Source organism: Drosophila busckii, chromosome 2L (assembly GCF_011750605.1).
Source record: "Drosophila busckii strain San Diego stock center, stock number 13000-0081.31 chromosome 2L, ASM1175060v1, whole genome shotgun sequence".
Lineage (NCBI taxonomy): Eukaryota > Metazoa > Arthropoda > Insecta > Diptera > Drosophilidae > Drosophila > Drosophila busckii.
The window spans coordinates 8,745,960-8,801,433 of record NC_046604.1 but is presented as its reverse complement, the minus strand read 5'-3'; the positions used below and the strand labels follow the sequence as shown (position 1 = coordinate 8,801,433).

Here is a 55,474-nt window from a genome sequence, read left to right as displayed (position 1 = left end):
TTGTCTTTTTATTTTTTGAGAGCGCCCTCTCTCTCTCTCTCTCTCTGTTGGTTGCGTCGCTATAACCTTCACTACGAAAATGAAAAATTTAAGGTTAAAATATCGTTTTATGATGGTTTGTGCCACTTAATTTAAATCTAGGCCAGTGGTTGAGGCTGTCCAGCATGAAATACACGCATACAGCAACAGAAATAGAAGAACAGCAAGGGGAAAAGGTCACATGGATAGCAAATGTTGTGTGCGGTCCTAAAAGCTTTTATCTACATCAAAAATTGTGACAGAAAGTAAAACCGAAACCAGTTGGCGTTCTTTCTTATATAATGAAATCCTTGAATAGATATTAATTTAAAAAATAAATTATATTTTCACGAAATGTATTTCATCTGTGGCAGACTTGGAAGTACATTTTTAATTATATGATTTAATTCATTAGTGTAATCGAAAAATAAGTAATGAGTTTTAAAAATTTATTGTAGACTAGCAGTAGAAATTTTAATGCACAATTCACTTTAAAATAAAAATATACAAACAAATTAAATGTTATAAGTTATTGGATGTTTAACTTAAATTTTAATTTGAGATCTGCTTTTAAGTTAATATGTTTAGCTTTCATTAAAAACTCGATGTATAAATGACTCACTTTAAAAATCAGGAATTTAAAAAGGCTAAAATAAATAACAAAATCAATTCAAAATAAATTGAATTTTAATATTATTTAATCTGAAATTTGTTGAATTTTGAATGTAACAATAAATAATTATTTGAAGATCTCTTAATTTTAATATTTTTATATATCATATAATATATTTTTGACTAAAACTTTTGAAATTATGTTTTAATTGTTAAAAATATGATATTTAAAATCGATTAATGCTATTGAATTATTTTGAATATATTTTTGCTAATTTTTACAATATGCTGCTCAGTATTAGATTTTCTAATGAATTTAAACGATTGTCCTATTATTGGGGAACTTCCATATTTGCTGCCAAGACACCTTGGGCAGTTAAATTGTCTGTGCACATTTGCAATTTGCCTTATACCCTTTGGCCCCTTTGGCCCCTTTTGGGCTGGCCTTAAGCCTGGGCTGGTATTTGAGGCACGTGTTTGTGCATTGAGCGGCAGCAGCAGCTGCTGTCACATGGGGGCTTGGGGGTAAAACTTTTCGCCTGCGCGCAACTTTAGATAATTTCACAGTTAAGCAGAGGGTGAATTTTATGGGCGGTTGAGTTTTTGGGGCAGAGAGCGCGAGTGAGAACCTGTGCGCTGCTCACGACGTGAGATAATGCAAATTTATGGCTGGCAATTAGCAGGTCGCGAATCGTAACCAAAGCTTTGGCAATAACTCAGTGTGCTAACACTAAGTTCAAGTCTAATTGCAGTTGCTAAAACGTGCAAAATCTCAGCGGGGTGTGGCCCCAGGCTCGAGCCCAGCCAGGCCACTGTGTGCTCCAGACAACGACAAACCAAAATTCAGTTAGCAAGGCACTCTAACCATTAATTATCGAAGCCAGTCTCGCATATATATATATATATGAGAACATATGTAGGTGATGCGGGAACAACAACCAGAAGCAACAAAAACAAAAACAGTTGCAAATATGTGGAGCAGATGCGGGCTAACAACTGTTGGTGGCATGTGCTAAATGTGGCAGTCTCGGCGTTTATCTGCTACTGAAAATGTATCTACTCGTTACAGTTACAGTTACAGTTACACTTTTCACACGCACTCAAGTCAACATACAAATGTAGCAGGCATCAGTTGCAATCTGACTTCAATTCAATTATTTTAGATTAGAATGTGACTGTGTCACACACACACACACACATACACATATATATACATATATGTATATATACTTTTTGTTTCTGTGTCAGCTGTCATTCATGCGTTCATATGTTCATTTTGGTTTGCCCGAAGGAGCGTCAGGGCTGCTTCACACACAGGATACGTGCCACGTGACGTTTCAGCATTGACAGTTTTTCTATGTATGCGTGTGCGTCTGTGTGTATATCCTAAAGATCTGTCAAAATTGTAGCTAAATGTCTGTGACGTCAGAGCAAACATTAATATTATTGAGAATATTCTATTGTGGTTATGTTTAAGATATTTTAGTCTTTAAAATTCTTGTTTGCTGACTACCTGACCATACGCTCTGCCTAAGGCAGGTAGAGCTCTAAACGAGTAACAGGTAACAGAGCCAAGGACAATTTTCCAACGAGATAAAAACCAGTTTGCTGGTCATGCAGTTGCTGGAAAATCAGCAGCGCCTGCCATTCGATACTGGCACTTAGTTCCGCTTTGGCGCCTTTGTGACTCACATTTGTATCTTTTACTTAAACAGTGCCGTAGCTATTTTCGTTATTTATCAGAACTTCCAGATATGCGGGCAACATAAGCGACTTATTAAGCGGGTATTAAGCGTGATAAACTCAGCAGCCAGCCTGCATTGTCTGCTGCATTGCAAGTCAAAAACATCAACAACAACAACCACAACAGCAACAGCAACAGCTGATGTGACCTTTGCCAGAATCACTGATAACACTATACAACAAACAACTGATTTCTTTTTTGATATTTCATTTAAACTATTGCTGTACTAACTATTGTATATTTGATAAATTTGATTTTCTTATTCTATGTTATTTTTATTATTTTTATGAGTACTAAATATTATTTTAAGCACAAAATTTATTTTTTTGATGCTTTCCTGGTTTTTTTTGTATAAATGGAAAAAAATTAAAAACTGTTGTGACGTATAAATTTTAAATTTGATATCATCAAATATTAATATAATAAGTCAATTTTAAATTAATAATTTTCTATTTGATATGAGACTTTTTGAATATATTTTTGATATAACAATTTTATGAATTATATAAATAGATTTAACAATAAATTAAGGCGCTTGCTAAGTAACAAGATTCAATTTTATTTCATTAAATGTATTTTATTTAATAAATTCGTATTTAAAATATTATGTTTTTGTAGTGTATTGATATATATTCAAAAAACATTATTTACTTTCTTTTTAAATTCTGTTTTATACAGACGTTTTTTGAATTTAGTTAAATGCTTAGCGATCTATTCAATATAAAGTGCAGACTGATTTTTGTATTCTAAATAAATATAATTAAACTGCAGCTTGAAACAAATTGTTGCTTTAACAAATATACTTATGTAAATTATAAGGCTTAAGCTGCATAAGCCGCTTATGCCAAATTGTGAAAGATTAGCGAAGAAGTCTAAGCGCTAAGCCCAAGTGCAAACGATCGCTCACGCACTCTGCCTTGTTTTGTTGGCTAGTGTAGTGCGATATGCACTCGGCTCCGCCCCACAGCCTACAAATCAGTGTCTTTATCTTTATCTGAGGCGACCGTCCCGTCCCTGTAGCTGAGCAACCCTCGCAGCTATCGCAGCACAGATTTCAAATAGAACAAGGGACGCTCGTCTGCCTGCCTGCCTGCTTGGGTTTTATCTAGCGGCGGATGTTGTTGAGCATAACATCAATGCTCGATGCATTTTCAGTGCTGAAGTGAAGCTCGAGACGTGCAGTTGAGAGTTGGAGAAATGAACAATAATTGGGTTAAACTCTGCGTGTGGTGCCTGTGGCTTTGTTTGCTGGGAGAAAGTTTAGCTTTGAGAGAAAACTATTGTGAGAAGAATGTGACGGTGAGCAGCTTGGTGCCCGTGACGAAGCAACGCACCATAGTGAAGCAGCCACCGAAGTGGAAGCTCTGGAAGAAGACGCAGCACATAACCGAAACCTACACCAGCCAAGAGGAGCAGCTGAGCTACAAGCTGATCTCGGAATGCTGCGCAGGCTTTAAGCAAACCGAGTCGGGACTCTGCGAGCCAATCTGCGAGCGCGGCTGTCCAGCCCACGCGAGCTGCGTGGCCCCGCAGCGTTGCCAGTGCACCGCTGGTTACATCTCGGCGCTGGCCCATCGCGACGGCAGCCACTACTGCGAGCCCATTTGTGAGCGCCAGTGCGCGAGTGGCTCGCTCTGCGTGGCGCCCAACACCTGCGCCTGCATGGACGGCTATCTGGCGCTGCCGCCCACTGGCGATGCAGTCAGTGCGGATTGTGTGCCCAGCTGCCAGTTGGGCAATGGCTGTGAGCATGGCGAGTGCCAGAATGGCGAGCGCTGCGTCTGCCTGGCGGGCTATCAATGGCAACTGAGCTCTCATAGCTGTGTGCAACTGCAGCTGGATGCGGATGTCACCGAGCTGCAGGACTATCTAAGCAGCACCACAGCTGCCGCCGTGGACTTGCCCATTGCTGCGGTTGACTGCGAGGAGGGCTTTGTGCTCTATGCGGGCATCTGTCGTCCCGCTTTGTTCGAAAGCAACGAGCCCGTGCTCAAGGACTGTCGTCAAACGGGCTGTGGCTCGCATCAGACTTGCTCGGAGCAAGGCAACTGCAGCTGCAACAGCGGCTATGTTGAGGAGCTGCAAACGCTGAAGGATAACTCAACCAAACTTATTTGCAATCGTGGCCTGCTCGAGGAGCTGCTCAGCGTGGATCAGGCTGCCGATGAGGAGGGTGAACTCAATCCACTCACCTTGCCCGTGCTGGGTGTCGCCTCGGGCTTCCTCTTGGTCTTGGTGCTTGCGGGCGTCATTGGCGGTGTGCGTCGTCGTCGCTGGCGCGAGAGCAGCGAGCAGCTGCCCAAGGAGCCAGCACTGAAGTGCGAGTACTCGCAAAAGTCCTACGATGTGGATGAGTGGGTGCCCTAAGCGGCGCTTAGCTGTGTTAGTTGAACTTGATTTGTTAGATCTTAAGCATATTTCGTAGACTGTTTGTAGCCAAATTCTAATGGTTTGCTTTAATTTGAGTTTAGTTTCATGTCCGCCAACATTTTAAACACATTAAGCCTTATATTATATTGAAATATTTACGAGCAGATTATTACATTTTTTTAATAAAAAACTAGTTTCAAATGAAAGCCATGCAATTGAAATTTCAATCGGTGACAATGAGCAGGGATTTTTTTAAAATTATGTATAAAAGAAGATAATCGATGGTTTCAAATCCCGCTATTGAATAATCATCGTTTTTATTTGTTTAAAGTTATACAAAAAATACATTTATAAAGCCGAAATATATTTTAATGCTATTCAATTGAACCAGCAAACTGAAAAGCGAATTCTTTCCTACTTTGTTTGTCAAGCTTTCACTTTTTCTTTTACTGAATAAGTGAGGAATGCAAAAAGACAAATAATAAATTGATTAACGATGATATTCTGCGCTGACTAAAGGTTCTTCAATTTAAAAAAAAAAACAATAATAGAGCTACATTTATCTTTTAAGGTAGTATATTCAATTCGTTAATTTTTTTGACAATCATTTCAAAAACTAAAACTCGATGAAATCTTTTAAGAGCTAACGAATTAAAAAAAAAGTCGAAATCAAACGATTCGTTTATTAATTAAATATATATATTTATTACTACTTCACTTGAGAGCTTAGGATGATCACTACAAGATCTGTCCACTGGACTTTATTCTTGATTCGAACTATCGCAATATTTGTGTGTTGTTTGGCTTGTTTCTTATGTCCTTGTGCCTCTTATCATTCGGCTACCTAGGGGTTCTATTAACATAATTTGATTTAACAATTAATTGAACAAATAATATCCATATAGATACACTAATATTTACAAAAGTAAAATGATAAATAGGTATATATATTCGCTGTTTTTTTTTAAAACATTGTAAATATAATCTTTTTAAAATAAAACACACCCCAAAAATCAAACTAAAGCGCTTAAGCTACGCATTTGTAGTTTTTAAAGCTTTTCAAAGCAAAGCATATCAATGAGTTAGTTGATTTTATTAACAAATAAAGAAAATTGCCTAGAGCAAATTTATAGCGTTAGCCCCAATTGAAATTGATCAAATCATATTAAAAGTGCAAGCGTATCAGAGAGTTGGCTGCGCTTATTAACAAATGGCATCAGTAGATGTTAGTTTCAATTATAAATTGCCACACTGTGACTTTAGTTGCTCCAGCATAGATTATGCCTTTCATGCTGATAAATTTGAGTGAGTTTCAGTGTGAGAAAACAAATGATAAATTTTCATAAGATATGCATGGAAATTAAGATTTGTTTTACTTTCAAACAAAACCAGCATAAGGAGTGTGTGAGTTGCTTGTTAAGCAATCTATCAGCATTTAAATAATTATTAAGCATTTGTCAGGTGGCATGCTTAATGCTACAGTTGCGTCCCCAAACAGTAATGCAGCACTTATGAGGCCAAATCAAGTTCTAAATAAATGAAAAATTTATCAAAAAAACAAGAGAGCGCTCAAAAGTTGCTAAAAATAAACGCACATGCAGTTGTATGTGTGTGTGGGTAACACAAAAGATCTTTTAACCATAATCGCTGCACATTTATATGCGAATAGCACTAAGCCCAATGCCACACACACACACACAAACAGAGACACGCACACACAGACACACAGCTAGGAGAGCTAAAGGTGCGCAATGGACCACAAGAGAGCAAGAGAGCAGTCAGAGAGCGCAAAGTAAAGTGCGTGAGAGCGCGTGCAAAATCTTTTGCAATAAAAAATATATGCCTACATATAAAAATCTATATGTATAGTAAGACAACAACAACAACTAAACAAACGGCACTAAGACAACCAATTTGAGGCTGTGGCGAGCTGCTTTCCATGCTCACGCACACACATACAGCGTCGCCTGCAAATTTCCTGTGCTGCCCTCACAAGGATACTTAAAGCTTCTTTAATTTTTATGTTGTTTTCTCTTCTCTTTGTCGGCATGCTGAGTGCGCGTGTATTGGTGAGCCTCAACCATTCTCTTTGATGGCGCGTGTGTGTGCGTGTGTATTGTATTTGTATTGGTAACCTTTGCTTTGCTTGCTGGGCACAAAATTTTTGCGTGGGAAGTTGCCCAAGGACATGGACTCGTTGCCGTTGCTGTTGCCGTTGCTGTTGCCTTTGCCTCGCCGCTTTTTGTGCGCTACACTATCCTTCAATTTTCTCTTGGCCTTTTAGTATTTCATGTTGTTGCTTTTGCTGTTGTATTTTTTACATTTTTCATAGCTTCGCTCTTTGCTGCGCGCTGACTGCTTACATATTTATTTATTTATTTATTATTTGCTGTGTGCAAAATTTATTTTTGGCATCGCTCTCTCTCTCTTCTCTCTCTCTCTCTTTCTCTCTTTCTCTCTATGTCTAAAGCGTGCAAAAAGCGCCTGCCTGCCTGCATTTAATTAAATGAGGCTTTCAACGAACATTTTTAAATTGCGAACCTTGCAGCAGTTTGTAGTAAAGCAAAAGTTCACTTGTGGCTTTTTGCTCTACAACTTTTTGTTATTTAATTAAAAATTTAAACTACATGTAAACTTAGTAAATGCAAAAAGCTTAGAGTTCAAATTTAGCTTTGGCCTGAAAAAAAATGCTGTGGAAAAAAAATTCTAAATAGATTAGAGAGAAAGGAAATAAATAGAAATATCATAACTAAAATACCTCTACCCTTTGTATCAGAATCGTCAATAGACTAGAACTGCTATTAACTAGCTTTATATTAAAATTATAAATATAAAGACAAGCGTAGGACATTGAAGTCGCTAGCTCAATATACTGATTATTATTATTGTTATAAAATTACTCAAAAGTTTTATTACAATAGATTACATTTAAGCAAGAACAAAGCAAGCAAAAGAGTAAGCCTCAGAAATTTAGTTAAATTGAATTGAAACTATACGATAAAAATAGTGAAACATTAAAATACAATACGTTGGGTCCTCAGCTTAAATCAGTTGATGCTTGAATAACCATTTCATATTTAAAAATTCATTTAATTGATTAATTATGTGTTCACTGGCTCAGACAGACAGGCTATATCAACTCAGCTTCTTAGCTTGATTAGAATTGCTCCTGCCACGCCTCCCTATTGCTGTTACGAACAAAAAGCATTGGACAAAATTATTGCATGATTAACTTCTAGCAATTTAGTATTTAAATATTGAGCATTTTATGGGCCTCTGAGCGTCAAATTTCAAACAGCGAGATCGCTGGAGACTTTATTGTTATTTTACGATGCCAAATTGATTTATTAAGCCAAGTGCTAGCAAAGCCTTTAAGTCAAAACTCCCAAAGTCGCTGCCATACATAAAGTGCAAGCTATAAACGCAACTTCTTTTTTTGCTTTCACTTTATTTTTGATTTATTTTTATTGAAGTTGCAGTGATAAAGCCGAAGGCATAATAGCGACGCCCAGTTTTATGCTAGGGAATACAACACCGTATACTTGTTGATGCAACACACGCACACAGATACACATACACACATATACATACACATTTAGCTGGAGAGCATCACTTGCATATTGCTGTAGCTGCAAAAATGCATTGTGAGTAGGAAAAGTAGGTCGCTGTTGCTGGTGAAAAGGAATTGAAAAACGCACACACACAACAACACCAGAGAGAGAGAGTGAAAATGCAAAACAGGCAGCCATCAAATATTAACCACTAGTTGCATATGCTGCTGTTGCTGCTGCTGCTGCTGGTGCATGCCACATAGCTCCACCCTAACGCCCAATTAACTGGCGAGTTTTTGGGTGAAGCTACTTTATGGATTTGAGGCTGCGAAGATATTTTTCTATTTAGGGGTTCAGTCGAGCTTTGCCGGCTGCAACTTCAGTTTGCCACTTTGCTGTCACGCCCAGTTTAACAACGCTGCTGTGGCAGCAACAGCAGCTGACCTATTTTCGCGCTTGCAACACACCCAAACACACACACACACTGACAGACTTTGAAATTACTTACAGCTCGCCAGTGCGAGATATATACACGAGCATATACATTTATATTACGAGTGCTGGGTGCACTGTGCCATTGCGTATATGCCGAGTATGCAGGTGCATTAGTGTGTGTATATATATATAAGTGTGTGTGTGTGTGAGTTTCAATAACCATTGCAACGTAGCTGGCGTTATGTTTTTTTCTTCCATAATTTGCAAGCCATGTATTCAGCATTTTATTGTCAAGCCGTGGCAAGGCCACGCCCACTAGGTGCAGCTGCAATTAAATACACACACACACACACCTACACTAGGACACACCTATGCTTGTACGCGTGTGCAGTGCACTACTAATGCCTGTGCGCCCTGAAGTATGTTAATAAGTTTCATATTTCGCATACGTTGAGTTGAGTTCAGTTTTTGCTGCAAATGCTCATAAACTGCACTTTATATTAGGCATGTGTGCTAGTGTGTGTGTCTGTGTGTGTGTGTGTGACATTCATAAACTGCCGCCGACTAAGTCAGTGAAATATTCACATTTTTATGCTAAAATATTTTGCAGCCTGACCTAAAAAAAAATCGTTAAATGTTTGAAAAGCGGTTTCTCGCTTTTGCTCGCTTTTAGCAAGAGCAAAGTGCCCCAGCCGCAAAGCATTTAAGTTAATGCACATGGCACACACACACACACACACACACAGAGACATTCCTATGTGTATATACATTACAAAATGTAGTTTGAAAGCTGAGAGGGGTAAAAGAATAGCGAGATTATTGCTTCAAACTTTAGAGTTGCCGTCTGCAGTCGCAAAGCAAAAGCAAAAGGATTTTTTTATGATGAACTCAAGTTATACTACAAATTTGAAAGCTGCTGCTGACGTGAAGATGCACTCAATTATTGAGAGTAGAATATTTTAAGTACAAGACCTAATGTGGACTAAACATTTACATTTATAAAATCTTTTTCTATATATTTAAAAGCTAAGATTAGTCAGTGAAAATAGTTTAAACATTGTCAAATATTTTATTTGCAAACAATAAATCATAATATATAAAATCCTATTGTGGGCACAAAAAAAAGCATATATTTTTACTTAAATTTTATAATGAAAGCTTACTGACATATATTGCAGGCTATTTAATTTATTTAATTTCAAAAAATAGTTTAAGACTAATACAATCATCTTAAACGGGCTTAAAAACTGAATAATAAGTGGTCTTAGTCATATAAAGTTAAAGATTTTGTAAGATTTTTAAATCAGAGCTTGAGGCTAATTAAAGCTTTATCAGTTCTAAAGATATGAAATTAATTGTTGTTCTAAGCTCAGAGTGGAATTGTCTCTAGTGCAGACAAGGTATGTTTCAAGATATTGCTCAATATGGGTGGGAAATTATAGGTAGCTGACATCATTACATGACATAGTGAGCAATAGTTTATTTCAAATCATCAATAGCTGATATATCGATCATTATTCGATAGTACAATCATTTGGAATATATAGCTAAAAGAAATGGCTTTATATATTTACATAAATATATAAAAAACTTTATTTCTAAGCTGTACTCTAGCAATGCCAAACATTTAATCTTGATCGGATTTATAACTTTCCTAAATTAAGAGTTGTATGCAAGCGTCACTAGGTGGCGCTGCAGCGGCATTAAGGCATTAAGGTGGCGGATAGTCTTGAAGCATTACTGCGAGCTTGATTCGCATAACTTCAAAATAATAATTTGCCACAAAGATATTAATTTGCTTTCATTAAAATGAAGATGAAAATGAAGATGAAAATTTATTGAAAATAATCAATTAGTTAGAAAGCTGGCATCGATAGTTCGCGATATGCTATCGATAATCTGCCACCTCTAATGCTCAATAGAAGCAGCAAAATATTAAATTCCTTTCAGTTAGAGAAATCTGTGCTTTTAAGTTAAAACTAAATAAGTTTAGCTTGCAACTCCCCTGGCGTCATCGTTAAGTGAATGTTTTAATGCCAAGCAAATGGTAATCGTTGAATGTGAGTATGGCCGTTAACACCTGTCATAAAGTTAAAGCTCAAGCTGCATTTGGCGAATGCGACTAAAAAGACAGCACACACTCGAGTCCCATACTCATTCCCTGGAATGCGTCCCCACACTCAAATTAACAATTTGCTGGGCGACTGCCTCAATTAGAAGATAAATGCTGCTGTATATCAAGAAGCGTAGTCATGGCAAAAAAGGTTAACGAGTCCCACACACACAGACACACACACACACACGCATACATAAGCAGACACATATACATGCACATAAAATTATGCTGCAATATTTTGTTAAAGAGTCTGGTTGGAGGATATTTCCGTTTGGGCTGGGCTGGGCTGGGCTTGGGCTTGGTTCTGTGGCTTTGGCCAACAGCTGCGCGTCAAATAACTCAACTGAGTGCGTTGAGGCAGAGGCGGAGGCAAAGCGCCGCGAGCTGCTGCTGCTGCTGCTGCTGCTTTAGTAAATGTTTGTACTAGGATGTGGCATGAAGCATGAGAACGAGTAATGTGGCCAACTTTGCCATGTCGCGCATTTACACGGCCCGACATCACTTCACGTCGCCACGTAATGTTGCCTGATTATTGGAGCAAAAATTAATTGAAAATGTTGGTCAATTGCCTTGCACGGAAGCGCAGCTAAAGTTGTAGCTGTCGCTGTAGCTGAAGCCAAGGCAAAGGCAAAGGCAGTGCCAGAAGCTACGGCTACGCAATGTGCTTTGGCTTCCCTTTTGTGTATCCTGTCGTGTCCTGTCTGTCCGCAGTGTGCAGCTTATGTTCATTATTTTATATTGCAGCAGCGCACTTCGCATCTTTCGCTCCCTTCGCGTAATATTTATAAACTTTTTGCGCTATTTTTAAATCATGACCCGCAGCGATAATTAGTTTAAATGGCGCTTGTGGCTGTCCGCGTTATTGGTAAATAAATAACGTAAAATGCAGCTAGCGATATTTACTTAAGCTGCAGCAAAGTTAATTGCAAAGATAAAGTAACAGCAGCAGCAGCAGCAGCAACGTATCAAATTCTCAACAAATTGCAATTACAGCTGGGGCCAATTTATAAAGCGCACACGCATTTCAGTTGTTGCATGCAGCAGCAACAATTTTATTGCATTACAATATTAATAATATGCAGTGTAGGCAAATAGTTTACTAAACACGTGTGTGTGAGGAAACCGCAAGAGCAAAGCAATCAAAATCAAAATGAAATTGCGTGCAGCTTCCAGTAACAATACACACAGACACTCTCACACACACACACACACACACAAACACACAGTCAGAGCATAGAGTTGCCCTCGAAACTCAGCGCGGAGGACAAATATTAACATTTCTATGCGTGCCACACAGCCTATAAGTAGGCAACAGTATACAGCAGCACACGCATACGCACAGAGAGCTCAACACACAGGACACAAAAAAGCAGGACACGCGAAAGGCAAACGACAACGCACAAGGAATTTCCAGCAACATCCAGGGATAATTTCAGTGGCGAGCTTTTACCCAACTCTCGTGACTGTGACGACGACGACGATGATGATGAGACTCCCACAGAGCGCGTGAGCGTCATCAGCCAGCCAAAACATGAGAGCATGTTTCTCTCTCTTTTTGTGAGCTCTGTAAAAAGCAGCAAACAGTAATTCGATTTGTTGTTAGCTGCCATGTGTAGGCATAATTCTCTGTTTCTATCTCTGTGTGTGTGTGTGTGTGTGCGCTCTTTAAGTGTTTGTTTATGCGTATGTTTGGCTTTGGCTGCTGTCTAATAAAACTCATTAAAAAAGCAGCGCTACCCACGCGTAAACCCGTAAAGAGTCATTTGCTTGCTTTGGCGCTTGGCCCACGTGGCGTATGTGCTACATTTTCTATCTATCTCTTTGGCTATTGCCACAGCCACGCTCGCGCTTCGTTCGCTTGTTCGCCTGTTCGTGTGTTGTTGTTGTTCTTGTTGTTGTTGTTTGCCTCGTAACATTAATTTTTACTTAATTTATTTTTTGCGCCGTCGCTTTTCGCAAAAATTTCCACACAGTCAATTTCCATTTTCTGCGCATCTTTTTGTACATTTTGTTGTTGTTGCTGTTGCTTTTCTTTTTTTTTTTTACTCAGTTTGTTGCTTTTCGGCTTTCGTTTTCGCTTTTCGCTTTTGCGCTCGTTCGTTTCGTTTATTTGTGTACATACTATATACATATTTATTTTGCAGCAGCATCCCACTGTTCATCTACGAGTGCCACCCCCACCCGCCCAGTCGCCCACTCGTTCCCCATTGCTTGCTCATTCCTTAGCTTCGATATATGCTTCCAGCTCATTTGCCGCTTCGACGACAAAATTTCAGTTTCAGTTTTTCAGCTTTAGCTACGTTAATGTGCGCTTGGGGTTGGGGCAGGGTATGCTAACCATGAGGCACGTTGCTGAGGTGTGTGTGTGTGTGTGCTTGTGTGTGTGCAGCTTTAAGTGGCAGCAACTGTGAGTGTGACGACGTCGGAAGCTAAACGTGGCTGGGGCAGGACAGCAGCTTGGGTTTAAATGGGGTGTTTGGCTGTCAGGCATTGGAAATATGGGTCAAGTTGTTGCCGCCTGTGCTAAAAATTAAGTTTTCGCAGTCGCAGTCGCAGTTGTCGCCGTCGCAGTCCGCGTCGCCGTCAGCGTCATGGCAATTATTGCCGTTGCGCATTAAGGGTTAATCCTATTGCCACATTGAGTGTGTGTGTGTATACAAAAATAAATTTTTGCCCATGTAACCAATACTGAATATCGAATCGGTTGCGTACACTTGGTCAAGTATGTTGTTGCTATTATGGTTAGTTAATCGCCAACAAAATATGCTCCATGCCATACGAATTATTACACTTGCCTTATTTTATACAAATACAACGAGCAGCAGCTCAAATTGAATTGGATTTGTTGCTAATAAACTACAAAATATTTTCGACAATTAAATAAATTGCTTCATAAATATCTTTTAATAAATGAGAAACATTTATTTAATCCTTGCATCAATAAATTAATGGTCTGAATGTAATCCGCATTTTATAATTTTTGCTATTAATTTTCTTTAATTTTAAACCTTTATTATCAGTTGCTAATGCTTAGGATAACAATTATTAAATTAATTAAGCTAACAATGTTAACCCAAGTCTTGTTTTGAATATAATATTAAATTAAAAAAAAGTTTTTTATATGTTATAGGGAAATAATCAAGTGATCTTAAGTTAATAAAAATAATTGCTAAGCATTGAAAATAATCTGAATGTTATATTAAAATTGTATAAACTACTTTAAACAAATGTAACATATTATTTCATTTAATTTGAATGACTTAAAATAATCCCACATATTTATTTCATTATTTTGTGAATTCGAAAATAATTTAATTTAATTTGTTAGCTTTAAAATAATATTCATACAATTGGTTAACACTTAACAAACATTTAAGAGACTGAACATTTAGAAGGAACTAAACTCCATTTAACTAGCCTTAAGTAAATAAGCAAATAAAATTAATAGATATTTAACTGACCGCGTTAGTTTATATTTAAATTACTAAAAGCATAAATTGTTTATTTTTTATCTTGTCAGTTTGAGCGCAGAAAAATATGCAATAAATTATAATTGAATAAGAAGCAATATTTTAAAGAAACAGCAGAGCCCAAGGAATGCCAAATATTAATGCATTTTCCCCGACACTTACATACTATAGTAACATATATATGGGAGTTTTTATTTATGCGTGGGCTTCGAATGATTTATGTTTGCGACATACGCACTTAGGGGCAATGGCAACTGGGCAAGAGCAAAAGAGTCGCCAGTTTTTAAATATATGTGAGCATAAATGACGATAGCTGGCAGCACACAATGCCAACAACAATAAAGCAGTCCACAAACATGGCAGGCAAACATCGACAACGACAGCAACAGCGACGGCGACAGCGACAGCGACAACTGGCAAATATTCATGAGTATGTCATGTTTGCAGCCTCATAGGTACATACATAACAGTCAACAATGCCACGCCCACTTTAAGGCTTACAGTTTGTTGGCTGTCCAGCTGCCAATGCGCCATGGGTAAACCAACTTTTTGTTGTCTGTCCTCATAAATTCCCAGCTACATTTCAACATAATTTATTTGCATTTAAAATGTAAAGCAAGCGTCATGCAATTGTTTTATGACCAGGCCCAGGACCCAGGACCCAGACGCAAGGCCAAGCCAACAGACTGTCTACGTCTATGAGTCAAAGTACAATGAACCTGCAGTTGCAATCCATCAATTGAAATTGAAATGCATTGCAACAGAAGCAAACGAAAAGCAAGAAGTCAAGTCAAAAGCTCGCTCGCTAGCTTTACATTTAAGCTTGTCATAAGAAAATGATGTGTGAGCAGTTGCCCTTTCATATTCCGCCGGATATGCCATTATTTTCATTCATAATTTTTTGCTGCGCACTAAATCAGCTTCCAACTCATTGACCATTAACCTGGGGGCACAGACCCAAATAAAGCAACGCGCAGTCATCGCACAAACTATCCAATGCATCGCTTTAGTGTTTATGTGCAAAAAATATGGCAATTTAATGGATTCGGGCTATGATCATAAACCAACACACACTACGCGACACATTACGAGCCGCAGCGGCGACAGCAGCAGCGACAGCAGCAGCAGCAGCTGAAAGAAGCTTATGACTGCTTTCACACAAGTTTCAGTCTCAGCTGCGGCCCTTTCAATGCAAGTGGGGACCAAGTTGGTAACAACCAACAACAAAAACAACAATAACAACAATAGCGGCAATAACAATAACGCACGTATTGCTTCGAAAGGCAAAACTCAAACTCAAAATCATAAAATGCGCAAGAAACAACAACAACAACAACAGTTATTAGTTAGCTAAAAATAAACAATTGCAACTTATAGATACTCTACAGAAAATTTGCGTTTTGTTACTTGTTAAAAATAAAAATTAATGGCATAATTATTTGACTTCAGTTTTTATTCAAAAATCTAAAACAGAGTTTCTTTAAAATCACCAAATAAATTGTGTTTGACTTTTATATTAAAAATTGATAGAATTCTTTAATTTTCGACATTTAAAATACAAATTGTAAGCTACTTCTCATACAATCATTTTTTATTTGAGTCGAAAAGAATTTAAATTGATTTAATAATATATAAATTCACATTTGTTACTTTTAAAAAAGAACAAACAATGAAATAAATATTTGATTTAAATTTTAATTCAAAATTGTAGAAAATTCAATAAAAATCAGCAAATAATCTTTTTGATTGAAATGGAAGCTAAAAGTTAGTTTCTCATATATTTATAATTTTTTGTATATACTTAAGTCGAAAAGCTTGAGTTCAAATTGATTAACACAAAAAAAAAAGTTCTTATACCAGCATTTTTATTTTAAAAGTTATAAAAATTACAGTCATTGCATTAAATTATTTGCTTTGCTTATTTTTATATAAATTTGTTGAACTAAACTAATCTGCCAGAAATTACTCAAATAGACAAGGACTCAATTTTAAATCATTTGCTTTCATTTGTTGCATTTGATATGTTAAACATTTTCAATTTGGCATACAGCTTAGTGAACTTGTTTTCTTAAAATTGAAATACCTCAATGAAAAGGGTATTAAGTTATAACAGTTGACAATGTTAGAGGTCCACGTATACTTATTGTGGGTTAAAAAAACAACAACAACAACAACAAACACAAACAGCTTGAAATAAACGTGCTTAGCAAGAGAGAAAATTCGAGTCCAAAAATAAATTACACGCCCTAATGGCCAAAGTCCGAATATACACATACACATACACACACACTTATACATTTGCAAACTGACACATGGCAAGATGCTATCAGCAAGTTGGACATGGCCCAGGGCAGCTGAGAACGCGTCGCTTTGTGCCATGTCAATTGGCAGCAGCAGCAGCAGCAGCAGCTAAGCAACCAAATTAGTGGAGGGTTTGCCATTAAGAAATCTCGTAAAATATTGCTAATATAATGCTTTATAGTTAATTCGTTGGGGGTGGTGCCAAAGGGTTTCATTGTAGTTGCTTGTGTGCCCGAGCGTCAATTTATTTAAACGCTTAACGATTGAAGGCGCTTAAGTAAATAAAAAGAAAATCGAGAAGCGGCATGCATCAAGCATTTATCTCGAATATAAGCGAGATAACTTTAATAGACTTTTAGTTTGGGCCTGCGGACTTCGAAATCAGAGCGCAAATTGAGACCCTAAAGGACGCCCCAAAGTGTCTGAGATAACAACGGCAAACAAAACAAGCAATTTAAGCTGCAATCGCAGTTGGCAGCCAAAAACTCGCGACAACTTGCAACTCGCAACTGTTGCAGATTTTTTAGAGCAAGCGAGGCAAGTTGGACACTTGGCTGGCATTTTTTTTTTATTTTGGGACACAAATATTTAATTATTCCACATAAACTGGCCAGAAACATAGTTGACTTTTTTTTGGGAAAGCTGTAAACATTGCATACCCGCATGTCAATGCATACAAACAATATTGCAACTTGTTGTGCCTCTCTAATCAGTCTGAACACCGGCAGCGCATAAAAAACCATTGACCATCTCAGTATCGTAAGAGCGTTCATATTAGTTGCCAGCCCATAATTCATAATTATGCGCTGTCCTGTGTGCATAAAATGGACGCCATTTTCGCCGACTAAGAGCGTTTGATATTGGCTGAGCAGTGGGGTAACTGGCGGCAGCGGCGGCGGCGTCGCATTGCAGATGAAAATACGAAAAAAAAAAAGCAGCAGCAAACTGTGAAACTGAAACAAAAATTGTGGAGTGTAGCGTTTGTCGACGGGCGCGTGAGCAAATTAATTTTCAGTGTTCAGCTCAGCTCAGTTGAGTTGAGTTGAGTGGCAACGCCGACTGCAAGATACACTGCTAATCGCTCATAGAGCACAAGCACACATAATAATTCTTTTGAGCTGTGCGCTGGGTTAAGAGTTTAAACTTTATGCTGGACAGTGTAGCAGCCCTTGGGGGCTCTTCTCTTTGGTCGTGCCTGCTGCTCTCTCAATGAATTATGAATTCGTTTTGTGTGCAGCAGCAAAAGTTGCTTTTTCACTCGCTTTGGCCTGGGCTCGCTCTTAAGTTATTTTTTTTTTTATTTTGCGGCTGGCAAAAGAATTATGTGCAGAATGTTCTTAGCCATGTTGGGAGCTTTGTTGCTGGCATATTTTCGAGTCGGAAAATTAATATTTGTTCAAGTGAATTTTTGGTTTGCTTTTGTCACGCGATACGAGTAGCAAAAAAAAAAAAGAAAAAGAAACTGCGACTTGATGACAAACTGCGCGCATTTCGTTGGGTTTTTACAACTTAACATTTGTCAACGCGTTCTCAAGTTGTTTTTTGCATGTGGCAAGAGCAAGAATTTAGTGAAAACTTTTGCGCTGCACATAAATTCATTTAAATATTTACAAACATTTGCCCATTTTTTAGCAGCTGCGCTGCTGCTCATGAATATGCAAATAATTATTTTAAGTCTTTAACAATTCAGTGCTAGAAAATCTGATGCAATTTTTCGAGCTTAAAAACTGTCAAAACTCTTGCGAACTTTGCTGCTCAATTTCGATTTGCAATGCGAGCTGGCAGCTTGTTATTTGTGCATTCCGAAAAAATCTCTAATCAATTGACAGGCTGTCTATGCAGTTTGAACTTTTCCAAGTAATTTTAGCAGCTGCATGCAAAATTGAGGAACTTTGTGCTTAAACATGCCGAAGCCGAAGCCAAAGTCTCTGCCCCTGGGCCAAGCTGTTTGTCAAGCGTGGTGTCCATCAATGTCAGAAACCTCAAGCCCAAAACGCATTGCAAAGTTTACAATTTGCATTTTGCATTTGTTGCATGCAACTGCAGCTGCTGCTAGGCCTGCCGCACATACACAAGCATAATGCAGCCGCAATCCGACAGGATATGTACCGAAGTCGTTCGGGATGCGCCTGTGTGCGAATTATTCATGCAAGCTTTAGTCAAAAGGCTTTGTCTGGCATACAGCATTAAACCAAGCAGGACCAAGCAGGATGAAGCAGCTGCAGAAATTCGTACGAGTGATTAGCATGCAAAATGCTTGAGGTTTATTGTTTTAGCAAAACTAATTAGTTTGAGCAGTAATTGAAACTTGAGTGCCACCTTGATTTAACCCCAAATGCGTTTTATTAGTTTTGCCGCACTCAGACTCTGCTTTGATTATGATTTGACAATTAGAGCAGCAGCTGCCAGACAATGCAACATTATGCGGCTAAGCAACACTTAAGATTACATAGCCAGCGTTCGATAAGTTAAAGGCAAATTAATTGTCCAAGCTGAGTTGAGCTCTTTCAATTCATTGAATTGAAACAACATAAGTAGCTCTTAACAAAGCATGTATTGAATTTCCTAGCAAATTTCCTATTGTTTATTTTACTCATCACAATCTTTTCAATGCTCTCTTACAGACGAAGAGGAAGAGGCGCAAGAGGAAGCCAGCAACAATAGCAAAGAGCTACAAAGCACTGCCATCTGAAACTGCATAAAATTTGCAAGAATTACAAACTACAGCAACAAATAATAAGAGAACAATTATAAATAAATTGTGCAACATTAATAAAAAATACTGGACTAGAAAGAAAATTTAATCATTAGCTTGACCACAATATCAGAAATGCTGAAGCTGAATTGCACAACTGAAGTACTTTTGTTAAGTAGCTAAGTCAAGCGTACCAGGTTGCAAAATAATAATTCTTACAAGGCTCTAGCAACAGCCACACGCAACTGCAAGAGCAACAGCAACAGCAACAGCAGCTGAAGTATAAACTTTTACTATAAGACACACAAGCGAACAAAGCGCAAAAAATAACAAAAGACGCTCTACGGGTTGTAATGACAAAAGCACAAAAATAAAGCAAAACTTAATAAGAATAAATATTGCTGTTAAAGGCAAAGACAAATACTCGCCATATTGATAAAAACGTAAGCATAAAGAATTTTTTATAGAGAGAATAAAGCGTTCAAAGCTATTAAGAACAGTTGCCAGTAAAAACAACAACTAAATGAGAGGAGACAATGTAAGCCGCGCAGCAAATTAAAAAACAACACACGCCAAGCAAAAAACGTTGAGGAGATTAGCGCAGCGACAGCAGCAGCAGCAGCAGCAACCAATAAATATACACTGGCAACCACAAACACCGAAAAGAGACTATGAAAAATGCACAACAGAAGCTAAGTGAAGTTGATGATGATGAGCTGTGGTTGCAACAACACCAACAACAACACCAGCAGCAGCAACTTGCTTTTAGATTAGCACACAACAGCAACCAACTTACTCAACTGCAACTAAAGAGCTTAACTAACCAGCAACACAGCAATATTGCAGCTACAGCAGCAGCAAGAGACACGCTAACAGCATCAATCGGCAAAAGTGCAATGAGCAGCGAGCAGCAGCAGCAGCTAGACAGCAATATGCTGTTGTCAACGGCTAGCGCCGGCAGCAATCAAGCAACACAAATAAACATAAGACTGTGCGCACGCAAGCGACAAAGATTACGTCGTCGTCGAAAAAGAAAACCAATAGCAGCATCAACAACAACAACATTTAGCAATAGCAACAGCAATCAAAGCCCAGCAGCAACATATTTGTCAGCCTGCAGCAGTCGCAATAGCGCAAACATTTTCTATGGCCTTTGGCCAGCAAGCTTTAACCTCGTGATGCAAATGTTGTTGCCGGCACTGGGACAATTGCAGCTGCAGCTTAAGGAGCGAGCCGCAGCTCTGCTTCGCATCATCAGCAGCAGCGCCATCATTTCCTATGCCTATTGCAGGCGCAGCAATCATAGCAGCAGCAGCAGCAGCAGCAGCAGCAGCAGCAGCAGCAATCATACCAACAGCACCAACCATTACGCAGCAGCAGCAGCAGTCGTACTTCAATAATCAACCGACTTAATAAGCACTCATGGATATTTTTATTGATATACTTGAATTTATCTGCTAAAGGTAAGTGCCGCTTCACATAAGACAATTATTAAATTTTTTAAACAAGTGGCGGCAACACACTCAAGTGGCATTTGCAATTGTTGTATGCGCAACCACTTGGCAGCAACTGTTGCCGTTGCCGTTGCCTGCCTGTATTGTGTTCTGTTTAGCCCTGCATGCCAGCAGCAACTTCATAATGCACGCCGCCAACATATTGTCACTTTGACACATAAACCACTCAAGGGTCCCACCCACACCCACCAAAAATAGGTTTGTCTCTCTCTCTCTCTCGCTCTTTTTTTGGTTACATTTTTTTGTGGCTGAATCACGTGTGACATTGCGCCGGCCTAACTGGCATTTAATGCATAATGCAAACAAATGCCGGCACTTTGACAATTGCTGCTTGTTCTACAGCCCCTCACCTCCACTCAGACCGTTGCTGTCTATGGCACTTGAAAACGTCTGTGCCTAGGGTTGCCTTTGCTTTTGTTGTTGTTATTGTTGTTGTTGAGACTTAAATGTGGCATGCCGCATAAAAAGCGCCAGCAGTTGAGTGAACTACAAGCTACACCTGTATGAATTGCATTGACAGCATTTCAGTTCACTTAAATTTCATAATTAAAAGCTTAACTAAACAACAAACAAAATATTTGCAGAATATGCAAATTTCTGTTGCAGCTTGTTGCCTGCAACAATTTGCATGCCTGTTCAAATATTTTGTCGCAGCTATTTTTGCTCTCACATATTTGAGCTGTCAGCTTGTCAATTTTCTAATTTACACAACAAATCACTTGTTTTTGTTTTTTTTTTTTTTTTTTTTTAAAAAGGACCGTTGACGGCAATCCGCAGTGCGTACAAAAGTGCCCTTGCGAAACCAGACAATCCTGTTTTATCAGCGTTAGCTTTCTCGCCGCAACACGCTATGTATTACTTCGGACGAGAGCATAGCCTTATCGCTGCCGTCTGATTCGCGGGTTGCTCTCTCGTCTAAGCTCCTTCATGATGAGAGTTCGCCATTTCGTCCACTGCTTCCCAATTGTCTACGCTTGCCAACATGAACCGCACCAGGTTCGCTGGGGCCAGTGGTTCTCCATACCTTCCTTGTATGCTTTCCCTCTTCATTCTAAATCGTGGGCATATGAAGAATACATGCTCAGCGTTTTCTACGTGTCCTGGGCCGCACGCCCAGCAGAACGGATCTTCCTCGTGTCCGTATCGAAAGAGGTATTCTTTAAAGCATCCATGGCCGCTCAGGAGCTGTGTCAGGTAGTAATTTACCTGTCCATGCTTCCTGGTAACCCACTCCATGACGTGCGGGATAAGCGTGCGGGTCCAGGCTCCCTTTCCTGATGACCTCGTCACCTATTCTGCCACTCCTTCTAGGGAGGATCCGCCTACCCTCCCCTGTCACTCGTGCGTTTCCATTACCGGACAAGCTCTCGCCACGCTGGATGTCGAAGAGCGTCAGACTTCCACACTTCATCTGCGTCTCTGATAATTGCGACGCCTTAGACCAAACACTTGAGTTGTGTGTGGTGTTAAGTCTATCCTTTAAGCTTTTTAGCAGCTTAGTAAATTCCTTGTTGCGGACAACAATATATTTTTTAAAGCTTTTTATAGCAGAATTTCAAATGCCTAAACTAAATATAAACAAACTTAAGCCTTTAAGCTTAAACTTTAGTGTGTCAGCGTAAGCTTTGGGACTTTTGTTCGCTTGTGCATTGGCTCAGAATAAATTGGCTCGGGCTTTGCGTGTCGGTCGTTGCCAGCTATCAAAACATGTGCTACTCACACACACACACACACACAAGCTCATTATGAAAACGCCACATGTGCGTGCGTGTGCGTGTAAGTGTGAGTTTTGCCTTGGCAACGTCTTTGTCTCTGCAGTCGAAGTCGAGTAAGTCGCTCTGTCTGTCGCTTTGGAGCGAGTTCATGTTTCATGCATGCAACGCTGCCTTTGCCGCTGTCGTTGCCAATGTATGCGTATGTGCATGTTTATGATTTTATGGCATCACTTCCGTTTCCGCCATGCCATATTGTGTACAGTAATCACTGCCCATGCCACACCGCCTCCCCCTCCTGTTGCCCCTGCCAGCGATAATCAGATTTAAACTTTGTGCACAACGTCAACGTTGCTTACCATGACTGCATATGCATGTGACTCTTACTGTGTGTGTGTCTTTCTCTCTCTGCTTGTGTTAATGTTGCCTCTAGACATCGTTCATACGCCCTGTTGGCCAGCCAAGTGCCACTGTTGTGACATTTATTGCTACGGAAAGCTTTCTGGCATGCTTCAAGTCTTGTAAGCTTCAAGACTTTTTGCCCATTTCACAGTCTAAATTGTTCAGCCAAATAGGCTTACATGTCCAAAGTTTTCTAGAACTGGAACCTCCTTACCTTAACAAGAAAGTCACAAAATATTTTGTTAAATACATGCATGTGTTGATTTATGTTAATAATATTCTGAATTGAATTGGCTTAGGCTTCCTTTTTTTTGTCAATTTTTTTTTGGATTGTAGCGTCAATGAGGGAACATTAAAAAATGTGAAAGATTTGAAACTGCTAATGGCTTGGATAAAATTATAAAATTAATAGCCTAACATTCTATTCTATTCTATACGTTTTAGTGTTTCCAAACAAATTGCTTCAAATCATTTTTAAAATTTACTTTTTGCCAATTTTGTAAAATCTTAAATTTAATTTGATAATTAGACTTAGGTGAAAATTAAAAAAATTTATATTATTATTATTATTAACATTTGATCGTATTGTAGAATTAAATTACTCTTTAATAATGTTGTCAGCCAGCTGAAAATAGTTCTTTTTATTTATTTACATATTATCAACCAATTTCTTTTCTACCTCTGAGCTGATACATTTTTTCTGAATATGTATTAGTTTTACATATTGAGACTTTTATATATTGCTGACAAGTATCATATAATGATAGATATTGGCACTTAACTGACAACTGTTGACGCACAACGCGCAGTTGACTTGAGTTGAGAGTCAAAAGGCGAGATGCGGTTTCTTCTCTTTGGGGACGTCGAAGAAGTAACAACGACGTAGACTTGCTGCACTTTATCAGAGCGTAGAATAACATAATGTGGTAGTTGAAGTAAAGTAGAGACAGTGGAGTCAAGAACAGAGATAGCCCCGACATATGCAAAAATAATAATTTTAATGCATTATTTTAAAAACGATTTGTATTTAATGCATTCGGAGCACAAAGTTAAAGCATGAGTAACGCTTTCAATTATTTTTTTGAAATGCTCTACAATAATATTTATAACTTATTTTTAATATTTACTTAAGCAGAAGAATTTAATAAGAAGTAAGTCTAAGCCTTAAAATCATGCAAAGCTTGCTGTTTGCCAATTTCCACAATTTGGTTTATTGCAGTCCTGACAACAACAACAACAAGCATTTCGAAAGCTCATCATACAGTGCTATCTATCAAAGCTTGGCTGTTCTAAATGTCATATGCTTTTTTCCATCATTAGCTAAAGGGTTACACAAGAAAGAAAAACAGAATGTCATGCCTGCCATTTGCATTAGCACACACACACAGACAGGCACACACACACACATATGCAGACAAAGAGATAGGCCCATCATGGCGCACAAACAAGCTACATAATGCTGTCATACCCTCAACTTGGCACAATGGATCAGCAGGCAGAAGTTTTCTGTAGGCAAATCAATCATCAAATATGATAGCATTCATAATTTCAATAGTGGACACAGGCATTTGATTGATGGCGTGCCCAGGAAGCTGCCAGCTTTCAGGTTAACACACGCAATGCCCCACTTATCCCCCCACCCACACTTTGCCCATCTACATTGCTGTTACTCGATTTGTATCCATTTTGAAGACCTGCTGCCTCTCGACTCATCTTACAGTCCACACAAAAATATGAAATGCTCTTACCCTTTGCAGCTTTAAACAATTAAAAACCAAGTGTGTGTGTGTGTGTGTGTGAGTGTATGAGTGAGCCCTTGACTAACATGTTGCCCATTTTTATTGCATAAATTAAGCCATAGAATGTTGAAGCGTCACCTTGGCGCTATTAAAATGCTACAGTTCTCTCTCTCTCTCTCTCTCTCTTTCTCTGTGGGTGCTTCTGCTGCTCCCAACTGGAGGTCAGGCTAAATGCCTGGGCAGACAAGCCATCAAGACTAACGAGTCGAGAGCTATAACCCACTGCTTCCTCCCCTCCCAACAAAGCTACAACCTACACCTTGGCCTTATGTTCTGCTTACTTTGCTCACTCTTTTGTATCGGTTTTTAGCAGCTTAAGTGGTTTGGCGCCGCGTCAGCTTCCATTTCGCTTTCAATTTTTAATATCGACGGACAGCGCGAGTGCCAAATGGCGGTTCGCCCTCAAGCTTTCATTACACTTTCCACTTAAGCCAAGGCATACCAAAGAATGTGGCTTAATATGCAACAGAAAGTTTGGCAAGTCTGTTGAGTGAATTAAAGGAAATTTATTTTATTTATTGCTGCGATAGTACAATAATCATAAAATAAGTAAAGTAAATTCCTTAGTGTTACAATTTGGAGCAACTAGAGTGGGATACAAATGTAAAAAACAATATTTTGTTGTTGAATTTTGAAAAATTAAAATGTAAAGCTTTTATTCTGTTTAAATTTTGCAACTTGCCTGTAACTATTTAAATGGAAATGGGCTTAAATAATTGTAATCAATTATTAAATAAAAAATAAAGCAAATATTACTTCTGATTTATTATTGTAATTTAGTGTTAAATTAAAATTCACATTTGCTTTTGACTTTAAGCACACACAATCAGCCACTTTGACAATTTTAGAAGAAAGAGAAAGATATATCGATAACTAAACATAAAGAACAAGAAGAGCTGTTCAGTGTGACCAGGTTATGTAAACTTAGTTTTGATAATATATTTCAAAATATTATAATTAAATTGTATTTCATTCAAATTCAAAACTATATGTTTGGTTAAAAATAAGTAGATTGCAATTTTTTATGTTTAATTTTATTTATTTTTTGTCACGCTCTGCTCGATTCTTTATCATCGCTGCTTATGATCTAAAGGCTTGCATTATTTATTTCATTTTTAGTTTATTTCTAAGTGCACTTTGTGTAGAGTATTGGGGTCTCTTTATTGGCTTGCAGGCTGCTTTTTATATCTTGCTGGCATTTGTAGTCGCTTGTTGTTTCGTAGGCGGCTGCACTTTCTAACCAATATTGTTGCTTTTTATTTTGCACATTAAATTGGCTGCCCCGTCGCCGTTGCTCTTGCTGCTGCTCTGTGGTCTTTTGTAGGCAGTCAACGGCGTCTCAGTGTTGAGCATGGGGCATGGGCATGGGCTGGGGCCAACAACAGTGTGGCAGCTGTTGCCGAATCTATTTCTGTTGATTCTGTTGTTGTTGCTGCTGCTGCTGTGTGCGGCTTCGCTGGCTTTGTGAAATAGCAATTACTTTTTCATGCTTCACTGCAATAAAATTGCAATTTTATGCGGCCTGCCGCCAAACAAGCGAAGCCAACAAACAAAAATGAGAAAACGCCATGCGAACAAAGTCGCTTGGTGTGCGGTAAGTGCAGCCATTGAAAAGGCATTTGAAAATGGCCGCATTTACGGCCAGACAGCGACAGCAACAGCGACATGTAGCAAAAGTTAAAGCTACAAACCAGGTCATGACATGACCATTTAACTGTCTCCAGCCATTAATGGCAAATGCCAAATGAAACTGCAGTTGCAATCGCATTGAATTGCATTGCATTGCATTAAATTTCATTTGAGGCAGCAGCGATGCAAATCAAAGCACTCAGCTCAGCTCAGCTCAGATCTCTCATTTAGCAAGTCTAAGCAACTGTTGCTGTCTCGCTTCAATGCTTAAATTACTGCCTGCTTTATTACATACATTTTGACACTTCATCAGGCGTTGGCCCTGTTTCTCTATCTCTTGTTGCTGCTGTTTGCTTTGTGCTGAGATGTCAATGCTTTGCCTTAAAGGCTTAACAGCCACTACCAGCCTGCTCACCCCCACCCCCCACCCTTAAACGTAACTGTTGTGTTGTGTTTTTTGCTTGCTTCATTGTCAGAGCGTGCGCTGCTCGTTAGTCGCTCGAGCGCTTGCGGGCGCTTCGTTTTGTTTAAGAATTTTTAATTTTAAATGAACGCAAACGCGCGAAAAAACTATGAAATATGCAAAACGTGCAAGGAAGCACAAGAAAGTGAAATAAAAGAATTTTGCATGCTGCACACACACACACACGCACACAGAGTCGTGGAGACTGGCAAAAGACTAAGTGCGAATTAAAACCGTGTCGGGAGAACAAAACTAGCAAAAGCTGAATTTATGTGCATAATTTTTTAAGGTGCTCATTTTATATGCAAATCCTGTGGCTCAACATTTCTGCAGCAGACTTAAGACACAAGTTTGTTAGTGCAAGTGCAAACTTTTTTAATTGCGCTTATTAGTAATCAGCTTATCAAGCTCTCATTTTGATAGAGCGGCACTTGGCAAAGCTATAATCGATATGAAAGTTCTCTCTCTTTCTCTCTTTCGCAGTTTGCGCCACAAGTGGCAATCATTAAAAATGCATTCGCTGGCAATCCCTGCCTTGCATTTTCCCATGCACATCAATTCAGTTTACACACAGCACCGCCCACCAGCCCGCATCGCAGTCTATAAAGCCGACAGCTAGTGCTACTTAACAGCACAGTTTTTGCCATTTTTATTGCTCGAACGAAAATATGCATAAGCAATGTAGAGATTGTTGCACTAGCCGCAGAAGAACTCTTAAGAAATTATCAAATAGATAGAGCGCGAGCGAAACTTTGGCACTTTGCTTCCTTGTCGTGTTTGTTTCTTTTAGCCACCACACATGCATGCATAAATAATTCGACGATAACGATTCGGCAAGCGGCAGACAAATAACAGGGCGTATGCGCAATATACATGTGTGAGTGTCTGTTCGTGAGCCAATTTATTATCGCCAAAGAAAGCGAAGCTAGCAGGCAGGCAAGCAAAGTCGACCAAGAAAGCAAGAAAATTTGTATGTTAAAAAGTTTTGCTCAATAAAAGTTTTGCCTTTGTTATTCGCAAGACAGAACAATAGAGAGACACACACACACACAGACACATTCACACACTTAGCATACAAAGCGACATATGCTGAACAAAAAGCGCAAAACCAATGGAAAAGTTTACTTCTGCTGCAATCAACTCGACCTCTGCTCTCTCCCCCCTCTATGCCCGCCCGCATGCAGCTCGAAACCAAAGACAGAGCAGCAGTCGAATCAGCAAAACCGAGCTGCAAACCAAACCATAAACTTGTAAACTTTTGCATATCAATAAATTTCAGTTGCCTCCTGCTTCAGCTTCAGCTTCAGCTTCACTCTCTTGTTCCATTCGCAGCTGGACGAATTATTGATGTTGATTTGCGGTGCTTTTGTGAAATGCCAAACACTTGCCTTCCACCCTTCCACTCCACCCTTATCAATTTGTATTCTAGCTCTATAAGTGCCACAATATGTTGCACTCAAATTCAAACTTGTGTGTGTGTGTATATGTGTGTGTGCTGAAAACTAATACCTACTACCCTTTTGATTTTTGTCTACTTGCAGTTTGCTTAGCAGGATATCATGAAAAGAGACTGTTACATGATCTTTTGGATCCTTATAATACACTAGAACGTCCGGTACTCAATGAATCGGACCCGTTACAATTAAGCTTTGGTTTAACTTTAATGCAAATTATCGATGTGGTAAGTACAACAAAGAAGTACAACTATTTATTTTAAAATAACAAGCAACTAGGCAAATGTCTAAGAAATAAATATTTAGAAACTTAAAATATGAAGCAATAAAATATTCAAATATTTTGGCAGGTGCAAGTATTTGGATGTACCAATTGCTTTATTCTATTCTATTCAAAGTGGAATATATTTTTATTTAACAAACTACAATATGCTTTTTAATTAATTTAAGACTTGCCTACTAAAAATATTAGGTATACTTAATTGACATGATATTCTTATTTCAATGTTTCTTATGTAATGTAATTCGATCTACGCTCTCTGTCTTTTAGCCCGCAACTCCTTATGTTAAGCCTGTGTTTCTTCCTCTATGTAACGCTGCTACTTCTTATTGACTGTTAGGCTGCCCTGAGTTATTCTAACTTTTTTCAAATTTAGTGTTTAGAAATACAGTTGAGGGAAAGAGAATACTCTGCTGCAGATAGAGATGGCGATAGGTTCGTCAAACTACTAATGATGGGCAGCACTGAATTTTGCTAGACTGAAATAACTTGCTGTGTATATCTGAACTTACTGCAAAACAAAGTCAGAGTGATATAAGTGAAATGGAAAACATTAATAGTCCTCCAACATAAATGTAGGATAGGATGCTTTGAGCTTTGAGCAGATGGGAAAGAGACAAGAGAAGTGTAGAAGAGTAACAGTTGATGAATAGAGTGCAGTGCGAACAGAAGTTTAAAATAGTTGGAACATAGAGTGAAGTGCGCGTAGAAGTCTCGCGATCGAAGAGTTTAGACTTAAAGCCAACACCACCAACAAAGTTACTTAATACTAAAATCATCTAAACATATTCAATAAACCATAAATAGTATAAAATAATTCTATATTGTAGAATGTAAATAATGTAGACCATAACTTAACAGTAGCAGCGGCTTAACAGAAATAGAAACTGTACAGATATGAGTGAGACAGATGGAGTAGAAGAGTTGAATCTTTAAATTGAAGACATACATAACTGATGAATAATAATAGTGAAGAACACTTCAGTTAATTTTAATATGAATAATAGAACCAAATTCTATATAATTATAACATATAAAAGATTAATACAAATAGTAATAATGTTGAGTTAAAGATATACTGGATCTTTTATGTTATGTACATGGGCGTAAATTAGGGAGAGCTAGCAGCGCTTACCATTTGGACAATGATAATTACAAATTTCCAAAGTTTTTACCTACCTTTGGTTCTGGTATCCCATTAAGTTATACTGCTTTAAGTTAAGCTCAAGTTCTCGGGGCGCGAAACTTTATTTTTCTTCGTCTGCAGTTAAGACGAAAGTTGAAAGTGCTTACTTTCATTAGCAGCAACACGAAGGTGACACAAACTTGATGACACCATTTTGTGAGCTGAGCAGTGCATGAAAAGTGAATTGCCAAGAAAGTGAAACTTTAATTATTTGCTTATGAATGCCAGTGTGTGTGTGTGTGTGTGTGCATGTGTGTGTGTGACTCTTCCCTGGGCTTGACGGCTTGACTGGTTGACTGGCCTGGATGCAGACAGGACGCACACATCCTGCTTGCCTGGCAGTGTCGAGCAAATTACATGCAACGTCATGTGGCATGTGGCATGCGGAATTTGGCTCATTCTCACCTTTAACTAACGCTGTATGTGTGTGTGTGATGCATTCATTGGAGGCAAAGTTTCTGCGTAGAGGGCAGAAAAAAAAAAACACGAGCTGGCTACATTTGTATATAGCGCAAGCGTTTGCCTTTGTTAGTGGAGAGACAACCTCAATTCATATTAGATTTCTCTATGCCTGCCTGTCTCTGTCTCTGTCGCTGTCTCTGTGTGAGTTGTTTGTTGGGAGTGTCCCGTGCACAAAGTTGGGATTCAACAAAATGGAGCAGAGCAAACAAAAGATACGGCGCTGCATATGAAAAGGCAGCAGGGCCAGTCAAAGAAGAGGGGGGGAAGTGACTAGAACCAGGCCTAGCACTGAACTGAACTGCGCATTCAGCAGCGCGTTAAAAGTCACACACTGCGAAAATGCTGCAATGTATTCACACACACACATGCACACACACATGCAAATAAAATGAATAAATAAAATCTGCACATGTGTTGTTCACACCTGCCGCTAAAACACATAAAAGTTGCTCGCAGGCAATGGAGTGAGAGTGAGAGTGAGAGTGAGAAAGCGAGTGCGAGTGCGATTTTCTGCAAAATGAAGTTGAAAATGTTGCGCCCGGGACGTAACGAAAAAACACAACACAACACGACGAAACGAAACGAACTGAATGGTGCACAATGCGTTGCTTGTTGTTGCTGCTAATGCTGTATGCACGCGTGTTATACTTGAAAGCGAGCTATAGTATTAGCAACAACAAAGGGCAACAAAAGCAACAACAGCAATTACAGTTGGTGTACCAAGCATAAAACCGAAAATCGGGTCATTTTGTTATACAAGTGAAAGAAGAAGACGACGACGACAACGAAGAAGAAGAAGCAACTGCAGTGTGTTAACGCCAACATCAGCTAAACTGCGTTCGCAGGATAAACTGAAGGATCTGCTGTTGCTGCTGCTGCTACTCGCTGGCAGTAAACTTTATGTTCTGTGCAAAGTGTCAGCAGCAGCTCAACTCCGTTTATATGTGTGTGTGTGTGTGTATCTCTCTCTGTGTGCAAAGCTAGCGATACTTAAAGTTTTATTCAAGAAATAAGCTGCGAATTGCTGCTGAGGTGGGCGGCATCAGCATCCGCATCAGCATACGCATATTCAGCTGCATGCTTGCTCGTAAATATACTTTTCGTAATGGCTGTAAATTAACGCTGGCAATCAATCTAACAAGCTGTTAAATGTTGGCATAGCGAAAAGTCAAAAGCAATGAAATATTAAGTATGCGCAATGTTGCCAGCAGCAACAGCTTGCATATAACTCTGAATATAAATATGTGAATAAAAAGTGAAAATAATTATATTTAGTGTGCTAACCATATAAATAAATATTAATTCAAACTTGAAGGAAATAATAAATTATAAATAATAAAAAAGAAATGGAAGTAAGCTCATTTTCGATATTATTATTGAACTCATATATAAATATAGATTAACAAACTATTATTATTATTAATACTACTACACTAAAAAAAAAAGAAATATTTTATATTTATTTTTGAACTTAAACTGAACTTACTTTAATGTAACTCAAACTGTTATTATTACTTAAATAACTAATTAAATTATTACTACTCTTATTTATACAATTTATTTTTGTTATTCAAAGCAATAAAGTGCAATTTTAAGTATTACCGCATATTTACTTTTGAACTAAAAGTGAAAGCAATCATTATTAATTCGCTAAATAAATCTACACAAATAAATTTGGTTCGAAAACTAAAAGCAATAAAACATTTGAAGCAATAAAAACTCAGCATGCATTATGTCAATTTTAATTATTGTCGCTGGTCAAAATATAATTGTGGGCATAAGCAACAGCAACTTGGACTCCTGCTGAGACTGAAGCTGATGAAATATATTATATATTTATTGTTATGCTCAAATGCAAACTAAATACAGTTGTAATTATCAGCTCAGCATGCCTGGAATAGAAACTTTTTTAGTTTTCAGGTAAAATTTAATTTATTTTTATTTTACTTTTACGTTTTTCGTTAATGGCGCTGGAGAAGCTGTGCGGCCTGGACATATTGCCATTCATGCGGACTGCATTTGACACGAGGCGCGCCCAGCTAGAACTAAATGTCGCCAGTTGTAATTTCAATAATCCGTACATGCTCCTAGCGCCGCCCTTCGCCAAGCCCAAGCGAACGCTCAAGAGATTGTTGAAAAGAAAAAACTTGAAATTGAATGCAACACACGGCACGACGACCGTGGGCATTAAGTTCAAGGGCGGCATTGTGTTGGGCGCCGATTCGCGTGGCACCAATGGCACCTGTGTGGCCTCGCAGAAGTTGAAAAAGATAATGCAGATCAATGAGTACATGCTGGCCACGATGGCAGGTGCGGCAGCCGACTGCAACTACTGGGACCGCGTGCTGGAGATGGAGGCGCGACTCTATAGAGTAAAGCATGGCCAGCAGATGCCGATAAATACGGCGTCCAGAATTCTGAGCAATGTTACCAGCAAATACAAGGGCATGGGTCTGAGCATGGGCATGATGCTGGCTGGCTACGATCCAGAGGGTCCGCGCCTGATCTACATCGATTCGGACGGACTGCGCACCGAGGGCAACTCCTTTACCGTGGGCAGTGGCTCGGGCTTTGCCCATGGCGTATTGGACAGCGACTACAGGTGGGACATGAGCGACAGCGAGGCTTATCGGCTGGCGCGTCGCTGCATTTTTCATGCCGCCTGCTTGGACGCGTACTCGGGTGGACTTGTGCACTTGTATCACATTAGAGAATCTGGCTGGCAGTTGGTGTCCATAACAGATTGCCAGGAACTGGCAGAGTCCTCTTCGCATGTTTTTATTGAATAAATTGAGTGTACCTATGAAAAATCATTTGAGTAATGGCAGACAGCAGCAGCTGCCGGCAGCAGCTTTGCAATCTGAAGCAGCGCAGTTAAGTGCAAACTTGCATTTTTCATATATATATACAAATATATATATTGTAGTATTTTTCCCGCGGGATACTCAAACATTTGACACTGGCAATATTTTAACTGTTAACTGCAGCACTCACAGTTTGCACTTACAGTTTGCATTTTGCATATTTTACGTGCATGCTGCTCGCTCGGTCTCAAAGCAATTTGAAGATTTAACACCTGACAGCTGCTGTTGGCAGCAAGGAGGGGACGTGGGGCGTTGGGCGTGACGCTACAAGGACACCAGCTGTTGGCAAAGGCCAACAAGCGAGCTTGTACCAAACGGGGTTTGGGGCTGCAATTCAATTTTCAGTTTTCAGCGCTACAAAAACTGGGCCAAGCACCATCAATTTAGCTGCTTATCAGCTAAAGAGAGTCAACGTCGCTTTACTGTCGAGCTGCACACAAGTGATTAAGCTTTAAGATGCGTTAAAGCGTGCGTGGCAAACAATGCAATGCTCAAGCTCGCTCGTGAGCTTATGCATGTGATTTATACAGGCGCCAGCAAGGCAAAAGCAAAAGCACATATCATAATTGCGCCCGTGGGAGGTCAACTGTGCTAGAAGGACATTGGCAAAGCGCAAATGCAAAACAAACGAGCGAGCCAGCAAGCTATCTCGCTCACACACATAGCCGTAAATTGCATTTGAATAAGTCGCAACACACACACACAACAAGCAGCGAACAATGAAAAAGCCAGCGAATCAACTGCCCTGAAAAGTATTTGCATGAATTTTTCATTTTCTTTCTTTTTTACTGCTGCACTGAGCTTTGTTTACCTGTTGGCAACGACAAGTGCGCTCAAATTGGAATGTTATCAAGTTGCTGTTTGTTTACAGCAACTGCCAGTGCTTCAGTTCCTGTTCCTTATGGCTCCAGCCTTGTTCGCCTAATTCTCAACTGCCTGCCGTCAATTTTGCCTTCGTTTGCCTCTTTCCCTTTGACTGCCATCGACTCAAAGGCAGCCTGCTGTTGGTCTAAGCTCTATGCATGCATTTCATCAACTTAAACAGGACACCTCACACGCACACCAATACACATACACACGTTTGCATAGACGCATGCATTTGGACAGGCTTGGCATACTTTTCAGAATTTTCAATGCATTTGTGCTTTGGATTTCATTTGGGCAGCACTGAGCAGTGAGCAGTGAGAGTGCGCGTCGCTGTTCAGTCACTTTCTCTTTGATTGATGTTGTTGCATGTGCAACTGACTGCAGCTCGAGTGGCTTGTATACTGTATACTCTATGTGTGTGTGCGAGCACTTTCAAAGGCAGAAGTTTGTCAAATGTGAGCGCATATCAAACGCATACACACACATGCATTTACCATGTGTATCTGTGTGTGGGTACTGGGGATAAATGTTAGCATGTCCAGAGCATTGCTCAATGGGCTGTGCGAGCGTGTTTGCCGAAATTAGGACAGCACTTCGACAACAACTGACACAACTTTTCTTGACAGCCCAAGCACAACGAAAATAAACGAAAAAATGAAATCACTTAAATTGCACTTTAAGTGCGTCTCCTCAAATGGACTGCAAAGTGAACGAACTAAACAGCTCGAAAATAAAATCAAAATAATAAACTTCCTTGGCTAAAAAACTATAAATTATATGCACAAAATAAACACATTTAGTCGCTGAACAAAATTTCTAGGAAAGTAATTGTAGATATATCGGGAATAGTTTCTGTTTCTTTAAATCAACTCTTTTTGAATTGAGCAATAATTATTGAAAAAATTGCAGAAAAAAAAATTAAGAGCACAAACAAATTATTATTTCCTCTAACATTTAATTTGAGCTTTTTATCAATTTAAATTGCTTTAACATTAGAAATTAAAAAAACTATTTGCTTAAATTGTTTGGTTAAACAATTTTTGCAGATATGACAGTATAAAAAATCAATTGCTTGAAAGTATAAATGTTGTTATAATATGAGAACTTACAGAATAAGAAGCTAATAATAATAATTAATTGCAATTAATAGACAAATAGGTTGGACTTATTTGAACTTATACTAAATAATTTTAGATGTTCGAAAATAATGTATTTAAATAATGTATTTGCTGCTCTAATCATTAAATATTTTGTATACCATTGATTAGTCCGAATTGCAAATCAACATTTTTCTATAATTTACATCTGACTAAAAAGCTAAAACGCAAATGATACAAAATTATTAAAGTAATGTGAGTTTTAAATTAAATTTAGTGAGGATGTGTTAAGATAGATTGCAATGTTCAAATGTTGATAATAAAAATATTTTTAAAAAAAATGTTTGTTTACCTTAAATGCGCAACTCTTATGCAATAACAAATATTAATTTAGCTTATGAATTTAATTTTTGAAATAGATTGTGCTTTGTACTTGAAGATATTTAATTGAATTACTGCCTAAGTAAATGTCACAGCTTAATTATAATCCGCCTTTGTCTTTTGCAAAAACAGAGCAGAGCAGAGAGCGCATTAATTGCTGCTGATTTGCTTGGGTATGAGTAGTTGAGTTCGAGTTCAGTTCAGTTGAGTTGAGTTGAGTTGATTGTACATTGCATGCCACATAGTTTAGCCTGAAAATCCCTCAACAAATTACAGTAATTGTTGCCGAAGTCAAAGTCATTCGCATAACAAGTTGTGCTCGAGCAGTTGCCAGTTGCCAGTTGCCAGTTTTGCCGCTGGTTATACGAATTGATGAGCTTTATGGGGGCCGCAATGGCTTTTTGGTTTAAGCAGCCTAAGCCAGTGTCACTTGGCTTCGAAACATTACGTAAACACTTCAGCAATGGTGAACTCAAGCTGTGCAAAGGTCCTTGAAAAACAAGACCAGCCAGTCAGCCAGCCAGCCAGTCAGCCAGCCAGTCAGCCCAACAGTAAGCCAAATATGTACAGTCTACAAATACATGCATAAGCATGGGCATGATGATAAAAGCGCAATTTAATTAACTGAACGCGAACGATGCGCGGTTTAGAGATAAATACACAAACTTAGATGCGAGTATGTGTGCCAAGCGTCTTTTGTCTGCGGTCTCGCTCGATATTGAGCTTATTTTATATACCCATATACACACATATACATTACATATTATATATGTGTATATGCATATGCATATGCATATGTATGTGTATATGTCGTCTTATAAATATTTGCCGGCAGCTGTCATTTTGATAATGGAGTTTCAAATGTTTGCTATTCATGCTCATAAACACATGTTGGCGAGCTTTGCAAACTCCACCAAACGCACACACAAGAGCTTTTAGATATGCAAAAATGCCACGCCCATGCCGCCCACGTTCCATTTTAATTGCATTTTGCAAGCACACGCAGCAAAACTTCTACACTCGCCAGCATTTTCAATTAATATTGTTGAATTGAATATTGGCTTTAATTAAATGCAAAATTGCGCTAGATCCGCATTGAAAGTTATTGATCGCATATCTAAATTTAAGGCCAGCTGCCAATAGTTTGAGCAAAAGCAGCAATTTGAATATTGATTATTATTTAATTATTGAAATCGCACGCGCAATGAAATTGTTATTTATTATATATTAAGTAAGTATTGTCATATCAATTTGTCCACTAGTTAATCACAGGCGGGCGAAAAGAATGAGCTTAAGGCGGCAGTAAGTCGAATGGGGCTGGGCTGGGGTGGGCGGTAACGAAATAAAAATCAAGAGAAACGAAAATAAAACAACTCCCAGGCGCATTAATTAAAAGGCGCAGACAAAGCGAGGCGCAGATTAATTGGCGTCAATGAGCGTCAGACAAATACACAGACCGAGTCAGAGAGTCAGAGAAGCAAAAAAGAAACCAAGGAACGACAAAGGCGAAAAGTGATTAAGTAGACACCAGTCGATGGCGAAGTGTAGGCAGCGCCAGCAGCAGCAGCAGCAGCAGCAGCAGCAGCAGCAGCAGCAGCAATAACAACAGAGAGAGCCGTGGGACATCAACGGATATCAGCGAAAATGAGTAATGAACTCGAGCTTTTGGGCGGCAGTCACTTGTACGTGTCCGTGTGTGTGTGTGTGAGTTTTTTCTTTTTGTGCATACACAATAACAAACTAGGTTCGTGTGTGTGTGTGCGTGGGGAATGTGCGCTGTGTTTTATGCTACAGTTTGTTGTCTGTATATGCGTTTGGCTTTTTTAACTCCCCAAACGCGTCGCATGTCAATGAACTGCTGCAGCAACTTGCTGCCTGGCTGGGAATATTATGCAAATTATGCGCGCAGGCCGAGCACGAAACTTGTCTTTGGGCAGCCTACAGCCCACAACAGCCACACAGCCCAAAGAGCGAAGAGCCAACTTGCCTGTATTTCTGCAGCGCTGTGCGTTTTTTTTTTTGTCTGCTCATTTAAAATTCAACAAATGCTTGCCACTGCCACCGCTGCTATTTTTGCCACAGCGCAAAGTGTATAAAGTAGTGCATGCCACACACACACACACATGCAAATAGAGGTAAATACAGTCACATACGCTCGCACTTTTTTTGAATGCGAATAAGCTTCATTTATGTTACATTTGTTGCTTTCTTCGCTGCTACACTAAAAATGCCAGCCAAAGCAGCTGCATTCACATACACCTGACTTCGTCTACTTGCCACACACACACACACACACAGAGACAGAAAGAGTCAGTGCGCTTTCAGCACTTGCATGCAGCTAAAACAGAAACAGAAACAAGCGCAACCACAGAGGCCAACGAAGGCGACGACAAATAAGCGCCACAATTTCACTGGTTGCCATTTGCATAGCCGTCTGCCGACCACGCCCCCCCCCTGCTCAAGCACAAGCAGTGCGCCGCCTAAAAAGCCAACGTCGGACCACATTTTTATTTTAATTAAACTTCAAGCTAACTCTTTGCGCTTTTTTTTTTCTGCATTTCTTATACACCATGCATATAAATTGTGTATGGCAGCTTCATTTTATTAGCTTCGTTTGTGTTCAGCTTTATAATTGCGTTGAGGCCTGCATGCAAATGCAAATTGAATCTGGAACGACTAAGCAGCGAGTTTTGCTAGATTCAAATATAATAAAGTTAGCGACAATCAAAGTGCTGCCCCAACATAATGGACGAGCTGCAATGCACCTACGAGTGCAACAATCTGCCAAATTGAGCCATCAAACCAAATTATGCGAACGCAGAAAAAACCAATTTTCGTTTGCAATGCGGTGGGCAGAACGCAAACGAATTTGATTAGCTTGATGCAGCCAGCACACAGGACTAACGACACTACAGCAAACATAGCCTGACCCCTGCTAGACAGAGACGACACTAGCCCAGCTGCAGTCAAGTGCAATAATGTAATGGCAATATTTAGTGCCGTGAGCGTGTTTGTTTAGTTTCGGTGTTCGTTATGACCAGAATACAGTGTTGACCGCTTTAGCAGTTTTCTATATAGATTTGTCCATTTCCAAATGGCTGCAGCTCGAGTAAATTTCGGTAAATTGCGGAAATCCGTTCTAGCCTTTTCCTAGAATAAGTGAGAATAAGTTTTATAATATTACACAACAGCTTTCAATGCTGATAATTGTTTTGTAACCTAGAACATAACTATTATAAAATTATATATTTGTTGTGTGCTATCAATATCAAAATAATTCATCTGAGCTTAACTCAATTTCAGATTGGAATAAAAAAATGTATCTAAATTCAAGATGATTTAAATTCAAAAATGATTTGAATCATTTACGTCTTTGTTATCAATAATTATTTTGAGAAAACACTTTATGGTATTTATATAGTGATAGGTCATTGCTTAAATGGCGATATTAGCTTTTGATATTTTTAAACACTGACATTTGTCCTAGCGAATGGTTAAGACTATTTTAAAGTTTTGTAAATGTAACGTTCCGATACTTAAATCTCAAAGCAAGACAAACGGAGTCGTTTCAGCCTCAAATTCACAACACACAAGTTTGCAAATTTCAGTCGTTCGTAGCCAAGTTTTAATTTTATAATATAGCAACGGGCAAGCGTTATCAATAAATATATTTAATATATAAAGTCATGAAGGAAATGCTAATGTGAACTTTTAGTAGTTTTTAAGCTTTTTTTCATTTTTCTATCCTTTTTTGAGACTGATGCATTCCCTTTTTGTGGCAACACTGCCGCATTATTACGTTACAGCAGCAGCACGTCCTCGCAGCAAGCGTCCTATTGTCGCATCCTGCAGGCGGCCAGCTGAACTTAGCAGAGCTTAGCCGCTGGTTTTATTTGCTCACAGTTCGATTCTGTTAGAGCGCCCAAAAAAAAAAATAAAAATAAACCAGCAAGCATATTGACGAGCTCAACTCGCTGGGCCTCAGGTCTCTGGCCTCTGTCCTCGAGTTCCAGCACTGCTCCATTTCATTTACCGCATTTCTGTCGCATTGTTGCTGCTGCTGCTGCTGCTGCCGCATGCCTCCGCCTGGCGCATTTTCTGATTGCACTCACACAGTTCATACCCGGAAATTGTTCGGTCAAAATATTTGTGCAATGCCAGGCACGAAAGCTCGTGCCCCGGCTGTGTGGCTCATGCCGTCTAGGATTTGTTATTTAAGCGTCCAGAGATTTGGTTTTTGGCATTTTTCGTGCCCATGCGCTGGCTCTACCATGAATATTTCAGGCATTTAATTGTAAATTACACATACGCCTAGTGTGCAGTTTTTCTCATGCATTTTTACAATTGTTTGCCAGTTGTTGCCACTATTGTTATTACTGCCGTTGCTGTATGCGTGTGCCTGTGTGTGTGTGAGTGTGTAATGCGCGGATTTTGTTATTGGGCCACGTCCTCTGGGATAGGCTTGGTTAGTGCGCATTTAAAAATTAAACTCGCTTGATTAAAGTACTGGGTAAATTGAAATGGTTTCGCTTGTCGTTGGCTTTGTGTGCTGAATAATGCAGCATTCTGATTGATGATGCAATCGTCTGTGGGCTGTTAAAAGATTAATTTATTGCAAATAAGTGCAAAATGCAGAGTTCAAATTAAAGAGTTTTTGCTGGTGGAAACTTAAATTTTGAATTAATATTAAGTGACATACATTTTGAATTGCAATTAAGTGTGGTTAGCTAATTCATAATTTAGTTTGAAATTAATTTGTGGTTGCATTTGCATTTGCAGGACGAGAAAAATCAATTGCTGGTCACGAACGTGTGGCTCAAGCTGGAGTGGAACGATATGAATCTGCGCTGGAACACCTCGGATTACGGCGGCGTCAAGGATCTGCGCATACCGCCGCATCGCATCTGGAAGCCGGACGTGCTGATGTATAACAGCGCCGACGAAGGCTTCGACGGCACCTACCAGACCAATGTGGTGGTGCGAAATAATGGCTCCTGTCTGTACGTGCCGCCGGGCATATTCAAGTCGACTTGCAAGATAGATATCACGTGGTTTCCGTTCGATGATCAGCGCTGCGAAATGAAGTTTGGCAGCTGGACCTATGATGGATTTCAGGTTTGATAAATCAGTCGCCCAAGTGAAGCAAGGCAACCAGGGAGTACACCACAGCTCGTAGTTGTTATGCTTACTCTTGAACTATATACATATAGAATTCTCTATTTTTCGAATTTTATTGAATTATGATTTTCCCTTGAGTTTGTTTCTCATACGAGGAGGAGATGGCGTTGGAGCGATATATGTATTTATATTATTCTACCCTCTCCCCATTGTAACTAAAGCTGGATTTGCAATTACAAGATGAAACTGGCGGTGATATCAGCAGTTACGTGCTCAACGGCGAGTGGGAACTACTGGGTGAGTAAGCCAAATGCCAGTTCGTTATCTAGCTAGCTAACTGGCTCTGGCTTTAGAGCAACTATAGGCAACGACTCGAACTAACTCGAACGTGAGTCGCAGTCGCAGTCGCAGGACAAATGAAACGAAACGACATATACACATTTGAAATTTTTTGTGAGAAATGACTGCCCAAGCCCCAATGCATTGGGCATTGTCATGCTCATGCTACCTCACTCACTCACTCTCTCACTCTCTCTCTCTGTCGCTCTCTGAGTTGTCCGTTTAATGTGTATGTGTTAGTCGACAGAAAGTACAAGAAAATAATGAAAAAGATAACTACTTTTCCCACATCTTGCTGCCCAAGATGTTGTCATAAGTCTTCAAGCAAGCAAGTATACGCCACGTTGGCTTAGCCCACTTGAAAATAATGGCTCGTGCAGATACAATACATACAACTCTATGTAGCTTGACTTATGGCCTTTCCCCACAAGAAAGAAAGAAAGAAATACAAACAAAACAAAACAAACATGGCATACAACAAACCATATATATAACATATATATATAGCAGGGTTCAAGTTGGGCGCTAAAGTTCCGCACTCGTTCCGTTCGAAACTCATACTGTGTTTTAAAAGCGCGTCTCGATTGTATTGCCCGCCCATAGGGCAATATTAATTGTATGCGCCAACTCTCATCAGCTGTTTCTTACACACACACACACACACACACACATACCAACACACACACACAAACAATTTAACTGTACTATACATATTTCGTTCCCAATGAATACGGAATGTAGTACGGCACCTAATGAACCCTGTTTACCTTTTACTATAAACTTTAACTGCTCTTCAACTATTCTCTCAACTCTTTGCTACTGTTAAACCTTTACTCTCTCTCTAACTCTCAAATTCTCAATCAAATACCACACGCTTATCCAGTGTTCTCCCACTCACTCACTCTAATCAGCAAACGCTAACAGAAAAAATTACAAATCACAATTTGGGCGCTTTAACTTTTCAAGTCCGAAATAGCCGCGTAAACGTTTCGTTTACCCATAGTTTGAGCATATTGTATATAAAAAACAAAACATTGTTCATTGCATACAGCGCAGCAGTGGCATAGCATATGCCTTTTATTTTTCCGTATGCTATGCCAGCTGGCTGGCTGATCAAAAAGACTTTAAGTACACAAGAGGTAAGGCCTGGCCTGTGAATGAAATGCAACCCAATTAGCAGATTTTCTCTCATTACTCTCTCGCTCTCTCTCTCTCTACGCTCAACTCAAGGCATGTTAGCTCGACAGCAAAACACTTTTCTAAATTTATAATGAATGCTCTGCAGTTGCTGCTGCAGTTGCAAAATTGTATGCATACAAAAAAAACAAACAGCAGCAGCAGCTCTCTTTTTGTATATAAAACCAAATCAAAATATATAACAACAACAACAACTATTGCATTTTGCTTAGTTCGTAAGTTAGTCAAGTGAGAACTGAAATGCATTTTGCCTTTACCTTTAGTCCAAATATTATTTTTAAAATTTTAAATTGAACGCAGAAAGCAATTTCCTCAAATGACTTGAAGCATTGGCAAGCCATTAGCAACAATTGCACAACTTATAAAAGGAAAATAGTAAACTGCAGTTTTCGCACACTGAAAATGCCAAGACAGCTAAATGCTCAATCCACACCAAAAGCAACAAAAGACCTAAAAGCTCAACTTTTATGCAGCACACACACACTCACACACACACAGCTAAAGCTTCTCTCCCTGTAGTTGGCCACGCACCCAACCAATTAAGAAATTAAAAGACAAATACAAATACAAATTTCCACACACACACACACACACGAGCTTACACACAATGCGCACTATAAATTAGCGCAGAAATAGCAGAGAAAGAAAAAAAAGAAAAAACTTCTTTACTCAACACTGGCCACAAAAGTTCACAACACACCACCAAAGTGCTGCAAAAGTTTGTGCAACAAATTTTTTTTTATTATTTTTATTTGCATTTCTATTTTTAGTTTTATTTTATTTCAGTCTGCAATTCATTTTGCTTTTTGTCTCACTTTTATTCGCTGCATTATTTTTCGAAAGTTTTGCTCTCAGTGTTTTTGCGGCTTTTGTGGCATTCGCCTTTGGCTGGCAGTTTATGCAAATTATTTGAAGTTTTTGCTGTATATTTTTGCAAATTCGCACAAATGGCAGCTGAATAATTTTTAAATACTTGTGCGAAGCTGAGAGCTGTCTTTGTAGTAAGCTCTTTGATAATCTGTGCATAAGTTGATCAGATAATTTCGGCGGCTTAGGCTTGGTAAAGCGTAAATTAAGCCACTCGACTAGTATTTTGTTGAGTCCCACCGCATAGCAACCGAGCAAGGCGCTCACTTGACTGTATTTAAACATTTTCATTGCTTTAACTAACTTTCTAGTATTTCAACTTGAGTAGAAGTACTAAAAGTTTTGACACATGTTTGTCTTGAGTAAACTCAAGACGGCGCTTACTTCAAATTAGTTGCAATGCAAATAAAACTTTTACCCAAGCTACACACACGCATACATAGACAAGAAGTTTTTGAAGCCACAGCATGCACACACACACACACACATACACACACACAGCTTTCATACTCACTGCAATTACTACTACTAAAACTACTACTATTTCTAGTACTACTATTCATAATACCTACAACACCAATACTTTAATTAGCTAAAGCGCAACTTTCTTAAGATTTTTCATACTCTATACTCTAACTCTACTATACTCTCTCTATCTCTCTCTAACTACATTAAATACTCTCTCTCTTGCCTGTATGCCATGCTCGCTACTCGTAGCATAGTCATAAAGCTCAGAACCAAGTGAAACGTGAACTGAAACGAAACCATGAACCGAAATGTTAAACTCCTATTGGGACTTAAGACTTACTAATGTACTTTATATTTATGGAATTGCAATTTCGACAGGTGTGCCCGGTAAACGGAACGAGATCTACTACAACTGCTGCCCGGAGCCCTATATAGACATCACATTTGCCATTATCATACGGCGTCGCACGCTGTACTATTTTTTTAATCTGATCATACCCTGTGTGCTAATTGCATCTATGGCACTGCTTGGCTTCACCCTGCCACCGGACTCGGGTGAAAAGCTATCGCTGGGTAAGTTCTCCAGTGGCAGCGCCCCATACGCTAGTCTATATAGTCTATAAGTAGTTGGGAAGGCAATAGGGCGACGAGCCACATTAATTTGAATCCACTTAGCCAAGGCAAATACTTGTCACACACACACACACACAAGCGCGCGCCCGCACACACATAAAACAGCTTAAGAGACGCTTCGAAAAGTATTTGCCAAGTACTTTTTAAAATAATGACAGCCTCTTGCCTCGCATTTAAAATTAGATGCCGCTGGCTGGCAAAAAAAAAAAGAGAAAAAAAATACAAGTATGCCGTTGTCGTCCTTGCCACAGCCGCTGATGAGTGCTCGGAGAGCATGCTGATGCTCGTGAGCTTGACTGACATCGCACATTAGGCGTTATTGCCATTGGCAGCAATGTGGATGTGGATGCTGCTGCTGCCGCTGCTGCTGCTGCTGCTGATGATGATGGGAGATGATGACGGCAGAGTCGCGCTCGCTGCGACTGGTAAACAAACTATTGAACTTTTAATGTTGCCCGAATTGCGTGCTAAGGCTGTTGCCAACGAATATTGAGAGTCTGCTATCTTCGATACACAGAAGACTTTGTCGTGTTAGTTACTTGAGAGCTGCTGTACTAATATTCAAGATTAGGTGAAGGTTGGGCTAACATTACAAATCTCCAAACTGTATGCATAGAAAATCAAATGTTCTTTTAATTCTTGATGTATCTTTTGTATCATTTCTGAATCTAATGCAATATAATGTTGCTTCATTTTGATCCCAATGAATTTGAGGGATGCATTCAAATAATTCCAAGTGAGCTGCGTCTCGATAAATTTGCTTATATTCGTGAGCTATCGGAACTATGTTCCACATAAAGTAACGAGACTTTTCAAGCAAACAAATAAAATCCCATTTATATGCATATAATGTACCCAGCGTTAGATTTGAAAATCTGTTTGTGCACTCCGTATTTATATCAGATTTTTGAAAGCCTCTAACATTGTCTTATATAAAGACCAATTGAGCTGAAAAATAAAGTCTGAAGTATAAACTACTGTTCGAAAGTGACAAACGAAACAAGAACAAAATTTCTTATAATATTTATTTAATTATTTACAACAACTTAATTAAATGTATAAGCTAAATTACAATTTAGTTTAGAGTCTAGATAATAAAACAATAAAATATTTAGTTATTGAGATTCGTATTCGTCTCGAATAAGCTAGTTAGCATTTAAGATAAAGTATAAATATACATATAATGTAAGAAATGTAATTATGTCAGCTAGCAATAAATATTATATTTAAGTTATGCACTTTGTATACTAACCATTTGATATATATATTATTATTTAGGCGTTACTATTCTGCTCTCGCTGACCGTGTTCCTTAATATGGTTGCCGAGACAATGCCGGCCACTTCAGATGCGGTGCCACTGTTAGGTAAGATGATTACGTTTGCCAAGTCTTGTTGCTGGTAATGCCTCTAAGTGTGTGTACTACTTATAAATGTTGTTCTCATATTCCTTTAACGTATACTAACTTTAACTTAAACTTTAAACGTATAATCGCATAATCGCATAATCGCTGTGTTTTGAGTTTCGAGTGCTCTTCTGTTTCCAGTTCATACTAAATATCATACTAAAGTTGCAATTGCAGTTACATTCATAAATCTAAAAACATTTACTCCATGCATTTCTAAAACGATTTTAAAACCAACAATAAAATCCGATGATTTTATAATATTAAAACTTTGACACACAATTAATAAAATCTAAAATCAGCAAACAGTTCGCACTCTTCGCTTTCTTTGGCTTTAAAGCCCAATTCAATCAACTTGAGGCTTTAAAGCTTGCAGAGAAAGCGTAAACTGTTGCTAAAAAAACAAATGTATAAACTAAAAGTAAAGACAGAAACTTAATTGTAGGGCATAAAGTGAACTAAAAATGATTTTTGCAATTTTTGTTAAATCTAAAATAGTAGTCCAATTAAAATATAAAATTCCGCTAAGACACACAGAACACACGAGTTAGTTTTGAAAAAAGAAATCGCACACACACCTTTGAAAACGAGTTACTTGCACGCTATAAACTTTTATCTTAAATATCCATTAAACAAAGTTAATTAACTTCATTGAACTACAAAATATTGAGCTTTCAAATTCTCGTATTGTTTATCGAATAATTTACTTAAAGCTAAATTTCAAATTCTAACCAATAAAACTCTTTTTGATTACAATTTTACTCTATTGTAAAACGTTAACTATCTAATTCTTGGCGTACATTTTTTTGAGTGTTTAATTCTATATTTAACCTCTAAAATATTAAACCAACTTAAAAGTTACCTCTGTGTGTGTGTTTAAATTAAAAATATATCTCTAAACAAACAATTTGTTATGCTTAAAAGTTTGAATATGCAAATATACAAAGTTAAGAAAACCAGACTCTCCTTACAGATATGAATACTAACTCAAATATTTGTATATATCTTTGCCTTTTTTTTCTTTCTCTCGAAACTTTATATACCTCTGTCAAATATACAAAAAAAAACCATAACATAAACCAATGAATGAATGAAAACTGAACGAAATATGCTACCCTGAACTATGCTCGAACATAATTCACCAAACCAAACCAACAAACTACCAAAAACCAAATGCACTACAACAACAACCACAACTCACACCCAACGAACCAACCACAAAAATAAAAAAAAAAAAACAACTTAAAAAACCAATACAAAAAACGATAAACTACTCGTATTTAATATATTGAAAACACGCCCAACCAACCAACAGGTACATATTTCAATTGCATAATGTTTATGGTAGCTTCATCCGTTGTGTCAACGATTTTAATATTAAATTATCATCATCGAAATGCTGATACGCACGAAATGTCCGAATGGGTAAGTTTCCAAAAATGGGTCATTCAACCAAACCAACAACCAACCAACAACTCGTATCCAAATCAACCAACCAACCAACCAACTAACCAACCAACAAACAAAACAAAAAACAACTGCAAAATGCGAGCATCACTTATCATAGCCTGCAGCAGCAATGGCAGAGCAAACTCCAATTCCAGCTCTAGCAGCGCGTGCTGGTAGCTCGGAGCGCGGAGCTTCTCTTCCTGCTGCTGCTGCTGCTGCTCGTTGCGTTGTCCACTGTCGCATAGCATTAGCATTATTTCATATGATTTATATCTAGTCACAAACAAGAGAAACCTGCATATTTATGTTGAGCAGCAAGAAATATCAAAATCAAAATAATAGAACTAATAATTTAACTGTTAGTTAGAGAAATGTGTTTGTGTTCTTGTGTTTCATTCTACTTTCTGGTTGTTGTTATCAGTTATCGATGTGTTTGTTGTTCATTATATGCTAACTATATATTCATTTGTGTTAAGTAATAAATTTTCTTGTCACACAAATTTTCATTTCATTTGTAGCGTTCAAATGTGCGCAGCTTGCCAAAAATGTGTTTTAAAGTTTTTATGGCACGCAAAAGTCAAAATCAAACACCAACCATCTGATAAACTCACCATAAAAGCTTTAAATCTACTTAAGCTATGCCAACTGCAATTCATATAGTTGCACTCACATATGCTATATATGTTGTTGTTGTTGTTTTTGTAACGTTAGCTATACGTATATTATTATTGTTGTTATGACCACCCCAACATGATGTTGTAATTTTCGATTTGAGTTTTTTGCTTTGTGCCTTTTTTTCAGTTGAAGCCTACTTAGAGGCGCTCATGCAAGCAATTATGTACAATTTTTATTTATCGAATTTAGCCTACAACATACAATGTCAGTTAAAGCTTAGTTTTTAAATCTATACTAAATGTATATGTGTGACTATAATGCAAAACCTCCAGCGAGAAGTGCAAGTGTATAAAGTGTCGGTGTGCCCATAATTATGACGGACGGATGTACAGAGTACGAATTGAATTACAGCGAGTACTATATATATGTCTACTATAAAATAATTTATGTAATGAAAAATATCGTAATGTTGATGTTGGGCCCATAATTTCTTCTCTCTCTCTCTCTCTCACTCTGTACAAACTATTCCCAAAATGAACTATATATATATTATATATGTCCTTTATTCACATATACGTTAGTCTAACCCAACACGCTGAGTCCCTTGCTCGTTGCACTTGCTTTTTTATACACTTATGCGAATGTATGTGTGCCGCTCTTATGTAAATAGCTTTATATGTTGACGTCGCGTATACATGATGTAGGGCTACGTATACGTAATGTGGTATAAGCAAACGTAATGAAATGTTTGCTTTGCTTTGCTTTGCTCCGCAAGAAATCATGTCAAGAGTCGTGCTGTAACTACATTAGAATATCCGAACAATATAAGCGCTCGGTAATAAAATCATCATGAGCTCTTTTTGCCCAAGCCCCGTCGAATCGAACACATTCAAGACGTCGACGACGACGCCGACGACGCCAAGTGGAAAGCAATTTCTTTACATTATTGCAATTGCATGAAGAGCATAATGGAGAGCTTGTGTGCTGGCTGCAGCTTGGGCGCAACTAAATGCAGCTTTGTGGAACTCGATTGGCTTTTAAGAAGTCAGTCACATGAAAAGTTTTCACTGTTTTTTTTGAACGCGAACGTGGACGGCGTCTCAACATGCAATTGCAATTGAATTTGGCGCAATTGAAGAAAAATCCAAATCAAGCACACTCACACACACACACACACATACACACAGATACAGATACAGACACAAAGACTGGGCGACAGTTGGCCCAGTTGCTAGTTGTAGTGACACGGGCATGAAAATTTAGCCAATTGCCAATGCAGGTGCATTTGAAATTCGCTGCAGCTTAGGGCATGTCATGTTTGCCACACCCCCGATCCCCAACGCCCCACCATTTCTACTTGAAATGCTCCCAACTGACGTTTGCCCTGTTACGTTTGTGTGATAACAACAAATCAATTTGCACAAAATTTGCACAAAGCAAGCGTTTCACAGATAGAAAAAAATAGAAGGAAAAAGCGTAGACAACTGAAGCGAAATACACAGCTGCGGTCTGTGTGGCAAATGCTGCTGCTAGATTCATGGATATATATATATATGCCAATGCCAGCCAGGGCAGTGAGTGTGCTGTCTAAGCTTTGCATTTAGTTTGCATGCCACGTGCTTAAGCGCAGCTCCATGTAACCGACGCTTGTTAGCGCAACCGCCAGCAAGAACGTCAAAGGCGTACGGGGCGTATGACCAACAAAGAGCGTCGCAGTTGTCAACGTGAACGGCATGGGTCTTGCACACTTGAACACTGTAATAGAGAGTGCCACACACAGCATGACAATCGATTCGCTTCGAGATTCACTTAGTTTTGATGCTCAACAATTCAATAAACTGACAGCTGAGAGTAAATTTATTAAAGAGATTGCTGCAAGTGCTTTCAAGATTTAGTCTAAGCATTAATAACAATTGTTGTCTATACTAGTGTGTTAATCGTATGCGTCCTTAGTATATATTGTGTTGTTGTTGTTGCTGTGTGTCGTGTTTTTGTTGTTGTATATCATAAATTTTGCATGCATCATAGCTATAAATAAACACGGCTGCTAACATTGCTGAAAGGCTGAAACGCAACCAACACACAGCAAGAGAGAAGTGCACATAAATATTATTATAGTCAAGTGTAATAGTAGCGCACCAAGATCATACCACGTGCCACATGCCACAAACACACACACACGACACTCACTTACACATCAGACAGCCCGCAACGACAACAACAGCTACAGCAGCAACATGTTGCCCCAGCAGAGCACTCGGCTGACTCGTTGGGGGCATATTGTTGCTTTAGTTGTAATCAAACTCAAATATAAATCATAATTGTGGCATTTATGTCTATGTGTGTGTGTGTGTGCATGCAAAATTGCCATAAATCGTTGCCTGCCCGGTTAAGTATGCCACACATTTTGGCCACACACACACACACACTACACACTGATACGACAGCTAACTTTTTTACACCGTTATACTCGTATTTGGAGCCGAGTTAGATGCTGGCTGCTGTGCCTGCCCACTGTACCACTAAATATTTCAATTTTGCCCACCTGCCTGTTAGATACGCATCGTATTTTTAATCTGGCTACCCTGGATATTGCGCATGAGTCGTCCGGGACGACCGCTGATATTGGAATTCCCGACAACGCCCTGCTCGGATACCTCGTCCGAGCGCAAGCATCAGATACTCTCCGATGTTGAGCTGAAAGAGCGGTATTTAATGATAAATGCTTTTCCCATTGTCCATCGATCTGTTGATATGCTAAATGCAAAAATATTTTTCATGCTTTCGCAACTGTGCAGCTCATCGAAGTCGCTGCTGGCCAACGTACTCGACATTGATGATGATTTTCGCCACAATTGTCGCCCCATGACGCCGGGCGGAACACTGCCACACAATCCGGCATTCTATCGCACGGTTTATGGGTAATGGCAATAGCCTCCCTCCCAGGCTGAACACCACTGAAATGGTAGCCATAACGCAACTGACACTCGTCTCTCTCTCTTTTGGTTTTCGCAATTTCGCAGGCAAGGCGACGATGGCAGCATTGGGCCAATTGGCAGCACACGTATGCCCGATGCGGTCACACATCATACGTGCATCAAATCATCAACAGAATATGAATTAGGTTTAATCTTAAAGGAAATCCGCTTTATTACTGATCAGGTAAGTGCTTCCGTTGGCCAAGTTGACCACCACACACAATTATCTGTTGAATAAATCAATTAATTAGCTTCAAGTTTAAGCTGAATGCATGCCCATAGTTAAGTTTCCAATTAGGCTGCTGCCTTAAGCTCTTCAAATGCACTTTAAATTGTATAAAATAGTTTTTGCTTAGTTAAATGATTTTCGTATTCTTTTCTCTCTCCAAAATTTCTGTACTTAACCCCGACAACTGTTAATCACAAACACAATCATAAACAAATAAATATATCTATGCTCATGTAGCTACGTAAAGAAGACGAGGACAATGACATTGCCAATGATTGGAAATTTGCAGCTATGGTCGTTGACAGACTGTGCCTTATCATATTCACAATGTTCACAATATTAGCCACAATAGCTGTACTACTATCAGCACCACATATTATTGTCTCGTAGCCATATGGGCGAGGTGGTTATTGTTATTGGTTTTATTATAAAATCAATTTGTTAATTATTAAATTAATAACGAAACTTTTTAAGTAAATTACAAAAAAAAGAATTAAAAAAAAGCAACAAAAAAATAGAAAAAAAAATAACACACACACACACTTAAATAAAAAACCATTGACTAAATAATACCAAGAAAAAAATCAAAAAAAAAAACATAAAATTCTATAAAAACAATTATTTAAATACTTAAACTACTCAGTTAAACAAAAAGTCTTTCATAAAAACTAAACCAAGACTAAAATTGTTTATATTTTTAATTCCAACTGAAAACCAAAAGTCTAAAGAAAAATATTTAAAAAAAACTTAAAATATGATCCCCAAAACTTTTCCATACCGCTAATCCCAAGTCAGCTAATAAGTTGCTTCCATTTAAAGTAATTGACATAATGACAAAAAAAATGAAACGGGTATTTGCTTTATAGATTTGTATATTTTACAATTTAAGAGCAGTTTTTTCACAAACGACAGTTTCCAAGCAACAGTTTTTTTTTCTAAACTTTAAAGTATTTGCAGTATTAGAAGAAAGAAAAAGAAAATATATATATTTCAAAGACTTTAATTGTATACGCTCAATTTCGTTGGAAAGTATTGAGCTTTATATAGAGAGAGATTGAATACAGAGTAGAAATTTAATGGATCCAATTGGAAAGGCGAAACCCAACGTTCTTTTTTATATACAGACTCTCCAGCAAGTTAGATTCAAGCAAGGCTCATTTTTGAGTATAATCAAATCGAGTAATCGAGTAGTTTTCCCAATTTCCCAATTTGCTCAAGGCAGTCTCTTGCAAAGGAATTGCACACTAAGCCGCATTTCGGAACAGAACCAAACATTAAAATGATGATGACCTACATATCCTAAAATAAAGATCCCCAAGCATTAACTTTGATTTTAAATAAACTATATATGTTAAACTCCTAATGTCCCCAAGCTAAATGCGTATACAAAACCAATAGAATAACCCATCCAGCATTTGGAATTTCAAGAATTGGTTAAGCAGTGAAGAAATGAAGACTATGAACATAGAGAACATATATCTGAAATATGAAAATGAAGAAAACCAAGCCCAATGTACACAGCGAGTGAAATGCAAATCGATGCATTACATCTGATTGTGAACGGCTAGAATCGATATGAATATCGATAGCGATAGCGATACAACAAATTGAACAAATTAAATGGTTGCGAGCAATAATATCTGCGTGTTGATGAATTGCATGATTTTTTGGTGATGCAAACAATTATCGATCGATCTGTTGCGTAGATCCGAGATCCAGGCAAACGTTCGCTCCTTGATTGTGTGAAGAAAACAGCGTATGTTTCTTTTAATAAAAAAAACACACACTCCACACATTTTCGGCAGCAATTTTCGGTATTCGAATTCTTTAGTTTGCCAACTGAATACTGAAACATTGTACACCAAAATGCATACAAACTGAGTCAACAAGAAACAGAAACAGAAATACCAATAACAATGAACATCATAGAACACAAAGACATGCCTGGTGCCTGGCAAATTCAAATTATGTGCTTCGCTTTAGTATTGAGCGCACAAACACATACACAACTCGAACTCCAACTCGAACTCGAACTCAACACAACCTACAAAATACCAAGAGAGAGCTTTATACATACATATATATACAAACTTACACACATACTTATACGATATATAGAGATCTTCTATATACAAACAAACACTCGAAGCCAGCACACACACACACACACACACACACTCTGAAGTAGACGATCATATCTTTGATCTTGTATGCGATTGTCCACATACAAGCCGAGCACACAATTTCTAAAAAAAAAAAAACAAAATGAAAAAAGAAATGATATTATATTAATAATATAGCAAATCTTAAAAATTACAACATACAACTTGAACAACAATTTTACAAAGACATTCCGTTTTTTATAATTTTTAAGTTACAGCAATTCTGCTTCTAATTGTAAATCTTGTGCAATGAAAACAATCAGAATTTTTCTTTGAATATAAAAGATTATAAGAATAAAATAACTTATATAAAAGTGAACGAAACTAAGCCACACAACTACAGCAATATCCAAATATAAGCAAATGCATAAATTTGCCTTTTTTAAGCATACGATATAAATAATGGAACAAACAACAAAAAATGACGCAGCATAAGTACTAAAAATAAAAATAGCATGCATACCATAAATATAAATAATAAGTCAACCATAATTAGCAATAGTTTTACAAGAGTTCATTACATAAATCTATATCGTGCATAGCTTACATATATGTGTATGTCTATATGTATATGTATATGTGAATGGCGATCAATTAGGAGCACACGTGTATTTGTTTATTCGTTTATTTTTTACAATTTTATACAGTTTGTAATTTTCGATCTATACACAGCGTATTTGTGTTGATTTTGTTTTTAAACGAACGAACGTAGAATTTTTTAAAGATTTTTGGCACAGCTCAGTATGTTAAGCTTTAGCTTTTGATAAAAACAATACAAAGTATCTTGAAGCAAGGTGAAATTGTATTTGTATTTGTATTTATTTCTATTTAATTTTCCATTTCAATTTCAATGGTTTATTTTTGATGTGAGATCAATTTCAATCCTATTACATAAGCATACAAATAATAGCGTTGAATATATAGCAAACAAGCTGCCAGCAAGAAATATAATAACAATAATTAATTTTAATATGATAAACATACACATACGATTCGATTTCTTCGTCTTATGATTTGCACTCAGTTTATAGCAGCAAGCAAGACAATTTCTCGAATCTCTTACGAGTTGTCGCAGCATAGAAACAAAGATATTCAGATATAAGCATTCAGCTCTTATCAATTGAACATGGATTGAAATTAAGCATAAGCAGTTTTTAAACATTGTCATTAACACAGGAAATAGTAAATAAATATGCGCAGTCAAACCGAAAGTAAATAAATGCAATTGCATAGCAGAGAAATTAATACTATAAGAAATAAATACACAACTCTCTGCTACATAAGGAGAACAGTTTGGAAAACGTTTCTTTCATCAAATGCATACACATATGTATTTGTATGCATATAATTCTTTTTTACACTGAAAACAAATTTATATATATATATATATAAAGATATATATATACTTAGCGTACTATGTAATAATATAAAAAAACAAAAAATATTTAAAAGCAAATGAAGAAACTTTTTCCTAAAAACTAGTTGCATTTAAATGAATTTTAAAACATATACATAAAAGTATATATTTATTAAATGAAATGAAAAAACAAAAAAAATGAAAACCATGCTCCTTTCTCTAAAAACAAACTTTAATATACATAATACTACTTAATTAGACATTAATAATAGTCAACAAAGAATTCAAGCAAAATGGCAAGCAAACCAAGTCAAGCGAAAAAGAAATTGTGAACTAGTAAATATTTAAATTAAATTAATTTTTAAAAATGACACAAAAAATACAAAAAAAGACAAAAAACTAAAATGCGCTGATTTTTTATGTCGTTATTAGTATTTAAATTTAAATAATTGCATAAAAACCATAAAAATGATTAAAGCAAAAACCAGACAAGAATATAAAAGAATAAAACAAAACCAAAAAAGAACTTAGAAAAATTAAAATTGGTCATTTTGACCTAATAGTAAATTATAGTAAAAAGAAAATGAAAATTGACCCGTGCAAAAAAAAAAAAAAACGATTGTAAAATTTTAATTATTATTATTCAATAATAAAAATACAAAATGAAACAATTTGACAAACATACAAAATAGATGTTGGACTAGTGCTACTTTTATTGTAAATTTTCTCTGAGTGTAAATGGATCCAATGGACCAGAGCGAGAGCGAGAGGGAAGACAGCAGCCAATCGACTATTGGAAAGGTAAATCTGTTGCAGTTAGTCATAGAACAAGTTTGCTAAGTGTCTAAGCTCAATGCAATGTATATTAAACAATTTACTCTCACCACGAGGATTAAATCAATGTAAATACGATTATTATTTTGTTGACTAACAACATTCATTCAGCCCATTCAGCAAACAAAACTAACTAACTAAATTTTGTGTAAGCATTCGACATTCATTCAAAACACTCAATTACATTGTATAAACTCAACATTTGTATATTCAAATTAAAAACAAACAACTACAACAGCAACAAAATAAATAACAAATGCCAGTTCACATAAAAAAAAAAAACAAAGAAAAAACAAAACAATGCTAACAAGTAATATTTATATTCAAAGTGGTAAAATTTCACATCAGGTCATTTAGCCTGAAGTCATTCTAATTATTTTATAGTAAATTTTACAAAAAAAA

General features: G+C 38.0%; 2 protein-coding genes across 2 annotated transcripts; both read left to right on the top strand.

Annotated features, from left to right (window-relative positions):
- Window positions 1-3,543: 3,543 nt before the first annotated feature.
- LOC108594251 (epidermal growth factor-like protein 6) lies at window positions 3,544-4,897 on the top strand. Its single transcript, XM_017979375.2, has one exon. It carries the CDS (start codon window positions 3,572-3,574, stop codon window positions 4,739-4,741), a length of 1,170 nt encoding a protein of 389 aa, XP_017834864.2. The 5' UTR covers window positions 3,544-3,571; the 3' UTR covers window positions 4,742-4,897.
- Window positions 4,898-19,533: 14,636 nt separating this feature from the next.
- LOC108606868 (neuronal acetylcholine receptor subunit alpha-7) lies at window positions 19,534-51,161 on the top strand. Its single transcript, XM_017997393.2, is given in 13 exon segments — window positions 19,534-19,755; window positions 19,813-20,682; window positions 20,685-20,775; window positions 28,373-28,512; window positions 40,202-40,537; window positions 40,762-40,837; window positions 43,790-43,984; window positions 45,323-45,409; window positions 46,764-46,873; window positions 50,069-50,220; window positions 50,311-50,433; window positions 50,536-50,674; window positions 50,957-51,161. Coding segments are annotated over 12 exon segments (2,301 nt in total). The 5' UTR covers window positions 19,534-19,755; window positions 19,813-19,983; the 3' UTR covers window positions 51,110-51,161.
- The last annotated feature ends 4,313 nt before the right edge of the window (window positions 51,162-55,474 follow it).

What these genes read in the sequence shown, in the direction of transcription:
- LOC108594251 (XM_017979375.2), top strand. Translation starts at nt 3,572, where the DNA reads ATGAACAATAATTGGGTTAAACTCTGCGTGTGGTGCCTGTGGCTTTGT.